Below are 72089 nucleotides of genomic sequence, written 5' to 3'. Positions count from 1 at the left end.
CACGTTGGAAAACATAGGCTGGGACATCCCTGATGCCATGGCCACTGTTGTCTGAAAAGACCCACTTGCAAGGAAATGGAGCACTGACAGCACCTGCACGCCAGGGGGGATTCCAGTCGGATGGCGGATTGGTGACATCAGGTCTGGCTCCAACTGGATACATAGTTCCTGGATTGTGGCACGGTCAAACCTGTAGGTGACAATTAAATGTCTCTCTTCCATTGTCAACAGGTCCACCAGCGTTCGGTACACCGGAGGATTCCGCCATCTTCTCATATGTCCCAGCTGACGGTGCCTAAGAAGGACAACAGCGAAGAAACAGTCACTATTCCTCCAGGTATGTACCCACAGTCACACACAAGACTACACCGGACAATAAACCTTTCTTGTATGTGTGTTGAGTGTAGGCCTCGGTATGTGTGACGCAGTTGAAAATGAATCCATGTGGGCCCCTGAAATGGCGGCTGCCTGACCTCTAAACTGGGACAATGGGATTGTGGGGTAACAGCGCTGGCGTTGCACACCGTCGCGGTAGGCGGTCGTAGACCGCGGCGCAATGCTGCATTGGTTAACATTGGACCCTATGGGTCCCAGGAGCCAATGAACAGGTGCGCCGGCGGTGATGATGCGCATCTCCGCGGACGTCACCGCCGCGGACGTCACCGCCGTTTTCTATCTGTTGAATCACTAGATACCTGACCTTCGACAGGAGAGGACCTACACTGCTAGTGCTGCTGTGACCTCGGTCTGGAAGCGACGATGGCTGCTGCGTCTGGGGAAAGGGCCCCTGCCTTCACTGTACAGGCGTTGGAGAAACTTATGGATGGGGTCCTCCCCCAGTACATGCTACTCTACGGTCCTCCAGACCAACAGGTTAGTACACAGGGAGCACGTTGTGTGGGCTAGGCCTGGGTGGACAGGGCTGGGTGGAATAGGGAAGGGGGCAGAGTTCATACTACAGTAAAGCATGGGAATAAATGGGCCACATGGTCAGGGTAGGGAGGGGGCCACTCACTTTGATGGTGCAGTTGGTAATGACTGTTCCTCTTCCCTTGTGCATGTCATGTAGGTCAGCTCCCACCAGAAGAGGGACATTTGGCGTGCCATCGCCAAGGAGGTCCGGGCCGTGGGGGCCCACCAGAGACGGGGCACACACTGCCGGAAGAGATGGGAGGACATTCGCCGCTGCAGCAAGAAGACGGCGGAGGCTCAGCTGGGGATGGCCTCCCAACGTGGGAGGGGTGCCCGTCGCACCATGACCCCCCTGATGTTCCGGATCCTGGCGGTGGCCTACCCGGAGTTGGAGGGGCGCTAAAGGACATCACAGCAGACACAAGGGGGTGAGTACAACCTCATTCTGCGGACTTTGCGTGAAGTGGAGGGGTCTGGGTGGGGGAGGTGGGCTGTGGGTGTCCCTAGGCCAGGGTGAGTTAGGTAGGCAAGGCCCCTCCGTAATGTAGGCCATGTGGCACTCTACCCCACCTCAGAAGAGTGGCAAGTTGAGGTATAGTTGCCCCTGTGGCATCCATGTGCGCAGATTTCCACCATTGCCATGTAGGCTATATCCCAGAAATTGCATGTGCAGAGGCCAGGAGCATGGCGTTATGCATGGGGCTGATGCGTCTGTCTTGTCCGCCAACTGTAGCGGTATGCCATGCACTAAAACTCTCTTTCTTCTGTCTCCCTCCCCCCCTTTTCCTGCTCTCCCTGTCCTTTTGTACATCAGCATCATCAGGCGGAGGTACAGTGGCACCGGAGCACGAGGGAGCTGCATCCCACATGGCCATGGAGGGCCACACCACAGACTCAGAATGCACCAGTGGGACGGAGGGCGAGGGGAGCTTCACGTCGGCCACCGGATCACCAACCAGCGACACGGACTCGTCCACCGATGGGAGCTCCCCTGTGGTGGCGGCACCATCTGTGCGCCCCACTTCTACAGGTACAGCCGCCACCTCCCCTACCAGCACCGCCCTCCCAGCAGCCCCTCAGCGTTCGCCCCTTGCCCGCTCACCCAGGAGGGTGGGCATCACCTTCGCCCCAGGCACCTCAGGCCCTGCCCCAGTCACCCCTGCTGCCCTCAGTGAGGAGGCCATTGACCTCAGGTCACTCACTGTTGGGCAGTCTACCATTGTGAATGCCATCCAGGGTGTAGAAAGGGAGTTGCAACACGGTAATGCATTCCTGGAGGGCATTCATTCTGGTCAGGCTGCCCTTCAGCGAACCCTGCAATCTCTGGCCTCAGCACTGATGGCAGCCATTGTCCCTGCGTCTAGCCTTTCCCCTCCAACTTCCTCCACCCAGACCCAATCCCCTGTACCCCAGCCCTTCCCAAGCACACCTACAGACCAGCATGCACACAAGTCAACACACACAAGTAGCTCAAGCAAACATAGGCACCACACACACCACAGGCACTCACACAAGCATCACACCCATACAGATACAGCAACATCCACTGTCTCCACTGTGTCCCCCTCCTCCTCTTCTCCCTCCTCCCTCCCAGTCTCGTCTACACACACACCTGCATGCACCACATCTACAGGCACTAGGACTCTCCCCAGGACACCCAGCACCACAAGCCGCTCACCTGCACTCACCACCTCCACTGCCATTTACACGTCCCCTGTGTCCTCTCCCAGTGTGTCTGTGACGCCCCCTCCCAAAGTACCCAAACGCCGGCAATCACTCACCCAACATCCACAGCCTCCAGTACCTGCACCCAAAACACCTAAAGTGACACCTCCTACAACCACCTCCTCTTCCTCCACTCCCAGACCCCCTCCAGCTACCCATCCCAGTGTCCGTCAGAAACTGTCACTATGTCAAATTGACCTTTTTGCCCCCACCTCTCCCCCTCCAATTCATCAGTCCCGTCGTAGCGCCTCAGCCAAAAAGCCTCCAGTACCAGTGGTGCGTGTTCCAGGTTTTTGGAGTGCACCGTCCACCAGGGCAGGCAGTAGGACCCGGAGCCAAGGCACTGGCAGCCCACCCCCTGTAAAGGCTCTGAAATTGGAGAGTGGACGACGGGACCGTGTCAAGACTCCTGGTGGGACAACAAGTGAAATGGGATCGAAGGCGATTGGTGAGTCAGCTGTAACTCCAAAAAAGGTGGTGAAGGTCCAGAGGAAGTCTCCCCAGCCTGTTGTGAGTGTCACGGCCGAGAAGTGTGCCATCATTTCCGACGGTCCAGACACAACCGCCAGGACCATCGTCACTGGTCCAGAGACCACCGCCGGAGTCTCAGCCCAGGAGGGCCCAAGTATCGTTACTGGTCAGGAGACCAGCGCCAGAGTCACAGCCCAGGAGGGCCCAAGTATCGTTACTGGTCCGGAGACCACCGCCGGAGTCACAGCCCAGGAGGGCCCAAGTATCGTTACTCGTCAGGAGACCACCGCCGGAGTCACAGCCCAGGAGGGCCCAAGTATCGTTACTGGTCAGGAGACCACCGCCGGAGTCACAGCCCAGGAGGGCCCAAGTATCGTTACTGGTCAGGAGACCACCGCCGGAGTCACAGCCCAGGAGGGCCCAAGTATCGTTACTGGTCAGGAGACCACCGCCGGAGTCACAGCCCAGGAGGGCCCAAGTATCGTTACTGGTCAGGAGACCACCGCCGGAGTCACAGCCCAGGAGGGCCCAAGTATCGTTACTGGTCAGGAGACCACCGCCGGAGTCACAGCCCAGGAGGGCCCAAGTATCGTTACTGGTCTGGAGACCACCGCCGGAGTCACAGCCCAGGAGGGCCCAAGTATCGTTACTGGTCAGGAGACCACCGCCGGAGTCACAGCCCAGGAGGGCCCAAGTATCGTTACTGGTCCGGAGACCACCGCCAGAGTCACAGCCCGGGAGGGCCCAAATATCGTTACTGGTCAGGAGACCACCGCCGGAGTCACAGCCCAGGAGGGGACAGGATGCCACAGCTCCGCTGGCCAATGATGGAACGTCATGCCACACAACAATGTCCAGTATGGAGATCGTCATGCCACACACCAATGTCCAGTGTGGAGATCGTCATGCCACACACCAATGTCCAGTATGGAGATCGTCATGCCACACACCAATGTCCAGTGTGAAGATCGTCATGCCACACACCGATGTCAGTATCAGAACCGCCATGTCAAAGCACCGCTGAACAGTCCTGAACCGCCATGGCAAAGCACTGCTGAACAGTCCTGAACCGCCATGGCAAAGCACCGCTGAACAGGGCAAAGACCGCCATGGCAAAGCACCGCTGAACAGGGCAAAGACCGCCATAGCAAAGCACCGCTGAACAGTCCTGAACCGCCATGGCAAAGCACCGCTGAACAGTCCTGAACCGCCATGGCAAAGCACCGCTGAACAGGGCAAAGACCGCCATGGCAAAGCACCGCTGAACAGTCCAGAACCGCCATTGCAAAACACTGCTGAACAGTCCTGAACCGCCATGGTAAAGCACCGCTGAACAGTCCTGAACCGCCATGGCAAAGCACCCCTGAACAGGGCAAAGACCGCCATGGCAAAGCACCGCTGAACAGTCCTGAACCGCCATGGCAAAGCACCGCTGAACAGGGCAAAGGCCGTGTAGGAATGAATGGCCCGCCACATCAGGCATCCTTATCCCATGTGCAGCTGGGACAGTGACAGGACAGGAACTTTCACGGGGAGACTCATCCAGTCTGGGCACCAGTCCCCCTCCAGAACCAGTGGAGACCTGCATCTACTTGAGAGACTGTGGCTTTGCACTCCCCAGGATGGCACAGTGTGCAACCCACCCACTGGAAAGACTTGAGAGACTGTGGCTTTGCACTCCCCAGGATGGCACAGTGGCCAAACCACCCACTGTAAAGACTTGAGAGACTGTGGCTTTGCACTCCCCAGGATGGTACAGTGGGCAAACCACCCACTGTAGAGACTTGAGAGACTGTGGCTTTGCACTCACCAGGATGCAGCAGTGGGCAACCCACCCACTGTAAAGACTTGAGAGACTGGCTTTGCACTGCCCAGGATGGTACAGTGGGCAATCCACCCACTTGTGAGACTTGAGAGACTGTGGCTTTGCACTCCCCAGGATACATCAATGGGCATGGAGCCCCGTCGTAGATCTGGCTTCGCATTCATCTGGCTGAGGTGCCCCCCCTTCCCTTCCCCCTGAGGTGCCTGTAGTGTTTCTATCTGATGCCCCGGCAGTGTTCTCTCCGATTTTGGTCAGGTATCTATTGTGGGCCTCGCCCATGCATTTTTGGCCTGTTGGTGCACGGACATTGTTGTGTACATATCTGCACTACTTCTTGTATTGTATATATAATTATGAGTGATTTTGAGATATATATCTGTATATTTTTGTATGACATGTATATTGGCACATTACAATGTTTGACCGAAATTCGCTTTGTCTTTGCATTCTTCCGGGGGGATTGTGAGTTGTTAATGTGATATTTTTGACTTCATTGGTGTGTATGCTGTGATATGCGAGGGTGGGGGTGTTTGGTGTGTGTCCCCCTAACTTTTGCCTCCCCCTTCCCCCGTGTAGTACTCACCGGTATCTTCTGCGCCTACGTCGCTGTTGGTCGTAAAGGAGCAGAAAGACAAGGGCAGGTAGTATTTGGAGGTCCATGGAGTCCTCGTTCCTCGTGGGATGTGTTCAGGTGAGCGTTTTCCCATAGCAAAAGCTGTTTCCGCCGTGTTTTTATCCACGGTGAATCCACCCCGGAAAAGGTGGCGGATGGGCGGGTTGTAATGGTGTGGGCGGTATATTGTCTTCCGCCTGTCTGTTGGCGGTAACCGCCGCGCTGCTTGTCTGTACCGCCGTGGCGGTCGGAGTGTTAAAGTGGCTGTCTTTGTTGGCGGTTTCCGCCAGGGTCATAATTCCCTTTTTTTGTCCGTCGGCCTGTTTGCGGTATTACCGCATCTTTTACACCGTCCGCCAGGGTTGTAATGATCTTCGCAGTGCTTATGACGCCACAGGATAAAGGGCTGTGAAATGGCAAGCTCGGAAAAATCTCAGCTGGAAGGTGCACGTGCATAAGCACATGTAAAGGTGTAGGTTTCAGTGCTGCCCTCTTCATCTGGGATGGCAATGACAAGCAACCAGGCAATCATCCCTCTGGTACTCCTGGCACCTTCCTTATTGTATTTATTATACTTATTTTACTGTTAATTAGGACAAATGCAAGCACAATGGTTAGAAATGGGGTCTCCAGTTGGGAGTCAGTTTACATCTTGTCCAAGTAGGGACCCTCACTCTAGTCAGGGTAAGGAAGTCAAACTCCGAAGATTATCCCTGCTCACCCCCTTGGTAGCTTGCCACAAGCAGTCAGGATTCTCTCAGAGGCAATACGTTAAGTATTTGTACCCACACACAGTAACACAGAGAAAACACCACAAATGGACACCACACCAGTTTAGAAAAATAGCTAATATTTATCTATGTTAAATCAGACCAATACGATAAAAAACAAACATACACAAGCAAAGATATGAATTTTAGAAGAGTAAATCCCAATAAAGCATTTAGAAACACACTATTTCCAAGTGGTGCTATCACGGCATCATGACAGAGGCGTTCCCAACAGTCTGACGCCACTCACAAGGGAGTGCAGCACGGATCACGAAGTCACATGGACCTCAGGTACAGTACCTTAAAAACGAGGCAGAGTCAAACACATAGCATGGAGTTGGGGAGGTGTGGTTTTGCTGGAGCCAGTGCAACATCGGTTCCATACTGCTATGCAGGAGGCGAGGCATCGGTTCCTTACGAAGGCAGTGGAGAAGATCCATCAACAAAGTGGTGGTTCCTTTTGATCCAGAGGGGTTGATGAGTCCAGTGGGTGAAGATGTAATGGCACAACCTCTCGGGGTCTCATTCACACCACAGGGCCACAGGTAGTGTGGAGGAGTTGGAAGCTATGAACGTCGGTGGCATGGCACTCGGGACTCACTATGTTGCGGGACTTCACAGGCATTGTGGCTGAATCAGGCTGGTGGTGTCCGTCACAGTCATTACACTTCAACGGGGTCCATGGCTTCGGTGAAGGCAGCTGCATGGAGTCTGACAGCAGCACAGATTCTGGAGTCGCCCGGAGTGGATGTGACTGTCTCTTCTTGTTTTATCTCAGATTTCACTCTCAAGGGCCTAGGAACTGGAGTGGACATCTCTTGGCAATTCAGGGTCCTGAGCAAAAGAACCCAGGGTCTGGTAGGTGAAGTATTTGATGTCCCTGAGACTTCATAACAGGAGGCAAGGTCAGTCCAAGCCCTTGGAGTAACTTCACTAGCTGGATACAGCAAAGACCCGTCTTTGTCCTCTCCAAAGCAGAAGCAGCCACTGCAGGCCAACCCAGACAAAGGGGCAATACACCTCCTCACAGCTTTTCAGCTCTTCTCCCTAGCAGAGGCTTCTCTTGATCCAGAAGTGTTCTAAAAGTCTGGAGTTTTGGGTCCAATACTTATACTCATTTCTGTTTTTGCAGCAGGCAAACTTCAAAGGAAAGTCTTTGTAGTGCCCAAGACCTTGCCTTTTCTGCCTTAGTGGTTGGTGACCACATTGTGTAAGGACAGGCACAGCCCTATTCATGTGCAAGTGTCAGCTCTTTCCACCACCTGACCCATACGTGTATTCCACAGCCAGGCAGAGGCACAGAATGATAAAGCAAGAAAAATGCCCACTTTCTAAAAGTGACATTTTCAAACACACGAGTTAAAAACAACCTTCACTAAATGATGTATTTTTAAATTATGAGGTCAGAGATCCCAAACTCCATATCTCCATCCGCTCCCAATGTGAAATTATGCTTAAGAGAAATTTCAAGGCAATCCCCATGTTAACCTATGGGAGAAATAGGCCTTGCAATAGTGAAAACTGAATTGGGCAGTATTTCACTATCAGGGCGTGTAAAACACACCAGTCCATGCCCTACCTTTTAAATACACTACACCATGCTTATGGGGCTACCTTGGGCCTACCTTAGAGTTGCCTTACATATACTAATAGGGAAGGTTTGGGTCTGGCAAGTGGGTGCCCTTGCCAGGTCGACATGGCAGTTTAAAACTGCATTCACAGACACTGCAATGGCAGCTCTGAGACATATTTACAGGGCCACTCATGAGGGTGGCATAATCAGTGCTGCAGGCATACTAGTAGCATTTGATTTACAGGCCCTGGGCGCATAGTGCACTATACTAGGGACTTACTAGTAAATCCAATATGCCAATCATGGATAACCAATCATAATCACAAATTACACAGGGAGCACTTGTACTGTAGCATTGATCAGTGGTGGTAAAGTGCCCAGAGAAGCAAAACCAGCAACAGAAATCCAGCACAAGGTCAAAAATACAGGAGACAGGCAAAAAAAAAGAGCAAATCATGCCAAGGATGCCAGGTTTAACAACAATATAAGGCAGAAAAGTTATGAGGACAGAGTTACATGCCCATATTGATGAGCCGTCTCAGCTAACAAATAGTGTAATGCCTATTCATGGAACAAAATGGGGAGTCGGTTTGGAGGTGGAGAGGACAATGAGGGTAGCCTTGTAATCTAGTTGTACCTCTACTTCAGAGTTGTTCCATGGGTGGGTAGGATAAAGGAGGTGTTTGTTGTGAGTTTTATAGCACTAACATAAAAATTACAGTCTACTGATATTTTTGTGCAAGAGATAAATTTTAGTCTTTGTCAGCTGTATTATTCCAAGCTCAAAAATAAGATTTTACAAGCTCGGCTCTAATACCAATAGAATTGGCATTGTGTTGCTAGAGCCATTGACCTATAATAGTCTGTGGCTCTTTCTCGTTGTACTCTTAGTGTTTATTAGTCTCATATTACTCCCCGTGCTTGGGCACACATAATTTCAATACAATTTTGTGGAGCACACAGCAACAGAGTGTGATGTTCCCCATCTTATCAGGGGAATAGACCAATGAACCTCCATTCAGCGAAGGCATCTGAAATGTGCCTTCAGTAGTCCACATGCACCCTCAATGGCATTACTATTCTGTGACCATGTAGTGGAGTCATGAGACACGGCCTCAGTGAACACACAGTCACCAGAGGTGGAAGAAGCAGACAGTAATGAGAGCATCAGATTTCCTTAAATAGTGTCCATTGTATATGGTATCCTACAATTTCTCAGGTTCACAGAATCATGACTTGTTCCAGGATTAGGGTGAAGCAATGGTTGAATGCAGTGTCTGGACCTTTGTGATGTGCTACATTTTGTGGTTCTTGCATATAAATCCATTAGTACTTGATGGTACAAAGGCTATGTGGTACTGTCCTTGCTTCCTAGCACTTTTATTATCAGTCCAATAGGGAACGAAATAAATGCATGAAATCACCCGGAAAGTTTACTACGTCCATCTCGTAATCGGGTGGCAACTGTTGAGTCACCAAAGAGAAAGAAAGGAAAGGTAGCACTTGCGTGAAAAATATTTTAGAGATACCAATGTGACTCAGTTTCACTTCACTAGCATGAGAAGTACACGTATGTTTCAGCATTACCCAGGGTCAGAATGGCCTAGAGGGCAATCTGGCAGTGACTGAAGGGTGGTCTGATAGGTCAGTGTGTGGGTTGTTTTTTTGGCTGTTTTTAGGCATGTTTTATGGCCAGGTGGGCCGGGTTTTACTGTTTATTTATCTGATATTAGCAGAACATTGCCTTGAAAAACACCTACATAGCTTGTCCTATAAAAGTTAAAACTGCACTGATTTGCAAATATGGGACCTTTCTTTAGCTATCTGACTCGCTAATGAGGGCCACTTTTAATTTAGTGTCAGGGTCTATTTTCTGCTCCAGTCCAACCCTGGCATTACCTGGGAGAGAAGGCTGAGTGAGGGTAGATCAGCAACTTCCACAGTATAGGAGATGGTCGCTAATCTGTAATTACACAAAACCGCGCTTGCACAAAAAAAGCTTTGCACTCTGCTCCTAATGTGGTTGTTCCAATGCATCCTAGGTGACAAATGCCCTTACAACTTGAAGGGCAGAATTTACCATGACTAGGTCGCCCCAGATGTTCACAGTGTATGCATGGCCATGGAACTTCACTGTTCAGCTTCAAATCATTCAAGTGTATTGCAATTAGATGCCCTTAGTGTGAAGCAACTGGTAATAAATTATGTCAATGGAAAGATACAAAATATTATGTAAATACATGTACAATGAAAAACTCTAACAGCACCACTTTCTATAATAAGCACGATTAAAAAATCATTTTTACCAGTACTTCTAGCTGGAGAAATTAAATATATCTAATTTAAAATGAAACCAACGTCATTTAAGTCCAAATGTTGAAATTAATTGTTCTTGTGGCGTTTCAGACTTGCTTCGATGTGTCAAATTTATCAGCTTACGTACAAATGCCCTGATTTATACTTTTTTTGTGCCTCATATGTGTCATTTTTTGACAATTGTATCTTCTAAGTTTACGCTGCTTTTGCGTCAAATAATGACGCAAATGTGGCGCAAAAAAGTATAAATCAGGGCCAAAATTTGCGATATATTTAAAACAATACAAACAAAACTAAATATGCAGTTGGCAAACAATAACTTAGAGCACATAGGGGGTCATTACAACATTGGTGGTAAAAGCCGCTTACCGCCGTGCAGAAGACCGCCAATACACCGCCGCGGCCGCGGAATTCCGCCACAGCTATTATGACCCACATCTCGGAATCCACCGAAATTCAGACACCCACACAAAGTCCGCCACACCAATGGTCAGTGATAAACTGGCGAAAACAAATCCTCCACCGTCACACCAACAGAAACACGCCCATGCTATTACGACCCACGAATCCACGCGGCGGTCTTTCAACCGCGGTATTCCATTGGCGGTACACACCGCCGCGCTCAAAATATACACACATCTTCAAAACACCGCCACATTGGACAATTCGAAATACACACACCTGTTACACATACAAACACCACTCCCACACATCCAACACAATATAAAACACACACCCACATCACCCACAAACCCCTACGACCAAACATTAGAGACGAAGGCGAGAGAGAGAGCACAGCAATAGACAACCCCACCACACAGAGGCACACAACACCATCACCCACACAACATCCACGCACAAAACACCCCATACCACTACACATCACCACACTCATCACCACATATACCACCCCACACATCACCTACACCACCCCATGGCACGCCAAAGACACCCCAGGTTTTCGGAGGAGGAGCTCAGGGTCAAGGTGGAGGAATTCGTACGGGTAGCGCCACAGCTATTTGGATCACAGGTGCAGCACACCTCTATAGCTAGAAAGATGGAGCTATGGCGAAGAATCGTGGACAGGGTCAACGCAGTGGGACAGCACCCAAGAAATCGGGAGGACATCAGGAAGAGGTGGAACGACCTACGGGGAAGGTGCGTTCCGTGGTCTCCAGGCACAACATCGCGGTTCAGTGGACTGGCGGCGGAACCCCACCTCCTCCCCCACAACTAACAACATGGGAGGAGCAGGTCTTGACCATTATGCATCCTGAGGGCCTCGGAGGAGTCGATGGAGGAATGGACACTGGTAAGTCAAATCTTAACTATCATATCCCACACCCTACCTGCATGCTATCACACACCCCCACTCTCCCCCCCTCCCCCTCCCCATCACTCCAACTCCTCACTAATGTACTAATAACACAAACCACCCATCCCAACACCAAGCCCTGCATGACACAACAAAGCATGGACACCCATCACTAAAGCATGCCCACTGCACATACCCATAACAACCCCTAACCATCATCACACAAGCCCCCACACAGGAATGCTAGCACTGGGGTACATGCTCACCCACCCATTGCACACCATGACACACACAGATGCAATAATCATGCTTTTATACCCCTGCAGGACCACTACGTAACGTCACCAGACAGGAGGGTCCAGACATCTCGACCCCACCCACAGAAGAGGCCCACAGTGATGACAGCAGCTCTGGCCAACTGGATCCAGATGACCAGCCTGGACCATCGTGGGCCTCAGGACAGTCGGTTCCCCTCGCACAGGCACAGCCCAACACTGACCTTCCACCCTCTGGAAACACCAGTACAGCACCCACCCAGCGAGCCCATACCTCCGTCCCCAGGACACGTCAATCAGCTGTGTGTCCACCACTACAGGGAACCCAGGATAACCCACCACCCCAACAACAACAGGGACCTGGGGGCAGTGGTAGTGGGCACACTGTCCAGGGGACGGAGGCCCAGGAACACAGGGGAACTGGGCGGGCTGCTGTGCGACAGGGGGCGGACAGGCCAAGGGAACCCACTCTCCATGAGGCCCTCTCCTCCATCATGGGAGCATACCACCACTCCCAGGAGACGATGGCTACGGTCCTGGCCAAGTTTCAGGAGACCCAGCACCTGCAGGAGGAACAGTATTTGGAGTTCAGGGAGGAACGCAGAACCATCAGTTCCGCCCTGGGCACCATCGTAGGGGTGCTGAAGGACATACAGAACACCATGAGGGACACCGTGGCACTCCAAGGGGTCCCTGACACTAGCCTGGACGATGAACTGCCCACCACCTCTGCCGGCGCTAGTGGACAGGACGCTCCGCCACAGGACCACCACACCAGCACCCCACACCCTGCAGACGGAGAACCACCCCAAAGCGGTCCCTGAGATCCAGGAACAGCACAGAGCACGATGGCAAGACCCCCGCCAAGAAATGAGACCACTCTGATTGTCATCCCACTGTCCCACTTTGTAACCCTGTCCATATTGGAACTGCCCCAGCTCCACTTCCTATGCCCATATGGGCAGTGCACCTGTGAGACTAATAGACTGGACTCTGCCATGGACATTCCTCCACCATCACCATTTTACCACCCCCTCCAATAATTAGCACTTCAATAAACACCCTTGAACCACAAAACAATCTGGAGTCAGTCTGTGATTTTGAAAATGTGTATTAGCTATGACAATGACAAAATCCGTTTGAAAATATAATGTCAACATACCTATATCACACATCACAAGTCCATGAAGGATTCAAGCAGATGACACATGTTTGTAACCACACCTGTGAAACCGTAATGGAAATGTACAACTCAGTTACCAAATACTGCTTGAAATTGATAGACAGGATAGAGGTAGAAGTGTGAAAGTAAATGTATTAGTAAAGAAAGTGTTCTCACCTGTGTGTCACTGGAAATATTGCAGTATGACAGAGTCCCTGTTGTCAACGTCTTCTTCCTCTGCTTCCTCCTCATCACTGTCCACAGGCTCCACAGCTGTCACAACAGCGTCATCTGGACCATCATCCTGCAGAAAAGGCACCTGGCGTCGCAAAGCAAGATTGTGAAGCATAGAGCAGGCGATGATGATCTGGCACACCTTCCTTGGTGAGTAGAATAGGGAACCACCTGTCATATGGAGGCACCTGAACCTGGCCTTCAGGAGGCCGAATGTGCGTTTGATCATCCTCCTAGTCCGCCCATGGGCCTCATTGTAGCGTTCCTCTGCCCTGGTCCTTGGATTCCTCACTATGGTCAGTATCCATGACAGGTTGGGGTAACCAGAGTCCCCTAATAGCCACACCCGGTGCCTCTGGAGTTGACCCATCACATAAGGGATGCTGCTATTCCGCAGGATGTAGGCGTCATGCACTGAGCCAGGGAACATAGCATTTACCTGCGAGATGTACTGGTCTGCCAAACATAAAATCTGTACATTCATCGAATGATAACTCTTCCGGTTCCTGTACACCTGTTCACTCCTGTCGGGGGGGACCAGAGCTACATGGGTCCCATCAATGGGACCTATGATGTTAGGGATATGTCCCAGGGCATAGAAGTCACCTTTAACTGTAGCCAAATCCTCCACCTGAGGGAAAACAATGTAGCTCCTCATGTGTTTCAGCAGGGCAGACAACACTCTGGACAACATGTTGGAAAACATAAGCTGGGACATCCCTGATGCCATGGCCACTGTTGTTTGAAATGACCCACTTGCTAGGAAATGGAGCACTGATAGCACCTGCACTTGAGGGGGGATTCCTTTGGGATGGCGGATTGGTGACATAAGGTCTGGCTCCAACTGGGTACACAGTTCCTGGATTGTGGCACGGTCAAACCTGTAGGTGATGATTAAATGTTGCTCCTCCATTGTCAACAGGTCCACCAGCGGTCGGTACACCGGAGGATTCCGCCATCTCCTCACATGTCCCAGCGGACGGTGCATAGGAAGGACAACAGCGACCACAGAGTCAAGCAACTCAGAGGTATGTACCCACAGCTACACAGAACACGAAACAAAATCCAAAAAGTTGTCTGTATGTGTGTTGAGTCCAGGCCTAAGTATGTGTGATGCAGTTGAAAATGACGCCATGTGGGCCCCTGAAATGGCGGATGCTTGACCCCTAAAGTGGGACAATGGGATGTGAGGTAACTGCGCTGGCGTTGTACACCGTCGCGGTAGGTGGTCGTAGACCGCGGCGCAATGCGTCATTGGTTAACTTTGGACCCTATGGGTCCCAGGAGCCAATGACGAAGTGCGCCGGCGGTGATGATACGCACCGCCGCGGACGTCACCGCTGCAGACGTGACCGCCATTTTCTATCTGTTCAATCACTCGATACCTGATCCTCGACAGGAGAGGACCTACACTGCAAGTGCTGCTGTAACCTCGATCTGGAAGAGACAATGGCACGTGCGTCTGGGGAAAGGGCCCCTGCCTTCACTGCACAGGAGTTGGAGAAGCTCGTGGACGGAGTCCTCCCCCAGTACACGCTACTCTACGGTCCTCCAGACCAACAGGTGAGTACATAGGGTGCAAGTTGTATGGGCTATGCCTGGGTAGAGAGGGCTGGATGTAAGAAGGAAGGGGGCAGAGTACTGCGAGCATGAAGGACTGTGAATGCATGTGCCACATGGTAAGGGCAGGGATGTGGGCCACTCACTTCGACGGTGCAGTTGGTAATGACTTCTCTTCTTCCCCTGTACATGTCATGTAGGTCAGCGCCCACCAGAAGAAGGATATTTGGCGTGCCATCGCCAAGGACGTCCGGATCCTGGAGGTCCACCAGAGACGGAGCACCCACTGCCATAAAAGATGGGAGGACACTCGCCGCTGGAGCAAGAAGACGGCGGTGGCTCAGATGGGGATGGCCTCCCAACGTGGGAGTGGTGCCCGTCGCACCATGACCCCCCTGATGTTCCGGATCCTGGCGGTGGCCTACCCTGAGTTGGATGGGCGCATCACAGCAGACACAAGGGGGTGAGTACACTCTCATTCTGCTGACTTTGCGCGCAGTGGAGGGGTCTGGGTGGGGGAGGAGGGCTGTGGGTTTCCCTAGGCCAGGGCGAGTTCCGTAGGCTAGGCCCCTCCGTAATGCAGGCCATGTGCCACTCCACCCCACCTCTGTAGAGTGCCAAGTACAGGTATACATGCCCCCGCCACCCCCCTTACCAGCACTGCCCTCCCAGCAGCCCCTCTGCCTTCTCCCCCTGCCCGCTCACCCAGGAGGGTGGGCATCACCTTCGCCCCAGGCACTTCATCCCCTGCCCCTGTCAGCCCTGCTGCCCTCAGTGAGGAGGCCATTGACCTCCTCTGGTCACTCACTGTTGGGCAGTCTACCATTGTGAATGCCATCCAGGGTGTAGAAAGGGAGTTGCAACACACTAATGCATTCCTGGAGGGCATTCATTCTGGTCAGGCTGCCCATCATCGAACCCTGCAATCTCTGGCCTCAGCACTGATGGCAGCTATTGTCCCTGTGTCTAGCCTCCCCCCTCTAACTTCCTCCACCCAGACCCAATCCCCTGTACCTCAGCCTATCCCAAGCACACCATCAGACCAGCCTGCACACACCTCAACACACAAGGGCAGCTCAGGCAAACATAGGCACTACACATCCCACAGGCACTCACACAAGCATCACCCACATACAGACACAGCAACATCCACTGCCTCCACTGTGTCCCCATCCTCGTCGTCTCCCTCCTCCCTCCCAGTGTCGTCTACACTCTCACCTGCATGCACTACCACCACAGCCACTAGGACTCGCACCAGAACACCCAGAACCACACCCGCTCACCTGCACTCACCACCCCCACTACCATTTACACGTCCCCTGTGTCCTCTCCCAGTGTGTCTGTGACGCCCCCTCCCAAAGTACACAAACGCGGGCACACACACACCCAACATCCATCCATCTCACGACAGCCTCCAGAACATGCACCTGCACCCAAATCATCTAAAGTTACACCTCCTACAACCACCTCATCTTCCTCCACTCCCAGACCCCCTCCAGCTACCCGTCCCAGTGTTCGTCAGAAACTTTTCCTGAGCAACGTTGACCTCTTTCCCACCACCCACCCTCCAATTCATAGGTCCCGTAGTAGCACCTCAGCCAAAAAATGTCCGGTACCAGTGGTGCCTGTTAGAAGTATGTGGAGTGCACCGGGCACCAGGGCAGCCAGTGTGACACGGAGCCAAATCACAGCCAGTCCCCCCCCTGTGAAGCACCAGAAGTTGGACAGTGCCCGACGGGAGAGGGTGAAGACTCCTGCCGGCGAAGCCGCTCACAAGGGTCCCGGGGGAAGTGTTGAGTCAGCTGTGACTCCTCCTGAGGTGGGGAAGGGGCAGAAGAAAGCACCAAAGTCTGGGAAGAGCAGCACGGCAGAAAAGGCCGCCATCATCCCCACTGCCCAGGATGCCACCGCCAGCCCCATCGTCACTGGTCAGGAGACCACTGCCAGAGTCAGTGCCCAGGAGGGCAGCACAATCGTCACTGGTCAGGAGACCACCGCCAGAGTCAGTGCCCAGGAGGGCAGCACAATCGTCACAGGTCAGGAGACCACCGCCAGAGTCAGTGGCCAGGAGGGCAGCACAATCGTCACAGGTCAGGAGACCACCGCCAGAGTCAGTGCCCAGGATGGCAGCACAATCGTCACTGGTCAGAAGACCACCGCCAGAGTCAGTGCCCAGGAGGGCAGCACAATCGTCACTGGTCAGGAGACCACCGCCAGATTCAGTGCCCAGGAGGGCCCCGGCAGCCACAGCCCAGTTGGACAATGAGGGACCGCCATGGCACACACTGCTGCACAGGTCAGAGAGAGTAAAGTCAAGCACCTCTGAACAGGGCAAAGACCGCCATGGCAAGCACCGCTGAACAGGGCAAGCACCGCTGACCAGGGCAAAGACCACGATGGCAAGCACCGCTGAACAGGGCAAGCACCGCTGAACAGGGCAAAGACCGCCATGGCAAGCACCGCTGAACAGGGCAAAGACCGCCATGGCAAGCACCGCTGAACAGGGCAAGCACCGCTGAACACGGCAAAGACCGCCATGGCAAGCACCGCTAAACAGGGCAAGCACCGCCAACTCAAGCATCGCTAGCCGATGTGCGGCAGGGGCAGTGACGGAACTGGGACCGTCACAGGGAGAGTGATGCACTCTGGGCACCAGTCCCCCTCCAGAACCAGTGGAGAACAGCATCCACTACCTCAGTCCTTAACAGGATGAAGCACTCTGGGCACCAGTCCCCCTCCAGAACCAGTGGAGACTGTCATCCACTTGTGAGACTGTGGCTTTGCACTCCCCAGGATGGTGCAGTGGGCAAACCACCCACTGCAAAGACTTGTGAGACTGTGGCTTTGCACTCCCCAGGATGGTACAGTGGGCAAACCACCCACTGCAAAGACTTGTGAGACTGTGGCTTTGCACTCCCCAGGATACATCAATGGGCATGGAGCCTGTCGTGGATCTGGCGTGGTGCTGTCATCTGGCTGAGGTGCCCCCCCTTCCTTTCCCCCTGAGGTGCCTGTTGTATTTCTATCTGATGCCCCAGCAGTGTTCTCTCCGTTTCTGGACAGGTATTGTGTGTGGGCCTCGCCCATGCATTTTAGGCCCAGTGGTCCACGGACATTGAATGGTGCATACCTGCACTACTAATCGTGATGTATATTTTTGGAATGTGTATATATTTCTGTATATATTAGCTTACTGTATTTTGATACATTACAATGGTTGTACTCATTTCCTTTTGTCTTTGCATTCTTCCGGGGGGGTTGTTACTGTGATGTTTGGAAATGCATTGGTGTGTGTGTTGTAGTGTGCGAGGGTCGGGGTGGGGGTGGGGGTGTTGCGTGGGGGTGTCCCTGACTTTTGCCTCCCCCCTCCCATATGTCGTAGGTGCAGTACTCACCATTATCTTCGGCGCCGGTGTTGCTGATGTTCGTAGAGGAGCAGTAACACTATCGCAGGGAGTATTTGGAGTTCCGGCTCCATGGTACCCTCCTTCCTCGTGGAGTGTGTTAAGGTGAGCGTTTTCCTATTGAATTGGCTGTTTCTGCCGTGTTTTTATCCACGGTGAATCCGCCCCGGAAAAGGTGGCGGATTGGCCTGTTGTAATACTGTGGGCGGTACTTTGTCTTCCGCCTGTGTGTTGGCGGTGACCGCCACGCTGCTTGTCTGTACCGCCGTGGCGGTCGGAGTGTTAAAGTGGCTGTCTTTGTTGGCGGTTTCCGCCACGGTCATAATTCCCTTTTTTTTGCCGCCGGCCTGTTTGCGGTATTACCGCCGCTTTAACACCGTTACACTGTAATGACCCCAATAGTACTAAATGAGATCACAAAAACAATAAGATAAAAATAAAATGCTCTCATGAAAAAACTAGTAATTCATGCCTAATTATAATGCTTGCATGTGTGTGTATTTCTGAATAGAGCAGGAAACTCCCTGTAATACCAAGCAAATAGTACAAGAGTACCCTAGGTAAGGATTCAGATGTAAATCATTGTAACCCGAATACCAACAGCCAGAAATTGATGAAGAAGAACCTAGTTGGGGGCCTAGGAAAGCAATCAGCCACATTTCATAGCAAAGCAAAACAGGCCCATCATTTTGAATCAGATATATGTTCAGTAATTTTCCACCCCCCAAAAAACGATTTTAAAGATACTCAGAAAGAATATCTACCAGTTTTCTTCTGGTTTGAGAGTCAGTAGCTGTCAGTACGGCTTGCTGTTACCAGTTCCTTAAAGTATACATAGAGTAGCCTCTGGCTATGCCCTGAGGTCAATTTCTCTCTAACCCCATGCCTTTTGACTGTTCGGCATATTATTCATTTTACTTAAGACTCAAAGTGCAAGCCAAACCTATTGACTTTACTATTTCATATTCTGGGATACTTTGGCTCTCATTTAAAAGAAGGCTGTAACGTGCATCTTCCAAAATACAGATGTTTCGCCCACCCTCCACGTTTTAGGGTTGAGCGCGCAAAGCGCTCTGTCCCCGGTGTTATCCTTCTGTGGGCTTTAAACCATACCCAAGTCACGCCCATCAGTTTGGTTGGTTTGTGGGCTTTCCTTTTAAAATTAGCTTGATTTCATTAGTGAAGGGCATGCAGAAAGCCTTTTCTGGTCTTAGTCCTCCTCCAGCGCTCCGGCCAACTCCTGAAAATATACGAGGCTCGATGTTTTCGTTTGGTTTCTGGACTACTTTATCTCTTTATTTCGTAGGCAGCGTGATCTCACTGGGCAGTAGTCAAGCGCTTTACATCAACCATGGTACGTGGATATTTGGACTTTTGCAGGTTACAGGAATAATCGCTTCCATGGATATTTGCACTTTTGCCGGTTACATGGATAATTGCACTTTTGCCTATACATTTCACTGCAAACTAACTTGTTTCCTTTTGTGTGTCTGCTTTGCGCTCATGGGCTCGCTTATGTGAAACTTTTACTTTTCATTTTTTTATAAGCTGCTTGGGGTCGGTGTCACAGGCGTGTCTGAGATGGTTACGTGACCATGGGAAAGATTGGACGTTTTTCTCTGCCAACAACTAACGGCTCACTCAGCACTGTTATGTATGTATTTATTTTCTTTGCATCCTTGCACCTGCAGTGTCGCGACTTGTAAGAAAAGCAACGTAAAAATCCACATTTCAACAAGTTTAGAATATAACGGACTGGTTTAGGTGCTCTCGGAGCACAAGTATTTGGGTCGCAATGTTCTGCAATGTAACACGAGTCGGTGGTTTAATTAAGACTTATTTATTTACTTATTTCATTTAGTGTAATGCAATACACGTAGGTTTAACTCGGTTTCGGAGTACTAAAGGGCGTGACAGGCGTGAATAAGATTGCCACACGGGAAACTATAACATATCGGGGTATCCATTCCTGTTTTTGCTTATTTTGGATACATCCTGGTTGTTACAAAATGATAAAACCAAAACTCCCAGCAACAAAATGCAAATGAGAAACCAGAACTGGATGAGCTAAACTCTCCTGACCTGGGGCAACTAAAGGGCGTCTCTGTGGGTTTGGTGTGAAGTGAGCCCACCTACGCTGTGTAAGCTAGGTCTGAACAGTGCCTTAAGCACACCTTTTTAAATTTATATAGTTATTACATTTCATTTACAACATATAATGCAAATTAATGTTTCATTTTCCAGTTTTGTGTTTATCTAATTCAATCCAGTTTTTCCTTTGCATTCTGGAACCTGTATGCCTGAATCTATAATGGGTGAAGCAGGACTACAAGTACCAGAAGGCAAAGAAAGCATAGAAATGGATACATTGAACCGTTTGAGATACCAAATCGTTCAGTTAATATTTAAGTCAATAACAAGAAACATATTTTAATCGAGCATCGACATTGAGGAACCGCTTGTACAGCAACATTCTTTGGAGGCTTTTTAAAGATATTTCATCTTGATTACATGGTAATCTCAGCCACAACAGGTACGAGTGAAAAGACCACCATTCTTAATTTATAAAACAATTTTAAATTATCCTCTTAAATTTGATTACGCAGTACAATGTAACGCACTGTCTTGGCATTGGTTGCACCTCATTATTACCAATTTAACACCCAAATATAACAATGAGGAGCGGAACCGTGACCACTTCAGTTTACAAAGGGCCTTCCACAACGTGACGTGTAGCTGCATTCTTATTAACTTTTCAACCGTTTGAGCCAGAAAAAAAATGTTTTTGTTACAATTTGCTGCTTATGCAGCAGATGATCATGGATTATGTGGCTAATGCAGCAAATCTCTAGGTATGCAAAAATCGCCACGGCTACAGAATTGTATAATTCCAGTGGCCCAGATTATTTGCCACACATTGACATGGAAGTAAGGGGTCCCTGAGTATTATACGACTATTAAATGGCCGGATTGTTTGTGATAGCGCCTCTTAGCAGCATTGCGAATTCTTGGTAGCACTGAGCATGACTATGATAGCCCGCTGTTGCCTGTGTGCCTGACCCACTATAACTGACTGAGTCACAATAAGTGTTAGGAACATGCTCAAGATTGTATAAGGTATTTGAAACGAAAAAGACTTTGGAGTGCAGCACGTGTTTAGAAGGGTAAGTTTGCGAGTTGCAAAATCTGTTCCCATTTGTCATTAGCAGTGACTCCCAAGTACTAACTAACTTGGTTGAACTTCAGTTCATTAACCAGGGCCTGCTGGCCACATGAGCAGGGCGCTTGATTTGGGAAGCTTGGTTTTCAACTTCATCTCAACTGTTTGAAACATTATTTGGACGTGGCTACATCTCAATATCTTCCTCTCCATCGTACTATATTTTACTTTAGGACGTGTAAGGTTTACTATCTCAAAGCACAATTAGTCGCCATTTACAGTGCTTTTCACATTCTGAAAGAGCAAGGGCCATTCTTAAACTTCTGACTAGCCCTTCCACGCAACTGGATTGGAGGACTGTGCACAGTACTCCTAACTTGAGCCTACCTCCCACAAAACCAGGTGGTGAAGTGCTCTGCGTGGCGCCATCTTGGTAAATGTCGTCCATAACTCACTGTATTCCTGAGGTCAATGTGTTTTGTATATCAACCCCCAGGAGGATTCATTGATGCACGTGCATGCTGACCTTGGGACATCTTTCAATTTCACACTCTTGTCTGAAATTTTCACTTAAGCAGACTACCACAGGATCAGTGTATTAGAGCCAGTCTCAGAATAGCAAAAGCGACTTAGACATTGGTTCCACAATTTCCTACATTGCATTTTTATCATCAGTTTCAACTCTTATTTTCAAACTATATTCTGAAAAATAAACTTTGGAGCATATAGTTTCAGTGGTTTAGTGTTTGTCTCTGTAATTAAAGTTTAGTATCCACCCATAACTGTGGTCATACCTCGGGGATTTCACTTTTCTGCTGAGTTCTTCAAATTACCCTCATTGCTCATTTCTAGTTATACCTCTTTAGACATATCTGGGTCTCATTTAAGGAGATGCACTTCTCTATAGGTGGAGTGACAAACAGAGTTTAGCTCGATTTTTGAACACTGTTTATGTTGTCCTATTGTATGTATGTTGTATTTCTATTGTGTGAACCTAACTAAAAGGCAGAGCAGAGATATATAGGGTCAAGGCAAGTAAAAAGTCGACAAATTATAGTGGTAGAGGAGGTGGATGACCTTTGGATTCCATAATAAGGCAGTGTTCTTTAAAGAGTTGCGTCTTCAACTGTTTCCTAAATTGGAGCAATGGGGAATAGATGACTAGGTGGCTTTTGTTCCAGATCCTGCTTGCATAGATGGAAAAGATCTGCTGCCCCTTGTTGTAATCTCTCTGTGGGCTTTTCACCACGCCAATGTCATCCCCATCAGTTTGGTTGGTTCATGCTTTGTCTTTTAAAATTCACTTGATTTAGTTAGCAAAGGCATGCATATGTCATGCCTTTTCCAGTGTTTAGCCCTCCTCGAGAGCACCGGTCAACTACTGAAAACATACAAGTCTCCGTATTTTACAAATGGCTTCTGGACTACTTTTTCTTTTAATTTCCTACATAGCGTCATCTCGCTTATGTGGAACTGTTTTACTTTTCATTTTCAGTTTATGTGACAAGAAAAGTCCCGTTAGTAGTTTACTACGCTAATGGCCCTAACAAGCAAATGCGAGACCCATTGCATTGCAAATGTTTGTTTCCCCATGTTATTTAGAGGGCTGGGGAATGTGTAGATCCAGCAGGCTGAGGTGAAAACAGTTGCATCTTCAGGAACCCCCTTTTAGTGACTCCCATGCAGTTGGTAACTATTTTGAATAAGCTACCAAATTTAGAGGTCCCTTCTTACGCCGTTTCTAATGGCATCCTTTCTGTTCCTTTTCCAACTCCTGGAAGAATTTGCTTAATGGGTTAAAACCTACATGTTATCCTTATCAAGTGGGACACTATTATAATCGAAATGTATTTTTCAGCTCAATGTGATAATTTGGTATAGAGGTTCTTATAGTCAGCCTCAGTCTCGGTTATGGCACTAATGCAAATGACTATCATCGATTCATCCAAATTCGAGTTGAAAAAGGCAAACATTGAGAATCTAGAATCACAATTTTTTCAACCCTCAGCATTTGTGTAGAGAAGCTCTGTAAATTCTTCAATTACCAGGTGTGTTTCTGCGTAATCGGAAATTGTATGCTTTCTACTCATGCAGTCAAAATCAAAAAACCTTCACACTGAAAGAAAATGTTAGTATTGGATTTATGCGGATTGGAATAAGAGGAATTCATTCCCATTGGGACCTGCTGTCTTCAAGTATTTTTCAAAGAAGGGAGTCAAATGAAAAACATATGCCCAGATGTACTAACCTATTTTGCGGTTGCAAACATTCCGAATCACAAATCAGACGATTTGCAACTGCAAAATAGATATTTCTTTTATCTGAATCCACTTCATTAGTAGGTAGACTTGCACTGTCTCCTACAATGTGAATCGGAAAAGTTGCTGATTTACAATTTGGAAGGGGCAGGTTGTGGGTGCTCCCTTAAAATTGTAACCAAGGGCCAGATGTAGCAAAGTGTTTGCGCCTCGCAAACGGCGAAAATCGCAGTTTGCGAGGCGCAAAAGCCACTTTGCTATTCAGAAATGCATTTTGCGAGTCGGCCCCGACTCGCAAAATGCATTTCCGACTCGCAAATAGGAAGGGGTGTTCCCTTCCTATTTGCGACTCGCAGTGGGATGCAATTCCATTTGCGACCGCGTACGCGTTCGCAAATGGACTCGCAGTTACCATCCACTTCAAGTGGATGGTAACCCACTCGCAAATTGGAAGGGGTCCCAAAAATATTTTTTCAGGGCAGGGAGTGGTCCAAGGGACCACTCCCTTCCCTGAAAAAATACCAAAACTAAAGGTTTCGTTTTTTTTTTTAAGTGCAGCTCGTTTTCCTTTAAGGAAAACGGGCTACACTTAAAAAAAAAAAACTGCTTTATTTAAAGCAGTCACGAACACGGAGGTCTGCTGACTACAGCAGGCCTCCATGTTTGCGAGTGCCTATACTCGCAATGGGGCCGCAATTTGCGACCCACCTCATGAATATTGATGAGGTGGGTCATTGCGACCCCATTGCGAGTCACAGTCGGTGTCTGAGACACCGTACTGCATAGCAAATTGCGACTTGCAATTTGCGAGTCGGATGGACTCGCAAATTGCAAGTCGCAATTTTGCATTTTGCTACATCTGGCCCCAAGTTCCTTACCCACAGTTAGCAACTGCAATTCCAGTTGAAAACCACCAAAAAGTTACTGACTCCTAAGGAAAGATGGTAACTATTTCACAAAAGAGAATTGGGCTCATTAGGACCCCTTCTACTTTATAAATGCTGAAAAGTTTTTTCTGGTGAGTAGGCAGTTGTCCAAGGAAGCAACTCTGGGAAACTTTCCTTTAAGGAAACTGGGTTTGCTTTAACCCCTTCGCTGCCAGGCCTTTTGTTCCCCAGGTGCCAGGCGTTTTTTGGGCTATTTGGGGCAGTTCATGCTTAGGCCATCATAACGTTTTGTCCACATAAGCTACCCATGCCAAATTTTCGTCCTTTTTTCCAACATCCTAGGGATTCTAGAGGTACCAGAGTTTGTGGGTTCCCCTGAAGAAGACCAAGAAATTAGCCAAAATACATTGACATTTTTTTTTTTTCATAACAAAGCAGAAGAAGGCTTGTGGTTTTTTCCATGAAAATGACATCAACAAAGGGTTTGCCGTGCTAAAATAACCGTCTTCCCAGCTTTTGGGAACAGGCAGATTTGAATCAGAAAACCCAATTTTTCAACACAATTTTGGCATTTTACTGGATCATACCCCATTTTTACTATTTTTTGTGCTTTCATCCTCCTTCCAGTTAGTGACAGAAATAGGTGTGAAACAAATGCTGGATCCTGGAAAGCTAAACATTTCTGATAAGTAGACAAAATTCTGAATTCAGCAAGGGGTAATTTGTGTAGAGCCTGCAGGAGTTTCCTGCAGAAAATAACAGCTGAAATGAAAAAAAATAGAAATTGAAGCGAAAAAAACCATAAATTTTTCTACACGTTTTACTCTGTAACATTTTCCTGCGATGTCAAATTTTTGAAAGCAGTATACTGTTACGTCTTCTGGACTTTTCTGGTTGCGGGGATATATAGGGCTTGTAGGTTCATCAAGAACCCTAGGTACCCAGAGCAATAAATGAGCTGCACCTTGCAATGGGTTTTCATTCTATACCGGGTATACAGTGATTCAGTGATGTAGGTATAAAGAAAACCTTTGTATTTACAAAATAGGCACCTGATAAGGTGTTGAGTTGCAGTGGTTATTTGCACATCTCTGAATTCCGGGGTACCCATACTAGCCCGTGAATTACAGGGCATTTCTCAAATTGACATCTTTTTTACACACTGTCTTACATTTGGAAGGAAAAAATGTAGAGAAAGACAAGGGGCAATAACACTTGTTTTGCTATTCTGTGTTCCCCCAAGTCTGATAAAAATGGTACCTCACTTGCGTGGGTATGCCTAATGCTTGCAACAGGAAATGCAACATGGACACATCAAATTTTTCATTAAAATCCTACGTGTTTTTTGCAAAGTACCTAGCTGCAGATTTTGGCCTCTAGCTCAGCCGGCACCTAGAGAAACCTACCAAACCTGTGCATTTTTCAAAACTAGACACCTAGGGGAATCCATAGTGACTTGTGGAGCTCTCACTGGCTTCTGTTACCCAGAATTCTTTGCAAACCTCAACATTTGGCCCAAAAAACACTTTTTTCCTCAGATTTTGGTGACAGAAAGTTCTGGAATCTGAGAGGAACCACACATTTCCTTCCACCCAGCGTTCCCCCAAGTCTCCCAATAAAAATGGTACCTCACTTGTGTGGGTAGACTTAGCGCCCACAACAGGAAATGCCCCAAAACACAATGTGGACACCACATTTTCCCAAAGAAAACAGACCTGTTTTTTGCAAAGTGCCTAGCTGTGGATTTTGGCCTCTAGCTCTGTCGGCACCTAGGGAAACCTAGCAAACCTGCACATTTTTTAAAACTAGACAACTATGGGGACCCAAGATGGGGTGACTTGTGGAGCTCTCAGCAGTTCTGTTACCCAGAATCCTCTGCAAACCTCAAAATGTGGCCAAAAAAACACCTTTTCCTCACGTTTTGGTGACAGAAGGTTCTAGAATCTGAGAGGAGCCACAAATTTCCTTCTACCCAGCATTTCCCCAAGTCTCCTGATAAAAATGGTACCTCACTTGTGTGGGTGGGCCTGGTGCTCGTGACAGGAAATGCCCCAAAACACTATCTGGACATATAAAAATCATCAAATACAAAACTACCTGTTTTTGCGTTGGTGGGCACCTGCGTTTTTGGCCCTGGGCTCAGGAGCCATCTAGGGAAACCTACCAAACCCAGACATTTCTGAAAACTAGACACCGAGGGAGTCCGGGGAGGTGTGACTTGCGTGGATCCCCCAATGTTTTCTTACCCCGAATCCTCAGCCAACCTCAAATTTAGCTTAAAAATCACATTTTTCCCATATTTCTGTGTGGGATCACCGCACCGGGACACATTTACTACCACCCAATGTTCCCCTCAGTCTCCTGGTAAAAATAATACCTCACTTGTGTAGGAGGGCCGTTACAGAGAAGAGCCAAAAACATGTTGAAATTGAGGGGGTCCAAACGGGCAGTTTGAAAAAAAAAAAATTTAGGCTGACAAGTGAATTTTTATCGGTATAGATGAGACAATGCTGGGTGGTAAGAATTTTGTGTATTCTTGCAAATTCCGGAAGGTTCTACCACAAAAATGTGGGAAAAATGTGTGATTTCCAGCAACGTTGGAGGTTTGCATGGCATTGTGGTGCGGGGTGCATGTGAAGAACACCACCCTTGAATCAACCAGATTTTTTGTATTCAGCTGTGTCTAGGTATTTTGGATTTTTCTACATGCAGTGTCCCAAAGTCAAAAAAGTGCAGCCCTCACCATTTCAAGTTGGAAGATTTTGAGCGTTACCAAGCTCTCATGGCCCAAATGTAAAATCAAAACCCAGAAAAATCAAATGTCCTCTTGCTTGCCGTGGGATAAGATGTTTTAGTGTGCGGGGGAGAACTCAAAGTATTTTACCCCCCGGGGAGCAGCTCTTGCACAAGGGGCCACTCCCCAAATGCGTAAGTATTATAAAAAAAAAATCCCTGGAGTCTAGTGGTTTCTGCCCCCCCCCCTGGGGGGGCAGAAATGGCCTAAAATTAATTTGGCCCCACGGGGAGCGACCCTTGCCTAAGGGGTCGCTCCCCACATATAAAAAATAAATAAAATAAAAAATAGCCCTGGTGTCTAGGGGTTTTCTACCCCCGGGGGGGCAGAAATGTCCTAAAAATAATTTGGCCCTCTGGAGAGCGGCCCTTTATGCGTACGTGTAATAATATTCTGGTGTTTATCCCTGGTGTCTAGGGATTTTCAGCCTAATTATATTAAGCTGATCTGCCCCGGGGGGGGGCAGAAATGGCCTAAAAATGATTTGGCTCCCTGGGGAGCAGCCCTTGCCCAAGGGGCCGCTCCCCACTGAAATATATATAAAAACAAAAATCCCTGGTGTATAGTGGGCATTCGGGCACAGAAATGCTTCGAGAGGCATGAAGGGAAAGGAAAGGTCTTTCCTTTCCTTTCATGTCTCTCCCGCCCCACTTCCCTGTCAAAAGAGAAATGCTTCTGGGATTGCGCTGGAAGCATGCTTCCAGCCTAATACTAGGTGGCCTCAGATGAGGTCAGCGCACTAATGCAGGTTTGCGTCAAAATGTATAAATCAGGGTCTAGGTGTCTACATTTTAGAGCAATATTTGTGTGGTGTGCTTCTCAGAGTGAAGACAGAGGTACATATTTTACCACACAATTCAGGTTTGGATATGCCTAGTATTGTAAAGTGATCACAGATCAGTACGTCTGCAGGACTACAACTTTATGGTAGGGTATGTGGAGGAGAAGGGCAATTGTTTAGCAAATAGGGTACTGTAGCTGTATGTGCTGAAGCTAGTTGGTAAAAGGAGCATTCAAAGATGGTTAAGAGGAGAAATGGGGAGGAGATGGGTATGCAGGTAAACATGCAACCATCACCAAGGAGGAATAGAAGTAAGAAGTTGAAAGGGATGAGGAGCTGAATGTGGTCCAGGCATGTCTGATCAATGGGAGTTAGTGCGTGGGAAGAATATCCGGATATTAGGTGAACAACAATTTTGGGAAAGGGGGATTTCCTTACGTTTTGTGATGAAGGTTGATCTATTTATCCCATGAATGACACCTGGATAATAATGTAACTGTTAGACCTGGCACCTTGGCATGGTCTCCCCTGTCTTTTTTTGCCTCTGCTTCCTATGTTGTGACTGTGTGCTGGACTCTATTTTTGCTGTTTTTGGTATTCTGGGCACTTTACCACTGCTGACCAGTGCTAAAGTGCAAATGCTCATGTGTACATTATATGTGTAATTGGCTTTTCCATGATTGCCATATTTGATTTACTAGTAAGCCCCTAGTAAAGTGCACTAGAGGTGCCCAGAGCCTGTAAATCAAATGCTAGTAGTGGGCCTGCAGCACTGGTTGTGCCACCCACTTCAGTAGCCCTGTAAACATGGCTCAGACCTGCCACTGCAGTGTCTATTCGTGCAGTTTTAAACTGCCAATTCGACCTGGCAAGTGTACCCACTTGCCAGGCCCAAACCTTACCTTTTTATACCTGTAAGACACCCCTGAGGTAAGCTCATGCGGAGAGTGCAGTATATGTTAAAGGTGGGATATGTGCTGGTGTGTTTTACATGTCCTAACAGAAATAATGCCAACTTCGGGTTTCACTGTTGCCAGGCCTATCTCTGTCATAGGTTAACATTGGGGCTGCCTTCAAATAACTTTTAAGTGCAGTTACCCTTTAGGAGCAGAGAGAAATGTGGAGTTTGACGTCTCTGAACTCACAATTTAAAAATACATCTTTTGGTAAAGTTGTTTTTTAAATTGTCAGTTTGAAATGCCACTTTTAGAAAGGAGGCATTTCTTGCTTAAACCCTTCTGTCTGTTTGTGGATTCCATGTCTGGGTCAGACTGACAGTTGGGCTGTTTGTGAATCCCCTCTAGACAGTGAGACAAAGGGAGCTAGGGTGTAGCCTGCATACCCTGATGGGCAGTCTGAGCTAGAGTGGAGGGAGGAGTGGCCACTCACACCTGAATGGACTGTGCCTGCCCTCACACAATGCAGTCTCCAAACCCCTAGTGTGTGTCTAGGCCAGGCCTGTGTAAAGCAGGATCCTGTGAACAACAGAGACTTTCCTTGGAAGTGTGGCAGAAAGGGGTATAAGTAGTGGGCCCAAAACCCCAGACTTTTAGATTACTTCTGGAATCAAGAAGAACCTCTGCCAAGGAAAAGAGTTGAATAGCTGGAGGAGGAGTACTGCCCCTTTGCTTGTGACTGTGCTTTGCTGGGTTGGCCTGCAGTTGCTGCTTCTGCCTGAGAGAGGACAAAGACTGGACTTTGTTGTGCATTCCTGCTTAAGAAGAATCTCCAAGGGCTTGAATTGAGCTTGCCTCCTGTTTTGATGTCTCAGGGCCATAAAAAGCTTCCCCTGCCAGCACCTGGAGTCTCTGCTGAGACTCCTGCCCTTCCAAGTGGTGCCCCATCCAGTCTCTAGGCCCTTGAGAGGTGACATTGTCAGAACAAGGACTGAAATCCACGCACAGAACACTGAGCGGGGACATTTTTGAGGCACCACCTGCAATGCGGCTGATAAACGATGCGCCACCCACTTCGTGGCTAAAATCGACATTCCGCATGCATCGCGGCTGGGAGATTGATGCATCGTGGCTGGAGAAACGATGTGACATCCGCTTGCAGCTGCTGATAATGACGCAAGCCCCACACAGCGCAGTTTTCCCAAACCATGTGACTGGATTTCATACGCATCGTCGCTGGCCGTCAAAGTCATTGTGAACCTGTGCGGATCTGAGGTGCCCCTTCTGGTAATCGATGCATTGCTCTCTTGCAAGGGAGGAAAACGACTCATCGCCAACCCAACTGGAGAAGAAAACAACGCACAGCCTCATTTGCGATTCAGGACTCGACACATCGCTGACTTTTCCGACGCATGCTCTCCCTTGCGGCTTTATTTCTTTAAACAAATCAGGTACTTTGTGTAAAATCAATATTTCCATCGTTTTCTATGAAGTAAGACTCTTAGGTGGTCATTACGACCCTGGCGGATTACTTCCGCCAGGGCCGCGGGACGCGGTGGCACCGCCGACAGGCCGGCGGTGCCCCGCGGGGCATTCTGACCGCGGCGGCTTAGCCGCGGTCAGAGAAGGGAAACCGGCGGTCTCCCGCCGGTTTCCCGCTGCCCCCAAGGAATCCTCCAAGCCGGCGCAGCTTGCTGCGCCGGCTTGGGGATTCCGACTCCCCCTCCCGCCATCCAGCTCCTGGCGGTTCTCCTGCCGGGAACCGGATGGCGGGAGGGGGAGTCGCGGGGCCCCCGTAAGAGGGCCCCAAAATGTATTTCACTGTCTGCATAGCAGACAGTGAAATACGCGACGGGTGCAGTAGCACCCGTCGCACCTTCCCACTCCGCCGGCTCGATTACGAGCCGGCTTCATGGTGGGAAGGTCGTTTTCCCCTGGGCTGGCGGGCGGCCTTTCGGCAGCCGCCCGCCAGCCCAGGGGAAAACTTGGAATACCCTCCGCGGTCTCTGGACCGCGGAGCGGTATTCCTGACGCGCAACATTGACGGGTGGCCTCCGCCGCCCGTCAATGTTGAAATGAGGGCCTTATTCTTTTGGAAATTCATATTTTTACTTGTGTCATTTTAGTCTTGTTTGATTAAGATAAATATTACCTATTTGGTGCTGTGTCCATCTTGTAGTGTTTTCACTGTATTACTTTGTGTGTTGGTACAAATACTTTACACATTGCCTTTGAGATAAGCCTGACTGCTTGTGCCAAGCTACCAAGGGGGTGAGCAGGGGTTATCCAAGTGTGTATCCCCATTGCCCTGACTAGAGTGAGGGTCCCTGCTTGGACAGAGTGCAAACTAACTGCCACCCAGAGACCCCATTTCTAACAATAACAAAAAAAGGATTCATGTTTTTTTGTAATGTTGTGGGGTATGCTTTGTTAATCACAGTGCCCACTGAATGATTTGGTCAATCTTGTTTGACACAGACTTCTCAAGTATTACCCAAACTTCCTTAATAATGCCAGATAGAAGCTATGGGATTATGAATATATATAAATATCTATGCTTCCTGCCTTTCTGGTTCACACCCTTTTAACCCTCTGCATAGGATTCTACAGGTTTCAAGTTTTCCTATTCCTGCTAAAAGCCCTAGTTGCCCTGCCATGTATGCTTACCAAGTTCTCCAAAAGTACTCTCACAATGTTATACTGATCACAGCACTACAACAACTGCTACTTCTACTATAGCTGCTACTACTAATACTGCTAATAATAATCATTATCCTCATCATCATAACCAACACCATTATTATTATTATTATTATTAGTAGTAGTAGTATCATCATTATTTTATTAATATTACTATCAGCATCACCATTGTTAATAATAGGAATAATAAGAATAAGAATAATTTTAAATAATATTTACAACAATACTAATAACATTCATAATAATAATATGCTCTAATATATAGCTCTTCATGCATCATTTATGCTGTTTCTAAGTGCTATAAAATAACTGGTGCTACTGTTATCCAATTGAATAGTGTAGTATTACTGTTGTTATTGTGGTTAATATGAATGTCAATATTATTATTATTATTACCGAACTTCAGAACACAACTGGAGAAAATATTTGCATCCACGAGGATAAAGTCGGGGCTGCACCAGATTGAATGTAAGCATAGGTGGACATTCTCAGATAAGACAGGTGTAAACTAAGCAAACTTCAGAGAATGCAGTTTACTTTTGTGAACCCAACAACAGTTATTTCGGGTATGGCTTGAAAACTTGCATCATGTTCTGCAGCACCATAAAATCTATTCAACATTCCCGACCCCACCCCCTGCTTCCCCCGAAATTGGGCTTTTCCTGAACGCTTCCATCAAGCTTTGCCTCTGCAGTTCTTCATGCAAGCTTTTCAGTACCTTAGCCAAGGCGCTGTCCTTGACCATATATACCCTTTCTACCCTTGTGGGAAAGGGTGTTAAGGCACATGGACTGGCTTTGATTTGAGATATTTTGGAAGTTTTCAAAAACAACAAACTGTGCTGTAGTGCTGTAGGTTAGAAATAATTGATTGTTCTTACTTGCACAGTAGAATGTTATCCTAACCGACCTCAGAAAAGTCACCAAATGCAACACATTAATTTGTCAAACCAAGCAAATAATGAAAAAAGACCTAAGTAGTGGCATCCAAATAATTTCTTAGGAGCCTGTTGCCAGCTCTGCTGAATGCCAGGTTTGCAAAATACTGAGGATACCTTGAACTGATTCCACCTTATGTCCCTTTCTTCCAACCGCTTCTGCTTACTCCTACTTTACTTCATTCCTGAGGGTTCTTTTTTTATCAGTCCTTTCTCCTTTTGCTACTCTTTCCCTAACATTTTCTTCCTCCTTTCGATCTTTTCCGCCTCCCTTCTGTCTCTTGATCTTTGTCAAAGTTCGATGATGAAAAATAAATCATCGTTCCCAAAAAGGAGAGCTGATGCCCACCAACTGAGTTCACTAGCACAGATTTATCACTGACCACATGAATACAACAAGCACCGGCAATGCCAATAGGACTGTCAAGGGCTACCAACTGTCTATCTCTGCCAAAGTGAGCTTTGTTTTGTTGTGCCAGGCCCTCACCAATACTACAAAACTTTCTCTAAAAGCAAACATCTTGTTTTGTTCTCAAAAAAGCATACATTGCCATAGTAACCCCAGTCACTCTGTGCAGATGTGCTCATTGCGGAAAAGCAGAATACCTTCACTCACAGTGAAATTAGTCACTGGCTGAATTAGGAGGACCAATTGCTCGATGCTTTATGCTGTAGTGGGCGGAAGAAAAATGTGAATGACACAACAGCAGGCCATAGTATGAAGAGTGTTGGCTAAAAGCCCATCTGTGTAAGTATGCATACATATAATTTTAGTAAAAGCAAAAGGTTTTGGCTAAAAGCAGACCTAAAAAATCTCAACGTGAAGACACAATTCCGAAAGTTTTTGCATGTTCAAAAACGCCAAAATATCTTGCAGAGTAGGTAGGCATTGGTTGGCTGTGACACAACCTATCATTCAAACTAAGGATGTCTTCCTAGTAACCATTCATCAATCATGGCTCACAAATATTCTACAGTTCCTTAATGGAGATAATGTTCAACCTGGAAGGCCATCTCTACCAAGATCAAATGAAGACTTTTCAGTAGAGAAGTGTGTCCTTTGATATTTTAATAAGAAAACGTTAAAGAAATCATAGTCTTTCCCAATAAGATTCATGACACTAAGACAAGGCAGCATGGTGCAACCAGCAAGGTCGCATGAAGTGTCAATCCCAACTCGGGCACCGCAGACATTTTCTCGCATGGCTGATATTGATTGTGTTTTGCTCCTTGTTGCTAGATGGTTTATCTCCTTTTTCTGAATTGTTCAGTATTTCTTTACTCGCCACTATATTTAGTGCCACAGTACCAAGATGGCCTGTATAAAGATTCAATTGCAATTCCCATCCGATGTCCCTTCCCTCTCCTTTTTACCCCCTTTTTTATGTAGACATTCTGAATTCACCACCAAGTTGGTGTGTTTAATTTAAAAAGAAGTAAAACACTCCCCGAGATGCTCCGAACGACCGCAAATCACCCGCTTTATAGAGGCAGTAAAATTGTGTATCGGATTAGAAGAGATCCTGATCCGAAATTTATGAGAACTTTTAATGGCATTATAATTTTTTTTTCTCCCCTGCGTGCATCGTTTGCTGTACGGTGTCGAGAGATGAGTTTTTTCGCACAGGGAGGATATTACCAGGCAGGCGGCGAAGGCGTCTGGAATAATGCAACAGCCTTTTGGCTTCGGAAAAGCTGCTCTGTGCCCCGCGGCAGGGGCATCCTCCACACCGACAATATCAATCAATCTGGGCAGGCTGTGTGTGCTTGTGGTTTTATCTATAGGAGAAAGACATAAAAGTGATGAGATGGCGAGAGGGCCGGGAATCAATCCAGGAGACAGTGAGAGATGGGGAGGTTGAGTATCCGGCTCGAAGCGCTGAACGGACAGACGGGATGTAGGGGTGCTGAGGCCCAACATGAAGTCTGAGGATGAGAGCCCAGGGAAGCAGTGCTTATTTTGAGTCAGTGAATGCAGGTGATTGAGAACCACAGGCACTCAGTTTTGAGGCAGGTACTTATTTTCCCTCAACAGACTTAGATCCTGACGACAAAGTAAACACAAAAGGGGCAAAAGGGATGAAGCAGAAGATGGCAGAGGGAGACAGCATGGATGAAAAAGAACCTGCAAGAGTGGGATTGAGACAGGGAGTGTCTGGTGGTGGATACAAAAAGCATGCAGTGGATTCATGGCTATGCAGTCTTGTCATTCAGCACCCCAACTGTTGATTGCACCATTTGAAGGCTTCTATGCAAAACTTTAAGCTGCAGCACTTGCTCTAATACAAATCTGGGGGCAGATTCATAAGAGGCTTGCGCTACCAGATACGCACTTTTTTTGATGCTCCAGTGGCGCAAGCCACTCAACTATATCTATGAGGTCACACAAAGCCACTTTGCATGGTTTTGGATGGCCTTATAGATGTGGAGTAAGACAAAACAGTATAAGCCACTACGTTGCCTTGCTCTGCGCCAGGGAGGCATTCCATGGGAGTCGCAGTGGGTTTTCATACCCAACACACATGGATTGTGACGCTGCCCCAGATTTACTTAATCACGTAACATAGGGCAGCTTCAAAACCCCATGCCTCCCCAGAGCAGACGTAATGAAGAGAAATATTTTCATTTCTCTTCATTTTTCCTCTTTCCATAAGTGCTGCAAATGCCTCTCGGGATTGTTTTTGTTCAGGAAGGTGCCCCTTCCTGCACAAAAACAATCCTGCATGCAATGCAGATACCCTTGGTGCAAGGGTGCCTGCATTGACGCTAGGCAGCCAATTGTGCGCCAGTGCAGGCGGGAAGAGATAGAAATGCACCATTTTGCATAAACACATTGCATTCCCTCCCTTTCACATTGGTGTAGGGCAGCACAGCAAGAAGACTTGAGGCGCTGCCCTACACAAATTCCCCATAAATAAACTCCTAAATACTAAAGAGAAGAGTAGTAATATGTTCTACAAAAGCCAATACTCCTACAATGTAACACTGTAAAACAGATAAGGAAGAGCTAATCAGGAGAGGAAATTTAGGGCCAGATTTACAAGGCCCTAGCGCCTGCTTGCGCCTCATTAACGTATTTTTTTAATGCTAATTTGGCTCAACGAGGCAAAAATCACAGAACCATATCTACAAAGTTGCGCCACTTTGCGACCCTTTCCGCCACATTATGCCTGCGCCAAGAGGTCCGCAGAAATGGCACAATGAAATCGACAAGATTTTATTGTGCATTTTTTGCATCCTTTTTAACACCTGCTGAAAGCATTCATTAAAAAGATGCACACATTCAATCAATCAATCAATCAATCAAGGATTTATAGAGCGCACTAATCACCCGTTAGGGTCTCAAGGCGCTGGGGGGAGCTACTGGTCGTAGAGCCATGTCTTGAGGCGTTTCCTGAATGTCAAGAGGTCTTGGGTCTGGCGAAGGTGGAGCAGTAGTGAGTTCCAGGTCTTGGCGGCTAGGTGAGAGAAGGATCTTCCTCCGTCGGTGGTGCGGCGGATGTGGGGGATGGAGGCGAGGGCGAGGCTGGCAGAGCGAATATTGCGGGTGGGGGTGTGAAGGTGAGTCTGTCGTTGAGGTAGGCTAGGCCTGTTTTGTGGAGGGCCTTGTGTGCGTGGATGAGGAGTTTGAAGGTGATCCTCTTTGATACTGGTAGCCAGTGAAGGTCTCTGAGGTGGGGGGAAATGTGGTCACGGCGTGGGATGTCCAGAATGAGGCGGGCGGATTCGTTCTGGATTCTTTGCAGTTTTGTTAGGAGTTTGGTTGTTATTCCTGCATATAGGGCGTTTCCGTAGTCCAATCTGCTGCTGACCAGGGCGTGGGTGACAGTTTTCCTGGTTTTGACGGGAATCCACTTGAAGATTTTGCAGAACATTCGGAGAGTGTTGTAGCAGGAAGAGGAGATGGCATTGACCTGCTGAGTCATGCTGAGTGTAGAGTCCAAGATGAAGCCTAGGTTGCGTGCGAGGGTGGTGGGTGAGGGCGCAGTTCCTAGGGAGGTGGGCCACCAGGAGTCATTCCAAGTTGAGGGGTTGGTGCCAAAGATGAGGATTTCTGTCTTGTCTGTGTTTAACTTGAGGTGGCTTGATTCCATCCAGCTGGCGATGGCGTGAAGTCCGTTGTGGAGGTTGTTCTTTGCAGTTGTAGGGTCTTTCATGAGGGAGAGGATGAGCTGAGTGTCATCTGCGTAGGAAACTATGTTGATGTGGGGGGTTCTTGCGATGTTGGCGAGGGGGGCCATGTAAACGTTGAAGAGTGTGGGGCTGAGCGAAGATCCTTGGGGAACGCCACAGATGATTATGGAGGCTTCTGACAGAAATGGTGGGAGGCGGACTCTCTGGGTTCTGCCTGAGAGAAATGACGAGATCCAGTTGAGTGCCTTGTTGCGGATTCCAGCGTTGTGGAGGCGTGTGCGGAGAGTGTGATGACTTACCGTGTCGAAAGCTGCGGAGAGGTCCAGGAGGATGAGTGCTGCTGTTTCTCCGTCATCGAGCATGGTCCTAATGTCGTCTGTGGCAGCAATGAGTGCAGTCTCAGTGCTGGTGTTTCGGCGGAATCCGGATTGGGAGGTTTCGAGTACCTTACTGTCTTCCAGGAACCTGGACAGTTGGCTGTTTACAATTTTTTCGATGACCTTGGCTGGGAAGGGGAGGAGGGAGATCAGCCGGTAGTTCTTGGGGTCGTCTGGGTCTGCCTTTGGTTTCTTTAGCAGGGCCTTGATTTCTGCATGCTTCCATCTTTCTGGGAAGGTGGCTGACTCGAAGAAGCTGTTGATGGTTTTGCAGAGGTGGGGGGCGATGATGATGTTTGCCTTATTGAAGATATGGTATGGGCAGGGGTTTGATGGTGATCCGGAGTGGATGGAGGCCATGGTGGTGGCGGTGTCCTCTATGTTGACGGGGGTCCAGGTGTTGAGGAGGTGGGTGTTGCTTGGAGCGTTGGGTTCTTGGGTGTTTGTAGTCAGCTGGTGGGTCTGGGGTTTGAAGCTATTATGGATTTCTTCTATCTTTCAACGGAAGTGGGTTGCCAGTGAGTTGCAGAACTCCTGTGATGGCGGGGATTCGTTGGAGCAGGTCCTGGGGGTGGAGAGCTCATTGATGATGCCGAAGAGCTCTTTACTGTTGTGACCGTTGGCGTTGATGCGGTTTTTGAAGTAGGTCCTTTTGGTGGTGCGGATCAGTTGGTGATGTTTGGGTGGGGCATCCTTGAAAGCGATGTGGTTAGAGTTGGTAGGGTCAAGGTGCCAGGTTTTTTCCATTCTGCGACAAAGCCATTTGGATTCCTGTAGTTCTGGGGTGAACCAGCTGGCTTTGATTCTGTGGGAGGTGTTTGATGGTTTTTTGAGCGGTGCAAGCATGTTGGCGCAATCTTCTATCCAGCGATGCAGGTTGGTGGTGGCTATGTTGGGGTCCGGGACCCCAGGGGGTGTGGCCCGGGCGAGAGTGGAGATCAGTTGATCCGTTGATATTTTGCTCCAGTTGCGTTGGGGGGGTTGTGTGCGGTGGTGTTGAGTGACTGGTTTTTGGTAGGAGAAGTGGATGCAGCGGTGGTCTGTCCAACTGAGTTCGGTGGTGTGGCTGAAAGAGACGTGGTTGCTGGCTGAGAAGATGGGGTCGAGTGTGTGGCCTGCGGAGTGGGTGGGTGCAGTGACGAGTTGCTTGAGGCCGAAGTTGTTGAGGTTGTCGATTAGGTTGGTGGTGTTGATATCGTTGTTATTTTCTAGGTGGAAGTTTAGGTCACCAAGGAGGATGTTGTCTGTTGAGGCGAGGGCTTGGGAGCTGATGTCGTCGGCGATGTCGTCACAGAACTGCGGTCTGGGTCCAGGGGGTCTGTAGACCAGTGTTCCTCTGAGTGTGTTGTTGGCGTTGATGTGGATTTTGAAGTGGAGGTGCTCAGCGGAGTTGATGGTGTTGTGGGAGTTGGTGGAGACTCTTATGGTGTTTTTGTGGACTATGGCGATTCCTCCTCCTGGTCTGTTGATTCGGTCTCTTCTGGTGATCTTGTAGTTTTCTGGTATGGCTATGGCTACGTCTGGTTCTGAGGCCGAATTCATCCAGGTTTGGATGAGGAATGCGACGTCGGGCGAGTATGTGGTCAGGAGGTCCCAGAGTTCAATTGCATATGTGTGGACGGAGCGGGTGTTAAGTAGGATGCATCTTAGGCGGTTGTCTGTTTTGATTTGGAGTTTGGAGGTTAGGTTGCAGGTGAAATTGCAGGTTTTGCAGGAGAAGGGTCCTTTGGTGCGTGTCGGTGTGGACTGGAAGCAGATGGAGGAGCGTCCTGGATTAAGGGCGTGGAGTTCTTTGGCAGTGGAAAGGTGTTTGGTGGCGCGGGAGGTGTGTTGGCCAGTGGGTCTGGCGCTGGGCGTGGTCTTGGTGCGGACGGGCGCAGACAGGCTTGCCTTTGGCGAGCCTTCGGTGCACCAGCGGCACGTCCGCGCTGCGGCCGGCATAAGAGGGGAGGTGGGAGGGAGTGGCAGCTGGGAGGAGGGAGGAAAACCTCCAATGGGAATGCGAGGGGTGGGGGCAGCAGGAGTCAGGAGCAGGAAGAGCTAAGAGGTGGAGGGAGGGGGGGGCCTTCCGGGTGATAAGAAGCCAAGAAGCCCAAACAAGCCCAAACAAGCCCAAACAAGCCCAAACAAGCCCAGACAAGCCCAGACAAGCCCAAACAAGCCCAAAACAATGGCAGCACTTACCAGAGCAGTGGTGAGGAGGAAGCGACCTGCCTGCAAGGATGCAGGGTCAGAGGTTGTTGAAATCAATGGGCCTCCTTGCATTTTGCTCCACTAGTGTCAAAATTTTTGATGCTAGTGGTGAAACGCTTCACAATAGAGTCAAAAATGTTGATGCTATTGGCCTAAAGTGCTCCATGGTGCGCCACATTGTAAATACGGCACGCGGATGGTGTCGTTAGATGGCAGTAGGGGTGAGCAAGAAATCTGGTGCATCAGTACTGATCGCCAGATTCTGGCAAATCTGGGCCTCAATTTTGGGGGCTTTTCAGAGACCACACATTCAGAAGAAAGTGTGATACACTGATAATTGAGCTATAATCAAACGAGGTGTAGTGTGTGATTTGTAACCCTGATATATAGAATGCGCATGCTCTAACAGAACAAGATATTGCATATGAGATAGCTCCCATTAAGGGAGAATGTGTGCATGATTGGACAGGTAATTTTGGCATTTTCCAGTGCAGTGCAAGCTAGGGATCTGCTGTTAGGGTATAATGGCCTGCGATGACCAGTCCTGAAAGCTCTTAAACAGTGTATTTCAACATTTCTACTGTAAAACACATCATTTCGACCCAGTTATCCTATTATTGTGTAACCTCCACTCAAACCCACAGGACATGGCCATTATTTGTACGGTTCACATGCTCCTATGGTCCAGTGTAGGGAATATTATAACATTTTTCACAAGGTTTGGTTATAGTTCCCTGTCTGGCCCTGGTGAACTGGTTGCATCCTGTAAGATGTTGTGCGTCTGCAAACCCCAAGAAACACTGTGTGAAATATAACAGAAAAAGATGAGGTATACCACAGTGAAACAAAGGGGCATACTTACAAGAAGGTGGCGCATCAGCATTTATGGAGCTAATGGCACCATGAGTGCACCATATTTACAATACGCCACACCATGGCGTACAAAACTATGATAGCGCCAAACCTGTGGGTGCTATTGTGGTGCTTTGCTGCACTAGCTCCAAAAAGTTTGACTCTTTTAACACTCACCCAGCAAAGCACACAGAGGCCCATAGGAGATTTTGAGTGCGTCATTTTAATGCCTGGCCTCAGCAGGTGTTACAAATGATGCAAAAACTGGAGCAGTGAAAACTAGTAAATTTCATTTCACAGGATGTGTGCCCGCTAAAACTTCTTTCCCAGCTTCTGGCACCTCACCTACCAACATGTCTACCAACGAGAACTCCAGCGCTGTGCACCTGAACCACTTTAAGAACAAGGGCAAGGACTCTTCAGAAATAAGGTAGAGGAGGATTGAAATGAACGTGGAGATCAGGAAGGCCAAAAAGATGATCAGATGCTGAAGAGGAGAAATGTAAGCAGCTTCCCTGATGAGTCACTCTCGCCCCTGCAGGAGAAGAACCAGAACGGACAGGTGGCAGTTCTTTGGTAGCTTGATGAAATCGTAAAAGGAACAAATAGTGCAAACTTGGAAATCCAACTTCAAGCTACTCAAGCTTCAGGGGTACTCCTTTCCAGAGAGAAACAGCCTTCTATTGACAGCATTATCCCCGCTGGTTTGATTCCAAAGTTTGTGGCATTTTTGGGCCGTACAGACTATAGCCCTATTCAGTTTGAGGCATTCTGGGCCCTAACCAACATTGCCTCTGGCACATCGGACCAGACCAGGGCTGTAGTGGAGGGTGGCGCAATCCCTGCATTTATTGCCCTCTTGCATCTCCACATCCTCACATCAGTGAGCAAGCAGTGTGGGCTTTGGGAAATGTTGCAGGTGATGGCTCCTCCTACAGGGACTTGGTTATTAAGTATGGTACAATTGATCCCCTGCCTGCTGTGCCTGACCTGTAAACGCTTGTGTCTGGATATTTACAAAATCTCACCTGGACTCTGTCAAACCTGTGTCCAATAAGAACCCAGCACTGCCGCTGGAGGCTGTCCAGCAGATATTACCTACTCTTGTTCAGCTGCTACATCATGAAGGCAAGGAGGTCCTGGCAGACACATACTGGGCCATCTCCTACCTTACGGGTGGGCTCAACGACTGAATTGAAGTAGTTGTTGCAACTGGACTTGTGCTTCTGCTGGTCAAGCTCCTGGGATGTGGATAACTTGCCATTCTGACTCCTTCCTTAAGAGCCATTGGAAATATAGTCACCAGTGCAGATGAACAGAAACAAGTAGTGCTTGAAGCTGGAGCCCTGGCAGTATTCCCAAGTCAGCTCACACATCACAAAAGTAAAATTAAAAAAGAGGCTGTCTGGACTCTATCCAACATCACCGCTGGCTGCCAGGACCAGATACAAGTTGTGGATATTAGGATTATTACATATCTTGTGGGAATCTCAATGAAGGGTGACTTCAAAACTCAAAAAGAAGCTTTGTGGGCTGTAACTAACTACACAAGTGGTGGAAGCATCAATCAGGTGGTGTACCTTGTTCAGGCTTAGGTTCTGGAACCCTTGATCAATCTCCTGTCTGTCAAGGACAGCAACATTGTCCAAGTTATCCTGGACACCATCACAAACATCTACTTGGCTGAGAAACTTGATGAGACTGAGAAACTGTGCCTCTTGATTGAGGAGTGTGGTGGACTAGACAAAATTGAGGCATTTCAGGCTCATGAGAATGAGACGGTGTACAGAGCATCCTCAAACTTGATAGAAAAATATTTCTCTTCCGAGGTGAAGAAGACACAAGTGTTGCACTAGAAGCTACCACTGATGACTATGCTTTCCAGATAGAAGAAAGTAATACTGGGACTTTCAACTTCTAGCTATTGTTTGGTCGTTCTGTTTCTTTGTACGTCCTCTGGTTTGTCATTTTCAACGTGAACGTCTACCACTTTCTTCAGCTCAAACATACTTGAACAGTTATGAAAACTACATGCACAATGTGAAATTTGTAAATCTCTACTGTCTACAACTTTGTACTGTAAATAAAGTTTATTTTTAAGTTTGAAGTTTAGTAAATTTCATTGTGCCATTTTTTTGGGCCTCCCTGTGTGGGAATGTCCCTTTGCACACATTGTGCATGGCGCAGACATAATGTGGTGAAAAGGTTTACAAAGTGGCACAATGCATGTGCTAACTCGTCCCTTTATGATTAATTATTAAACATTGGGACTCGTTTTAGGCCAATGAATCTTTTGACCCTGTTGAAAGACACCTTAAGACGAGATAGCTAATCAACATGTCAATCAATACGTCAATAATATCAGCAATATTTATTACCACAATGCATTTCACCTTAGTTAATGACATTTAGTTAAACTCAAGACACCACCATGAACTTTCAGTCATGAATAACCACAGCAATTTAGTATGAATTTTATGATATTTATTCCCTATTGGTTACAATACTACTAGCAAGTTTATTAATCTCAAAACCAAGAAGCACAATAGCATAGTCACATTCACAATATGGTAACTCTGATAAGATTTCATCAAAGTAAGAATCACAAACATTAGAATATAACACAACGTCAGCATAGATTATTCTAAGCAGAGTATATTAGCTCATTGTTCAACAAAACATAGATTCGGTCATTTGTCAGTTCGGTGAACCCCTCACCTAACCTCGAATTAGCATTGGCATGGTGGGCTTCATGCAAAACAATTTAACAACATCAATTTGGAAAACATCTAGCTATGGTCTCTGTCAAAAGAAAGCAGTTGGAACCTAAAAAGGAAAAGCAAACAGACAATCATAATTTCATTGTCATAAAGTTACCCTCCAAGTTTGGGTCAGCCCTCAGGTTCGGTCTTCGTCTTCAGGACATCAGTTGATTCGCCATCTGCCAGGAACTCAGCTCAGGTAAAAGGGCACTTCCCTCATAAGGAAGTAAAGTGTAAATGGGTAGTCTAAGGACAAGGATGGTTCTAATCTAAAATTTATCAAGTCACTAAGCAAAGTGACAAAGTCCTGGATCATTATAAATCGCATCAGCATTTCCCTTCTCACAGTCTCCTACTCCCTAATTCTCCCTCTGTTCTCCTCTACTTCCTGGTGTCAAGGGTTTTTATCCCCTTTTCGTGGTACATTCCCCTAAAATCTAATTGGACAAGGGGTTGCACCCCACTATCTTTAACCAATTCAAATAAAATTATCTCATCGAATTTGTTACCCCACAACAGTTTACACGTATTTTTTTGGTGCTTATGATTGACGTCTTTAGCGGGTGGAATGTCCGGTATGATTTCATTGTCTTGTGGTCCTTTGCACATCTTCGGTCAGTGGCCCCATTGTCCGTACCTGTTTAAGCGACCTTGTACATAATGTTAATCTACACTGTTGCATTCAACTAAAAATGTTACTACAGGCAGGATGAATTTCATGAGAACGGATCTACTACAGTTACATTCAGCTACTAACTTTTGGAAAAACAAGAGTTCATGTCCTTTAGCAAGTCAGCACACTGCATGTTAGGAAAATACATTCAATATGAGAGTCAGGCAGCTAGGCCTCGACTCATTCTAACTAAGGCCTAAAAGACTTATTAGCAAAACTTTAATAACATAAGCATTAATAATTAGTATAAAACCCTAATAATTCATCAACATTAATCAATTTTTATTAGTCCCCGTATACATTGACGGCCACTCCCTGTGGGCACATTTCAAGTGCACGTTTTAGCAAAACACGTTAATACAGTTTCTATGCAGCATTATTATACATTAGTTCATAAACATTTCATGTTAATATAGATTATATAAGCTACACTCTCTCAGTCCCTCCTCTGATGACCTTTGTCATCACACAAAACATTCCCTTGCAACCTTTCACCTTGCGCATAATGCGCATTTCAACCTCTTGCCCTTTGTATGAGGTTTCCCAAATTTCCTAAAACATTTTCTCCCTTTCGTTTTCTTCATTTCTTTTACTTCGTTTTGTCAAATTTCTTTTAATTCTTTCATTAATTTTGCATGCTTCCCATAAACCCAAAAAACAAATCAGGACAATTAATAGACCTCCTAATATTTTTGCAAGTTCCAAATATTACTAAACCAACTCCCTACTCTAGTAATTCCTTTCCAGACTTTCTCCCAAACTCCAGGTTCCTTCAGCTCCTTCAAATCTGCACTATCTGCACTATCTCTTGTTAGGTTAGGAAGCATACTTCTAATCTTTTTGCTATTGTCAGGTATGAACGCACAGCAATGGCGCTCGTTAAGCATCTTACAGACTCCTCCGCTCTTCGCTAAAAGAATGTCTAAAGCAAGCCGGTTTTGTAGAATCATAGCTCTTTCCGCAGCAAGTTCAGTATCCATCAGAAGTATAGCCCCTGTGAAATTTGTCAGCATGTTGTCCACAATAGTAGACAACTTTCGAATCTTTATGGAGTTTAAGATAACCCATACTGAAGGACGTATGGATCCAAATATGTCATCAACGACTGCAGCCGCTGACTTCTCTTTTGTCTAGCATGTTGTAATTCAGACATTTTAGGAATTTGCTTTAAGTCATCAATATGGTAGATCCTTGGGAAAACTATCCCTAAATAACATGTCCCATACCATCCCTTAGGGAGACGGTAATAAGCATTTATTCCACATATGTAATAGATCCCAGGGATCACTGGATCCTGTCCATTTAACATGAATGTCCATTCACTCTGAAACAAAAACACATGCCTGCATTCACTCGTTCCCACAAATAAAGTGTCATGCTCAGATTTTGGCCTATATATACAAAGCCTACCTACATGCAATGCATCTATAGCTAATTTGCTTTGTGTCTTTATTGCGCTGTAAGCATAATCATTTGCATATGTGCGTTTTTCTAGTCCTTTCTCTAGCCTTTCTTTCAGTGCTTTGCGTCTATCATCAGTGTGATCTAAAAAACTCTTCTTTACAGGTGTTAGTAAACAGGTTAAATTATTGTGGTGCGCATAAGCTGTCTCAAAGGTTAGTGTCGGCTCAAAGAAACCCCTAACTAATTTTATGCTGTTTTTTTTAGCTAACTTGTTTAGAAACTCAATCACAGGCACAAAAGAAAACACTACATCTAAATTAGAGTAAAAATACTGCACATGTTCCTGGTCATAGAATCTTGTTAGCAGCAAACTACAGCTTATCCCATATGTTAGAGGCAGATTATGAAAGGTGACACCTTCTTCTACTGATGAAGGAATCTTTGTGCACACATAACAGTTTCTCGCATCCAAAGTATCAACATACTCATTCAGCAAGCGATAGAAGACCTTAGAAGAAAGTTCCCCTTTTGAATAAGTTCCCTCATGCAAATATTTTGTATCTTGCTCAAACTTTTCCCACGGTGTTAGTGTAGCAGTCTCAGATTTTGAAGCATTGTTAGTCACCTTCTTATCCAACCATGGCATTCCAACAATCACACCTATAATTATTATTGCACACACAATACCTTAGATGGCACTTAACCAACCACACAACCTACCCTTTTTGCTACTACCTCTAGTGTAAGCCATGATCTGTAAAGAATCAGAAAGCAAAGTAATTTAAAACAAACAATCAACTTGAGGATGATTTAAAAGCTCTTTTTTTTTTCTTAATGCAAAGTCTCTCTTTCTTTCTGCGAGTATTTACAGTGTTTCACTCACCCCAGGACCCTATTGTCAAATCAGGTTAACAGCTTGTCATAATCGTTTTTTTTTCAAAGTCAATTTAGGTTTTCAGTGTCACATCCGGTAATTTTTCAGTCTCTTTTCTCAGCTTTTAATTTCCATTTCACTATTTTAACACAGTCTCTTTCTGAAGTTGAATTCAAGTGCCGTAGTATTGACCTAGTAACCTAGTACCTCTCGATCAAAACAGAACGCCAAGAATTCCTGTTGCCATTCAGCTGATGTTGCGTACGCCCATTCAGGACCTGCGTACCTTTTATTTGCAACTCTTTTTCTTTTCAATCTGCGTTCACTCTGCAACTCTCCTTCACTAGGATCCTCCCTTCTGGTTGTATCAACTTCTTCCTCTATTGTGTCACAAGGGACGACTTTTTGTCCCTTGCAGCTTGTTTCTTTGGCCAGTTATCACCTTTCTGCGTTTTCTTTCTGCTTGACCTTTCAGGACGTTGAACAGCACCCTCCTCTTGTGCTATGGTGTTTTTCTCTTGACGGACCTGCAAGTGGCTCAGGAGGAGTCGGTGTACTTTGACCTCCTTCTGTTCCTTCCCCCTCGTCTTCAAGGTCTGTAACGGGCTCAAGTTCAAACCCGTATCCGTCTACTTCTGGGAGAACCTCCCCTTGTCTCGGTTCTCCTGCTGCCTCTGCTGAGATAGGCTCACTGTCACCTCTTTTGAACTCATTTACTGTTTGAGGGACTAAGCCATCCTTAGTGGGCTCTACTTCAGTCTCAGTTCCCCTTAGAATACTCTCAGGCCCTGAGACTTCCTTCTCTGCAGTAGTTGGTTTGGACACTTCAAGTTCCTCATCAGTTGGACACATCACCTTCTTTGTGTGACTGGCATGTATCCAGTTTGGAACACCTGCACATTTCACAGCAGTGGTTGTGGTCAGTATTACTTGGTATGGCCCCTTCCAACGCAGCTCCAAACACGACTTCCTCACGTGTTTCTTGACAACCACCCAGTCTCCGGCTTTCAGGGTGTGACCTGGATCTCTGATCGGTGGCAATGTGTTAGCCTCCACCTGGTGAGAAAAAGAGCGGACCACATCAGCCAGACCCTTGCAGTAGTCCAACACCATATCATCTGTGATATTCACAAGAGCATTTGCAGGTACTGCGGGCAACCTCATAGCTCTGCCCATCAGAATTTCATGGGGGGATAGTCCTGTCTTCTTATCAGGTGTGTTTCTCATTGACATCATCACTAAGGGCAATGCGTCCGGCCATTTAATATTGGTAGCTGCGCACATCTTTGCCATTCTCGACTTCAAGGTACCATTCATCTGTTCCACTAGTCCTGATGCTTCAGGGCGGTAGCTACAATGCAGCTTCTGTTCAATGTCTAATGCAGCACACAAGAGCTTTATCACCTCATTGTCGAAGTGTCTGCCCCTATCTGATTCTAAAGAGACCGGAAATCCGAACCGTGGTATTAACTCTCTAAGCAACAGCTTTGCTACTGTAAGACTGTCATTCCTTCGTGTAGGGTATGCTTCAATCCAATGACTGAAAACGCACACAATCACCAACACGTACCTCAAGCCTCCACACACAGACATCTCAATGAAATCCATCTGCATCTTGCTAAATGGATCTCCAGCTCTCCCTATGTGGCCCAAAGTCACCACAGTCCCTTTTCCTGCATTCATCTGTTGACAGATGATGCACCTGTGACAGGTAACCTCTGCGGCTTGTCTGAATTTTGGATTAAACCAATCAATTTTGAATAATCTGATCATTGCGTCTCTCCCAAGATGTGCCTGACCATGGTAAAATCTTGCAAACTGTGACAAAAGACTGTTTGGCAAAACCAATTTCCCCTCCTCTGAGACCCACAAGTCGTCAGACCTTTGTACACATTTAATTCTCTGCCAAGAGCATTTTTCCTCTCTGCTAGCACGGCCCTGCAGTGATTTTAGCTCATCTAATGTATCAACCACTCTTAATGCAAAGTTCAAGCATGTTTAATTTTCAGTTCCAGGTAATAGTCCCCACTGTTCCTTGAACGATATACAGTTCAATGCGCAAAACCTTACGACTTGATCTGCATAGCCGTTTCTTATTGACGCAAAGTCTTGTGATTTAACATGAGCATTGCATTTCACCACAGCAATTTCAAGAGGTAACTGAATCGCATGCAACAAATCCTTAATCTTATCGCCATTTTTCACTGGTGAGCCAGAAGAGGTCATGAAACCCTTCTGTGACCACAATTGGCCAAAATCTTGCACAATTCCGAATCCGTATCTGCTGTCAGTATAAATAGTGACTTTCAGATTTTCAGTTGAGTGGCATGCCTTTGTAAGGGCAATTAATTCAGCCACTTGTGCGGAGTACACTCTTTCGAGCCAGGAAGCTTCTAGGATACCGGTGATTGTGCACACGCCATAACCAGCTCTCAGTATTCCGACTGAGTCTCTCAAGCAAGAACCTTCAACAACTGTAATGTCATTATTTTCTTCTAACTGTGTATCCTTAATGTCAGGTCTGGGTTTGGTGCAAAGTTCTGTTACCTCAAGACAGTCATGTTCTACTTCTTCAGTATTATTAATCTCAGCATTTTCAGCAGGAAGTAAATTTGCCGGGTTCAATACAGTACACCTCTTGAGAGAAACATTCTGAGACCCCAGTATAATGGTCTCATATCTCGTCAGCCTAGCATTTGTCATGTGCTGAGTCTAAGTTCGGGTTAACAGAATTTCAACTGAATGTGGAACCATTAATGTTAAGGGATGTCCCATCACTATGCCTTCACACTGTGTGAGGCTCTGACCAACTGCTGCAACTGCGCGCAAACAACACGGTAAGGCTGCTGCGACTGGGTCCAAAGTAGCTGAAAAATATGCTACTGGGCGGTTTGCACCTCCATGGACCTGTGTTAAGACAGACAAAGAACAGGCATCACGTTCATGACAAAACAGTAGAAAAGGCTTTGTGTAGTCATGCATACCTAAAGCTGGCGCCCTACACATGCACTCTCTCAATTCCATGAATGCCTCCATCTCTTCCTCTGACATGATTATAGTACCTGGATCATCCTTAACTTCTTTACCTGTCAATTTCACTAAAGGTTTGGAGATAATTGAGAAGTTGGGAATCCACTGACGACAGTAGCCCACCATTCCCAAAAACATCCTGACATCTCAATGTACTGTACCAGAGTCAAACTGAAAGGCAGTTCCAACAACTCCAAATCCTTCTTCAATATTTGATTGAAGGTGGACAGTGACTCAGATAACCCTTGAGGAATTCTGCACCAACTGTACACCTTATCCAGGAATTTGAAACTGAAGAGAAATTGGCTGTCCTTGAAGAGGCACCGAAAAGAATGCTTGCAACAGGTTCACAACTGTGAACCACTCTGCATCACACAGAACCTGAAACATGATCACTGCTGGGTTTGGCACTATAGGGCAGCACTTTACCACAATCTCGTTTATTTTTCTCAGATCTTGTACAATTCAAACCTTCCCACAAGGCTTTTTCAGACCCATTATTGGTGAATACATGGGCTGCTCAATACCTCTTTCAGAACTCCTTGCTTTACAAAGTCTGCAATTATCTGTGATACCTGAATGAGGACATCTTGTGCCATGTGGTACTGCGGCACCTGAGGAAACACTGCGTTCGGCTTAACCTGTACCTTAACCGCTTCTACTCTCTTTATCAGTCCTACTTCTTTTCCTTTCAGGTCCCACACCTTCTCTGTCACTGTTCCCTGCAACTCAGGTGGCAAGTCAGTCACTGTAAGCATTGGGAATAAGGTTATCAGAGGGTATTCCTCATTTGTACTTTCCGTCTCTAGCTCTGTAAATTGTCCATCATCACTGTTTGTCTGCACTTCAATCCCTTCATTACAACAGGTAATCGAGCATTTCGTTTTGCACAGTAAGTCTCTTCCCAGTAGGGACACTGGACTAGAATCACAGACTACAAATTTATGTAACCCCTGAAAATTTCCAATCCCAACTTGAACTGGGTCTGTAATTTGCCACTCCTACCACCCTTATGGTACGCCCTGAAAGTGTCAATTTCGGAACATCTGCACTTCTGACTGTAGAGCGTGTATCTCCTGTATCAACCAGGAATGAAACCTTGTGACCCATCACCTTTCCTTCTACATAGGGTCCCATCTGATCTACTTCTAGGGACGCAGCAAGTCTGCACTCCTCACTATCTGAACGATCATCCGACCATTTATCATTCATTCCATCCTCACCACTCAATGGGAACTGTTGCACTGTGTTATTTTGACTCATCATTTGGCCTGTGACCTGCTGAGGAAGCATCCCCTGTTGCTGTCCCATCGGAGCCAATGTTAATTGCATTTGCTGTCTAGGTACCATGGGAACCTGCTGTTGTACCTGCTGCATTTGTGCTGGTTGAACACGCGCCATTTGTATTTGCTGCATGGGCTGTAACCCCTGCATCTGAACCATATTATTCTGGAAATTCTGATTTTGGCCCCTCATCTTTGGACCCCGTACATTTTGAAATGTACTGACATCACTGCTTTGTTGAACAACACCATCCTGCACCACAATTGGGCATTCCCGCTGACAATGCACCACGCCCCCGCACGGGTGACATGGTGACATCTTTTTCATCCCCTGTACATCATTTTGAACCACAACAGTATTTAAGTCTGGATTCACAAAACCCCGACCTCTGCCTCTCGGCTGTGTCTGAAACATGCCATTCCCTTGCGGTTGCTGCTGAACCATTTGCTGGATTCCATTTCCCTGCATTCCTGCCTGCGCTGCCTTAATCTGCATCACCATCACTTTCTCCTTCAACTTTCTCTGCTTCAACTCAATCTCGTCACTACAGTATTTTGCATACTGCAACACCTCATCAATCGCCTTTGCCTGCCAACAGATCAAATGATTCTTAATCATCTGACTAATCTCTGGTCTCAGCCCTTCAACAAATCTGAACACAAGATGATTCATGTCTTTCGGTTCAATAGTCTCATTGCCAGTGTAATGCTTGAACGCTTTCAACAATCTCTCACAGTAAGCATGAATCAACTATTTAGCCTCCTGTGAGGTTCGATCGATTTTCTGCCAGTCAGTCACTTTCGGCGACAGTTTCTGCTTCAAAAACTCAATCACTTTATGATAGTACTTCATCACTTCCTCAGATGGGGCTCCAGTCACCTTATCCCTTGCCGGTTCCTGTGTCGGCCAATCCACACCTCTCTTGCACTCGAGCCTTAAGTCAGGTGGAACTATAATCTCAAACAGGGTATTCAAGTCCTCCCAGAGACATTTCGCAAGTTTCACAAACCTATCTGTCTGCTGGTACCATTCTATCGGCTTCTCCCTCAACCTGGAATAATCATTCGTAAATTACAGAATATCTCCCCTAGACCATGGTACCTGGACTAGAACCCCTTCAGCTGTTTCTCTCATTGGTAACATCTTTACTGTACCTGTGTCCGGTGCGGCTTTCGCCTGATTTGGTTCCGGACCTTCACCTTTCTCTTTATCTCTTTTCTTTGCCCATCTGCCTTCCCACTTCTCTAAACTCCCCAGATTTGCGCACTTTGCAGTATCTCTTTAAGATGCGCTTTCATTCCGGTGGATCTCATGTGCTCAAAATCTTTAGAATTAAAGTCTAATCTGTAGCTTCTCTTCAAATGTTTATTATTCCCAATGTCTATGTTGTACTTGTCTGGTAGGTTTGCCAACCTCTGATGCACCTTACCCACTTCTTTAGTGATCTTGGGGCACAGATACCTCAATTCTGCTTCTGTGTCTGACTCTAATCTGTTTACTCCCATTGTCCCTTCCACTAGTTCCGCAGCTTCTACACCCTGTCTCACAAAATTCAGATATTCTTCCTTTTCTGGCTTATCTGCGGTTACTGCAATATTTTGTGAAGCATAGGTCCTTTCTAACCACTCATTCAATTGTTGCACAGAAAAACCTTGCAACGAAATGTTCCCTGAATGCATCATTGGTGACTGTGATGTATTTGTACTCATTGTTTGTGGGGTTAACACACTTAACCCTGCTTGTCTCATTGCCTCCAAAGGAGCCCCAATCGGACAGAAGTCTAACAAGCACCGGAGTCCTTCTGCTGATTGTTCTCTTGATGTTATTGGCTGAGGAGTTCCTGTGAACTCTCCTCTTACTACCTCTAGGGTTCTCACCCCCTGATCACATACATCAGGCTTACCCTGCGCATACAATGGTACTGGGGGACCAACAGTAATTGGTAATGATATAGCAGCTGGTGTCTGACCAGGTCCCAAACCCCGTGGAGCAGTAACTCCCAAAGCTTGACTCACTGTAGCTAGTGCAGGTACTAACGGAGGCCCTGCCACTGGATTGTAACCCGGAATCAGTTGTTGCTGCAGCTGGGGCAGCAATTGCGGAGTTGGCTCAATCTGCACTAGCTTTGATCTGGTGTATATCCGATCAGGCGGCACCATCAGACTCGTACTTGTCTCTAGTACTGGGACGTCTGGATAAATCCTCTGTATCTGTGGCAGAAGTTGCAACTGTATCTGTGCGTCTGGTGCAGTGGGTACACTGACACCATTCTATATCAAAACCGTATCACTTGTCTGTATTGCATTTGTAACTTCCTTACTCTGTGTCAGATTCCCAGGACCCTCACTAGTGCTTAGAGCAGTGTCATTTATGGCATATGGTGGTGGGCGATCATGTAAGAACTGATTAAGAAACTCTTAATCGTCTGAATCATCTTCGTCTACCCAAGACCTCTGAGTCTCCTTAGACTTATTAGAGCCCTTGTCTGTCTTACAAGTGGCTTTCTTTCCCTGTGTCTCATATTCTTGTGTAATTGCCGGAAACAATTTAAGTCCATCAACTATTCCCCTTCTCCACATTTTTCTCTCATAGTCCCATCTAGCCTCGGCTAAAGTGTTTTCTGCCCTTTTTATTCTCCTTTCAAGTCTTTGCTGTCTTTGTCGTATGGCCATTAAATCCCAGACTGCTAACGCCTCATACCGGGCTGGTCTTGGAGGTGGCTTTTGCACACTTAACATCCACCTCAAGTTCTCTAAAATTCTTGTATTGAACGTTCCATGCTCCGTAAACGCTAAACATCCCTCCTTCTCTGTTAATTTGCGCCACTGCTTCATCCACAAGCAAGGTGCAACTCCCTTTTCCTCCATTACTATATAAGCTGGAGTACCCTCAGGCAGCGTAAGCTCCCCCTCACTTGCCATAATGTATGCGTCTCCTTTCAGAGCGCTCTTTAAAGCCTTTTAAAAAATTCATTTTTACGCCCTTTATTTTTGCTTTGAATCTAATCAGGAAGTGACTTTAATTCCCAGGACACTCTTCACCCACCTTTCTCAACCTATTGCCTCTCACGGACGGCTGCCAATCCGTGTGCGACCCCTCTCGGCAACTGACCTATCCCAGCGCGGCACCACTGACATCACACTCACACACTGCAGCTGACAAAGTCTTGTGGCTTGTCCTCCTTAGACTGGATTCACACCAAACTAATGCAATATACTGCAAGCACCTTTGACAACAAAAACCCAAATTTGCCGGTTTACTACAGGAAGGGTAACACATTCGCTTCAGAACTTTACAGAGATTTCACTTGAAGCCGCTACTCTCTCCTTCTCAGCTCCCGCACCCGCAAGCAGAATTCCACCCGCAAATCCTACTCTCGACTTGTCAATGGTTTGTTCTAGTGCACTTTAGAACTTGCCAAATCTCCATCAAAGGTTTCACTCATACACAACTTGACTCAAACTCGACTTGTCAACCACGCCCGATTGACCTTTTAAACAGCACAAATTACAACATAAACCCAAGTGTCTCCTACACTTATCAATATACTCCGGAGTCTTAGACCACGACGGGTCCGTACATCACCAACCAACCACGTGGATAATTTTTTAGCACAAAGCGCCACACTCACATGAAGTACGCTGACTTCCCTACTCTCATACTGCGGATTACGCCCACTCTTACTAAAACAACGTTACCTGGCCTAAACATACAAACTTTACAAATCACCTGCAATATGCATAAGCTAAGCAAGCGCAAATTCTACACCATACATGCTAAAATGCCGAGAACATTCCCAACTCACTTAGGCAGGCTCCGAGAACCCGGGAAAGTCATGGAGAATTTAGAAACACATCATACCTCCAATTTGCATGATCTGGAAAAACAAGTCTAAACAATCATTCTCGGTCCTAGGGCCCCAAAGAGTCTAAACCGTCGCTCTGCTACCAGAACTGCTAACGCGTCCCTTTATGATGAATAATTACACATTGGGACTCGTTTTAGGCCAATGATTCTTTTGACCCTGTTGAAAGACACCTTAGGACGAGATAGCTAATCAACATGTCAATCAATAAATCAATAATATCATCAATATTTATTACCACAATGCATTTCACCTTAGTTAATGACATTTAGTTAAACTCAAGACACCACCATGACCTTTCAGTCATGAATAACCACACCAATTTAGTATGAATTTTATGATATTTATTCCCTATTGGTTACAATACTACTAGCAAGTTTATTAATCTCAAAACCAAGAAGCACAATAGCATAGTCACAATATGGTAACTCTGATAAGATTTCATCAAAGTAAGAATCACAAACATTAGAATATAACACAACGTCAGCATAGATTATTCTAAGCAGAGTATATTAGCGCACTGTTCAACAAAACATAGATTTGATCATTTGTCTATTTGCGTCAGTTCGGTGAACCCCTCACCTAACCTCGAATTAGCATTGGCATGTTGGGCTTCATGCAAAACAATGTAATAACATCAATTTGGAAAACATATAGCTATGGTCTCTGTCAAAAGAAAACAGTTGGTACCTAGAAAGGAAAAGCAAACAGACAATCACCATTTCATTGTCATATAGTTACCCTCCAAGTTTGGGTCATCACTCAGGTTTGGTCTTCGTCTTCAGGACATTAGTTGATTCGCCATCTGCCAGGAACTCAGCTCAGGTAAAAGGGCACTTCCCTCATAAGGAGGTAAAGTGTAAATGGGTAGTCTAAGGACAAGGATGGTTCTAATCTAAAATTTATCAAGTCACTAAGCAAAGTGACAAAGGGCCAGATGTAGGAAACTAGCAAATTGCGACTTGCGAGTCCGTGCGACTCGCAAATTGCAAGTCGCCATTTGCTATGCAGAAAGGTGTCTCAGACACCTTCTGCAAGTCGCTATGGGGTTGCAAAGACCCACCTCATTAATATTAATGAGGTGGGTCGCAATTTGCGCCCCCATAGCGACTCTGGGCACTCACGGGGATGGAGGCCTGCTGGGAACAGCAGACCTCCATGTCCGTGACTGCTTTTAAATAGAGCAGTTTTTTTTCTCCAAGTGTAGCCCGTTTTCCTTAAAGGAAAACGAGCTGCACTTAGAAAAAAAAAAACGAAACCTTTAGTTTCGGATTTTTTCAGGGCAGGTAGTGGTCCCTTGGACTACTGCCTGCCCTGAAAAAATAATTTTGGGTCCAGTCACAAAGGGGAGGGGTCCCATCGGGACCCCTTCCCGTTTGCGAGTGGGTTACCATCCACTCCAAGTGGATGGTAACTGCGACTCCATTTGCAACTGCATACGCGGTCGCAAATGGAATTGCATACCACTGCGACTCGCAAATAGGAAGGGAACACCCCTTCCTATTTGCGACTCGGAAATGCATTTTGCGAGTCGGTTCCGACTCGCAAAATGCATTTCTGCACAGCAAACACGCATCGCAAACGGCGATTTTCGCCGTTTGCGAGTCACAAACACTTTGCTACATCTGGCCCTAGGTCTCTGGATCATTATAAATCGCATCAGCATCTCCCCTCTCACAGTCTCCTACTCCCTAATTCTCCCTCTGTTCTCCTCTACTTCCTGGTGTCAAGGGTTTTTATCCCGTTTTTGTGGTACATTCCCTAAAATCTAATTGGACAAGGGGTTGCACCCCACTATCTTTAACCAATTAAAATTAAATTATCTCATCGAATTTGTTACCCCACAACAGTTCACACCTATTTTATTGGTGCTTATGATTGACGTCTTTAGCGGATGGAATGTCCGGTATGATTTCATCGTCTTGTGGTCCTTTGCACATCTTTGGTCAGTGGCTCCATTGTCCGTACCGGTTTAAGCGAAATTGTACATAATGTTAATCTACACTGTTGCATTCAACTAAAACTGTTACTACAGGCAGGATGATTTTCATGAGAACGGATCTACTACAGTTACATTCAGCTTCTAACTTTTGGAAAAACAAGAGTTCATGTCCTTTAGCAAGTCAGCACACTGCACGTTAGGAAAATACATTTAATATGAGAGTCAGGCAGCTAGGCCTCGACTCATGCTAACTAAGGCCTAAAAGACTTATTAGCAAAACTTTAATAACATAATCATTAATAATTAGTATAAAACCCTAATAATTCATCAACGTTAATCAATTTTTATTAGTCCCCGTATACATTGACGGCCACTCCCCGTGGGCACATTTCAAGTGCACGCTTTAGCAAAACACGTTAATACAGTTTCTATGCAGCATTATTATACATTAGTTCATAAACATTTCATGTTAATATAGATTATATAAGCTACGCTCTCTCACATGCATTACGCCACTTTGTAAATATGGCATGGGGAAATTGCCTCCTTGATGCCACATTAGCATGAACAAATACGCAAGTGTGGTGCAAAGATGTGCAAAGGGCTTATAAATATGCCCCAAAATATTTGGAAAATGACGCTGGAAATATGGAATGTGTGGCAAGTACTCAAGCGATATTGTATTTATCAGATATAACCAAGGAAAGGGTATTAGATATTAGCGAACAAGCTCAAAAGTATGATATATACTCCTTTGAAAGGAGGCGTTTGATTTTTTCCCCAGAGAGATACATTGACTAATTATTGAAAAAATGAGTAAATCTGAACGGAGAAGTTTACTACCAGTCGCAGTTTTTCAGGTCTAATCCTGGAAAAAAGTTGTGAATTCCGTTTTGGCATGCAAAAATATATTTTCACTGAGAAATCCACCCATCCAAATACATTTCCTAATTTGTTTCTCCATTTGGAAAGCATTTTTCTTAATTTTTCCTAAATTCCCCCTAATGCAATTTCTTTAGGGGTGGGTGTTCCATCCTGGCAGCGGATTTACTCCCGCCTTTGACAGGAGTTAACCTCCGAGCATATTCATCAATTGAAAAGGTCCACATGATACGTGAAAACCCACCAACATATCACTTGTGGGTATGCCCATACCAAGAGAGCATTCTCCCACTTTAAAATCCAGTCTACTCGCACAGGTGTCGGAGTACGAACGTAGAAAAATCAGTGAGTGCAAATCAATTTAGGGGCGTGAAGCAATTGCAGAGAGACAGAATATGAGGGTTATATCCCAGAGTGATGTTTTTTTTTAGATTATCTTTTTTGAGATAGAATATATAGGATATTACCACATGAAATGTAATCTGTAGTTTACCACAGGGAAATGCATCTTGTAAGATGAAAGAATGAATCGAGTTATACACATTCCCGTGAGATGGAATACTCCATAAATGCAGTACAGCCATCGCTTGAGTGATGTTGTTTTTCTAGTTATTTATAGTGAAATGGACATCTTACAGAGATGTTTTGTAAAAGACAAAGCATGAGAAATACCGAGGTGAGACAAAGGCCTGATCCCCAAAGATTTTGCTAAAAGTAGGTGGTCTGTAAAAGTAAGTCATCGTAAGATCTCTGTGAATACAGATTAAAATATTTTAGATATGCCTTAGAGAACTAAGGCCCGTATTTATACTTTTTGACGCTAAACTGCGCTAACGCAGTTTAGCGTCAAAAATTTTTGCACCGGCTAACGCCATTCTGAAGCGCCATGAGGGCGCCGTATTTATTGAATGGCGTTAGCCGGCGCAAGCAGACCGGCGCTGCCTGGTGTGCGTGGAAAAAAACCACGTACACCAGGCAGCGCCGGCGTAGGGAAAAATGGCGTTAGGGCGTCTTAAAAATGGTGCAAGTCAGGTTGACGCAAAAAAATCGCCTCCACCCGATTTGCGCCATTTTTAACGACGCCCAGACGCCATTTACATGACTCCTGTCTTAGTAAAGACAGGAGTCATGCCCCCTTGCCCAATGGCCATGCCCAGGGGACTTCTGTCCCCTGGGCATGGTCATTGGGCATTGTGGCATGTAGGGGGGCACAAATCAGGCCCCCCTATGCCACAAAAAAAATATAAAAATAAAAATATTTATACTTACCTGAATGTCCCTGGGGTGGGTCCCTCCATCCTTGGGTGTCCTCCTGGGGTGGTCAAGGGTGGCAGGGGGGGTCCCTGGGGGCATGGGAGGGCAGCTGTGGGCTCATTTTGAGCCCACAGGTCCCTTAACGCCTGCCCTGACCCAGGCGTTAAAAAGCGGCGCAAATGCAGGTTTTTTTCACCCGCCCACTCCCGGGCGTAATTTTTGCCCGGGAGTATAAATACGACGCATTTGCGTTGCAGTCATTTTTTTGGACTGGAACGCCTACCTTGCATCTCATTAACGCAAGGAAGGCGTTCACGCAAAAAAATGACTCTCTTTACTCCTACTTTGGCGCTAGACGCGTCTAACGCCAAAGTATAAATATGGCGTTAATTTTGCGCCGAATTTGCGTCTAAAAAAACGACGCAAATTTGGCGCAAATGGAGTATAAATATGCCCCTAAGACTCAATTTTGACCAGGGTTGTGGCACTGACTTTACCCAGACCACATCCTCAATACCACTCAAAGAAAAAAAGGCAAATCAGAGTTTCGCACCAGTATAGTAATCTAAGCATTGTAATGCTAGGTTTATGTTTTGCCAGGCAGTCAGTCATGGCCTCCTGGTGGCATCCATAGCTGCAAACACACTAGGGCCACGGTAAATATCCGTGCCTCATCTGCAACTACTGGGAATGCATGTCATTGCAAGCTACTCACTGGGATTTCTAGGCATACAACACCACAACAGTTCTTAGGATTAGCTCCCTTGGGATTTGAAAACACCACTCTGTAAAAGAAGATGTCGTGTCTGTAATTACAGTTAATGTAGTGTAGTTTAGTTGGGGTGGTGCTTGTTATGGGCTTCAATGAATTTTGATGTATGATAGGGTTACTGCTGTGAAACTGGAAATTTGGTGGTGCATTACTATGGATACCAAATGAATGAATGCTCAGGGAATGGAACTTTGCTGGGATGGGGATGTGGTTATAAGTTTACACAGAGGAGTATGTATTTGAAATGGCTGATGGTCCTACCCTTGATCTTTAATGAAGTGCATGTTTAGGTGAGTGAGTCTCCAGTATTTTCTTTTTTCCAAAGTGCCTTTTCACACCCAAAGGATAATACTTCTCATGTAACCTTTGCCACCCTCACTAATGCTGTGGGGTGATAGGAGTCATCTGCCCCTCCCCGAGGCTCAGGCCCCTGTCACAAATAGCTAATGAAAAACCGTTACCAAAACAAAACAAACTAACAAAAGGGAAATCCACACAAACCTTCAGAGCCCCTGAAAGGAGACTAAAGGGCGTCTGCTAGCTCACAGCTGCGTATATGTCTGAATATGGAGTGCAAAAATATTGTGTGACCAAAATATAATATGCTAAAGGTAACTATACATGTATAAGTATAGAGTTACTATTCTTCACTCCACATCTAGGCACCTTGAAGATAGATATGTCATCTATATATAAAGACATTTGGAGTTAAGTATAGAAAACCTATACTTACCAACATATATATATGTATCCTAACAATATTTTTGCAATGATATTTAGATAGTACAATATTTAAAACTCAATATTCAGATGGTAAACCCCTATCTGGCAGGCTCCATTGCCACCCCCCCACATCCTTCCTTCCCATCATGCCATTCTAATAGGGTTGATTGGAATCCATTCTCCTGCCACTGATTTCTATCAAATGGCCTAGAAGTAAGTGAACGAACCTTAGCTGAGGACCTGTAAGTGGAAGTGGAAAAAGAGAAGATAATGGAAGGAATGATTAACAGTGTCAAACATTCACCCCCAGTCATTGATCTGAGCTGGAATCCATAATTTTTGTGTTCGACAGACCCATCCAGTTTGGACCTGACCATATGCAGATCTGTCTTTACTCCGCTCCTCATTGGACCAGTCCAGGCTGAATGGATTTAGGCCTAGGTCTCTGACTGGGGTGAATGTTTGCCATTGTGCAGCCTTCCATCAATCACCTGTTCTTTTTGCATTTGTCACCCTAAGTGTGCCGGGTATGCCTAGACGTGGGTCCCGGGCTCATTGTACCACTGGATTCAAGTTAGCTTGGCTGATGAGGGGTGATACCCTGAAACCAGTCCCTCTTTGCTTGTTTGAGGTCCAGAGGAGACCTGGCCGGGCAGTTTGGGCTGGACTGTTTCCATGGGGAGCCGTGTCAAGAATGAGTTGTATAGGGATGGGGTGGCATGGTTGGCCAAACAACAATAAATTTAGGCCTAGATCTCTGACCAGAGTGAATGTTTTATATTGTTCAGCATTCCGTCAAAGATCTGTTCTTTTTGTATTTGTCACCCTAAGTGTGCAGGGTATGCCCAGATCTAGTCCCGGGGTCACTGTGCCACAGGATTCAAGCTAGCCTGGGTGATTAGGGGTGATACCCTGAAACCAGTCAGTGAATGCTTGTTTCCGGTCCAGAGAGGACTTGGCCAGGGAGTCCAGCTGAACTGTTCCCATAGGGAGCAGGGTCAAGACTGATTTGCATATGGCTGGGTCCAAACTGGGGTGGCATGGTGGGAAAAAAAGCAATGGATATAGGCCCAGATCACATACTGGGAGTGAATGTTTGACATTGTTAAGCATTCCATCCATCAGCTGTACTTTCTGCCAGTGGAAGTGTGTCACAACCTTGCCACTAGTACTTCCCAAACCTTTTTTGGTTTTGACAAGGTGGGCTGCATCACCATTGCTCCTGCCGTGAACAATTCCAACCATATGGCCCTGGCTCCTTGTAATGTGGTTTTCTGGTTAGGGCATTCGCATTTATAAATGTGGAAATAACAGGCAGTCATAGGGATTGTTATCAAATCTGGCAGGAGACTTCATATTATTGAGGGGGCTTCAGTCACTCCTCACTGTGAAGTTGGCATAATACAGGGACTCATGCAGTTTGTTAAAATTTACCTACTTTGTAGCATAATATCAGACCTGCCATTGCAGCACATGACTGGTGTGAGCAAATGTAGGAAGCTGTCCTGGTGTGTGGTGGGTACCAAAGGTACTTACACCTTATACCAGGTCCAGGTATTCACTCATAGTGAAGTGTAGGGAGTGTCTAGAAGCTAGGCTCTCTAGAAGTAGCTGTGGATGAGCAACCAAGGCTTATCTAGGAGACATGCAAAGCTCATGCAATACCACTGTAGTTACACAGCACTTACACACATGAAAGAAAACAGTCAGTTGTAAACATAAAGGTACTTTATTATTGGAACACAATGCCATAAAACACTAGAAGGGCGACGCGCCAATAACAGGTATGTAATACACTAAATATATACACTAATAATCAGAAATAGGCATAGAAAAGGTTAGAAAATAGCACAAATAGCAATAACCAATAGTGACCCTAAGGGGATCACAAACCATATACTAAAAAGTGGAATGCGAACACTGGACCCCCCACTTAGGTAAGTGGAATGTGTAGAGGGGAGCTGGGAGTACTAGAAAACCACATAGGTAAGTAACACAGTACCCTCCAGTGACCAGGAAAGCAGGAGTAAATCAATGGAATTTCCCCAAACCACCCAAAAGGAGGAAAAGAAGAAAAAGAAGACACCCAGACAAGACTGCAAGAAACCTGTGGTGGATTCCTGGAGAAAAGACCCGTGGAGAGAGGGGACCAAGTCCAAAAGTCACAGTGGAGTCCAGGAGGAGAAGGAGCTACTACCCACCCAGCTGTACTTGCAGGAGTTGGTCGACTGTGATGAAGAACAGGTCAGCACTGCAGCCCTGGAGCCGAAGAAGAGTTCCTAATGGATGCAGAAGATGTCCCATGCTGGAGTGAAGATTGTAAATGGGTGTCAGTGCAGTAATTCCAGCAACAAGCCTTGGCAAAGGCAAACTTGCGGTTAGTGGAAAAGCCCAGGAGGACTCAAACCAGGAGTGGTAATCACAGGGGAACCTCAGTATCACAGAGAGTCCACAGGAGCAGAGGCAGCACCCACAGCAGTCCCACAAGACGGGGACACAGAAGTTGTAGAAGGAGCCCAGGCATCACTGCAGGAAGGGATCCCATGCCGCAGGAGAACCACGCAGAGGGCTGTGCGTCACAGGATGGAGTGCTGGGGACTGGAGCTACATGTCATCTGAAGATCCCTTGGAGAAGATGCAAACAAGCCTTGGCATCTGCAAGAGACTCAATGCACTGGGGTGCTGTCCTGCGCTGGAACGCAAGGGCTTACCTTCACCAAAGTTGGACAGCTGGCAGAGAGGACCAAGAGGACCACTCCAGACTACCACCCATGATACAGGATCCATGCAACTCAAGATGAGGGGAGATCCACGCAGCCTATCGTCGTTGCAGCAGGTGCCTGCAGATGCCGGGGAGTGACTCCTTCACTCCACAGGAGATTTCTTCTTCTTCTTGTGCAGGCTGAAGAGCTGCCAACTTCTGAGGATGCATGGTTGGAGCATGATTGGTCGGTTCCTGAAGGGTCCAGTCTCAGTTCCAGTGGCCAAAAGTGAAGAGAGAGAGAGACTCTAAATACCCCAGAAAGGGGGATTGGTCACCTAACCAGGCAAGAACCTATCAGGAGGGGGCTCTGACGTCACCTGCCTAGCCTGGCCATTCAGATGCTCCCAGAATTCCCTTCCAACCTTGGAAAGAAGATGGCAGAACCCAGGGATCCCCTGGAGGAGCTCTGAGCACAACTCCTGGGGTGGTGATGGACAGAGGAGTGCTCACTCCCCTTTCCACTGTCCAGTTTCGCACCAGAGCAGGGATTGGGGGTCCCTGAACTGGTGTGGACCGGTTTATGCACGGAGGGCACCAAATGTGCCCTTCAAAGGATACCAATGGCTTACGGAAGCTACACCTCCCAAGCCTGTCACACCTATTTCCAAAGGGAGAGGGTGTTACCTCCTTTTTCCTAAGGAAATCCTTTGTTCTGCCTTCCTGGGCTTAATTATATCAAGCAGCAGGAGGGCAGAAACCTGTCTGATGGGTGGCAGTATCTTGGGCTGCCTTCAAAACCCGGCAAGACTAGTGGCAGCAATGCTGGGAGTCCTCTAAGGAGCCCCAGAGTGCATGGGATCATACTTCCAATACTTTCAACAGTATTGGGGTATGATTCCGACACGTTTGATCCCAAATCATGTTTGATACTTAGGTTTGGAGTTACCATTATGAAGTTGGACCTAGGTAGTGACCTATGTCCAGTACACGCACAAAATAGTGTCCCTGCACTCACGAAGTCCAGGAGAATGGAACTGGAGTTCATGGCAGCACCTCTGCCAGTGCAGGGTTGCCCTCACACACAGGTACTTGCACAATGACTTCTGGGCTAGGAGGGCCTGCCACAGGGGTGACTTATAGTGACCTGGTGCAGTGACCTGGTGGTGAAAGGGTGCATGCACCCTTTCATGCAGGCTGCAATGGCAGGCCTGCAGAACACTCCTTATGGGTGGCATAATACATGCTCCATAGGGATCCCCTGGTACCCCAATACCCTGGGTACCTAGGTACCATATACAAGGGACTTATATGGCGGCGCCAGTATGCCAAATGTGGGATGAAAAAGGTTCCAGTAAATATGTTTAGAAGGAGAGAGCATAATCACTGGGGTCCTGGTTAGCAGGATCCCAGTGAACATAGTCAAACACACTTACAGGCTAAAAGTGGGGGTAACCATGCTAGAAAGAGGCCACTTTCCTACAGCAAAGCATCAGCAGATACATGTCAAAAGAACATTTTTTTTGCATGCATACAATTTAATATTACCTAAGTCACCTACTGGTAATGCCTTGAAACCCCCAAAATGTAGGCGCATAATGTCAAAAGTAGAGCATACTTTATAGGTACATTGGTATGTCCTTACAGTGAATAGGCAGTTTAAGGCTATTCCTATGACAAAAGCTTACTTGTAAATGAAAATACATTTTTTAACACATCAGGTTAGGGAAATGTCCCCAGAGATCGTCAGTACACTATTGTAATATTCATAAAAATTCAAGTCAGTGGTAGCTACTTCTCTTTGGATTTGAAGGAGGGAAGTGGACAGGAATAACAGGTGGCACATACACAGAATTAGAAGAAACGTGACAGATTAGCATATTATAGTAAACAGTGTTATACTATGATGAGTGCCTTTAACATATCCTTTTCCCCAGTCAGAATTTACTTGCTCATCACAGGACTGGAACCAATTTCAGAACCATCTAGGACTGGTTTCACAGGGAAGTTTTCTGGGATTGTTTGCAGTAAAGCCAATAGGAAATACTACAAAAAAGACTGAATGGACTATGAATTTTTACAGGGGATTGGGTTAACGTAGATGGTTAGAGACTAATATAACAAAAGTGTTCCACCACTAGCTTCCCAGAACGCAACTGGGGATAATGTAAATCAGAACAAGATGTTCCTGTTGACTATCTGACTTGTGGAAGGACCGAAATTTTAGTGTACTAACTACCTGCACATGTACTTAAGAACTGGATGAGCTACTCAAGGGTCAGACAAGCAAGTATCCTGTAATTCCATGAACATAAATGACAACAGAATGCCCCCTCTGCAAAAAAAAAGTTTACCAGTTGTGACTGGACTAGAATGGGCTTTGCTAGAGCCCTGGCTGCAATGAGTAGTTGAGTATGCCTCCCACTGTCACTAGTAACCTGCACTTGTGGCTTGCAGGGCACGGAAGGGGCGGGGAGGCGTGTGGACAGGGAAGAGGGGAATAAACATTTAATTCATTTTTTTTAAAACACTTACCTGCACGCCGTCGCGCCACTTCTCTGCTGTAGGCTGCAAGCACATGCTCCCAGCCTGCCCTGTGGCCAATCCTGACCCTGCTAAGAGCAGCACCAGGATTGGCAGAGGACCACCGTCACCGCCAGGAACAAGGTTCCTGACGGGCTAACTGTGGGCAAACTCATAGTCAGCCACAGCAGTGCTGAACTCAGCACCGCCGTGCTGATCACGAATCCTGTATCCACCAGCCTTTCCATGGTGGAGACCCGCCATAGAAAGACTGGCAGAAACATAGTGCAAGGGACCACAGGGGGGCCCCTGCACTGCCCATGGCATGGGCAGTGCAGGGGTTCTCCTGCCCAGCACCCTCTGAATTTGCCCTGCTGGAGGAATTAAACTTCCATACAAATTTCTAATTCCGAAGATAAACTCTTGACTAGTGCAAACTCTTACCTGTAGTTAGCTCCATCCCAGTAGAACAACAACTTTAGGTATAGACTTTATGCCGTTTTTTGGCACTTTTATAACTTAAAGATTTCACAAATGTATATATTCCATCACCTTCCTGACCATTTTTAAGTCATTTTTCTTATTAAAATCTTCAATTTTATACTAAATTATTTTTGGAATTATATTGGTTTGTCTCTAGACCTTAATATTGTTTGGTGCTGCTAAATACTTTACATACTTTATTTTCTCTGTGGAAACTTCGTCAATTGAGTACTATTGCTACCAGAATTGAGGCACACATTCCCCCATTAAAATTGTGTTTTGGCATAGAAAGATACCAGATTACTATTTTGATGGGACCACTGCCCAAAATAATAACCCATAGTCTCACATCTACTCTAGACACCATGTGTGCTTTCTCTGTGATAACTTCGGTGCTGTTCCCTTGAATTGAAACTACCCCCAAGAATTGGGTTGCCAGGACGAAGCTATAGAGAAGAGAGAGGCTGTCCACCTCTGAGAGGATGTGTATCAGTTTATTTTTCAGGTCCATCGTGCACTCTGCCTCAGTCTTAGCTGCAATTTACCAAGTCATTGCAGTGGGATCCCTTCTCCATCATCTGTGCCACATATGCAGCCCTCGAGGGTAAACCAGCTGAGTGCCAAAAAATGCGAAAGCACCTGAGGTTTGAAGGAGCCACAACGTTGTGATGGTGGCGAGTACAGACAACCAGTTCTGAATGCCTAATGTACACTCTACCACAGTCCCCTTGGTAACTTGCCCATTTACTGAGGTGCAGCTGTGGGTATAATACAATCAAAAGTGAAAACACTTTCGGGTGGAATGGGAAGTAAAGAGGGATCTAGTATCAGAGGTCCAGATGCCACACCGCAGTACTACGCAAACTATAAAAACAGCATTACAACACAAATAGTGTTTTTTTTAGAGCCAGGGTGCACGGGTTATAATCCTTGGCTCTCAATTTAACAAGAAAGCAAATTATCCTGTGCAAGTTGCTTTATGTGCATCAATCTATTTGCTTAGCTTTTAATACAGAGATATATTTACATGCTCAAGCAATAAAAAGGGACAATGGACAGATGGGACCAGCAGTGCACATGCCTTTGCAAAAAAACGGTGATGTGTCTCTCTATTGTGCAGCCATGTCACCTGAAAGTGACCTGTGGCTCTATGCGATACTGTGCCTCTCTTCACACGTGCACCACATCAGACACGATGCTCCAAAATTTGGTCTTTAGTGTCACAACTAAAAGCACATGTAAAGTGTTACTTTATCAGAGGACATCATTTCAGGTAACTTTATGCCTACCTGGCGATGTGCTAGTGCAGCATTTCCTCTCAGATGGTCGTGATACATTGCAAAATGTTGGTCTTTTGTATCTGGAGCACCTGGCTGACAGCTGTTTTCTCTCTCCTAAACATGGCAGCGAAGTACAGTAGACGTGCGCAGCTGGGTGGACTTTCATTCTTATTAGGTTACCCAAGTGCAGAATTTTAATTCAGATGTAGATTTTCTGCCCTTAGGTTACTTATTATGAGTGACCTGCGGAGGCTAGAATGTGCTAGTGCAGGTATATTAATAAAAACTATTAATGAGTGTTCATGTATTCTGAATAATGGATTTGTGTAGAAAATATAATAACGTAGAAATGCACACATTTGAAAATGTGATTGCGAAGAGTGTCCGCCAATGTCCACAAAATGTACTTACTAGAGAATTAATATTGTGAAATGTTGAGTATGCTTGTTGTAGTAATATGTCACATTAAGAGTTATGCATTATGCTCTAGTTTATTAATTTTAGGCCTCAACTTAGCAAATGTCTTGGCCTAGTTGCCAGGTCTCATGTCAAAGATGTATTTCTTAACATTTAAAAAATGGCTGTCCTAGAGAGTTAAACTGTGATTTCCATTTTGCATTGTTTAAATGTGCTCATAGCTGAAGTCTCTTCTCATGAGAACCAACTGCTAGAAGATGCTGTTCTTGCTAATGTAACAATTTGTGTGTAATGTGTGTGAGACTGACTTTCTCAGGAGGAGAACAATGGAGATTCTGACTGGAGTGGAAGTAGCAACAATATTGTCACCTGACAAGCCGGATGATGAGGACATTACAGGACAACCAATCAACGACATGTGAACGGAGTAATAGTATAATTAATAGATTTGAAGTTTTTGTTTTATTGGACAAAGTGTGAACATGCGATTAACTCAATAGGGATTTGGGAAGTAAGTTTAGTAGTTTTGATTTAACGACACTTCCGCAGAGAGAAGACAAGCTCATTCTTGCCCATTGTGCATCTTAACAAGAGACGTGCTTAACTTTACTGCTTAAAGACTTTGCATTTTCTGAACTTTGATGCTGAATCCTGATGCCTTGCTGATCGACTGATGTCCTGACAATGAAGACTGACTCTGCTTGCTGATCCACACCAAGGATAGGTATTATGAATTAGACTGTTGGTTATTATGCATAATTGCTTTTCCTTTCTAGGTACCAACATCACTGTTTTGATAGAGCCATAGTTAGATGTTTTTCCAACTTCATATTATTAAATTGTTTTGCATGAAGCCCAAGATGCTGATGCTAATCTGATCTTAGTCAAGGATCCTCACTAATGAAATGATGCTAATAGGGAAATAATGCTTGATGAATTTCTCCGTTGAACTTTGACGCAGTTTACTTTGTTGCTGTTTTACAATGTAACTTTAGAATGTGTTAAAGTTCAAGCTTTGATAAGATTACTTTTCTTCTGCCATTTTGGACAGACAGTATTTTTCTCTATGTGTTTCTTTTGAATTTTGAGATTAATATACATGACCATAGCATTGTTAATATAGGGAAATAAATAGTCTAACTTTTACTAAATGGTGTGGTTATTCATGACTGAAAGGTCAATGGTGTGTGACAATTACTGACTCCATTGATTATTGATATTATTGATTGTTGGGGATTATTGATATTGTGTATTTGTTAGAAATGGGGTCTTTGGTTGGCAGCCAGGTTAGCCCCTGTCCAAGTAATGACCCTCACTCTTGTCAATGTAAAAGAGAATCACCCTCAGCTAACCCCTGCTTATCCCCTTGGTAGCTTGGCACGAGCAGGTAAGCTTAACTTCAGAGAGCTAGGTGTAAAGTATTTGTACCAACACGCAAAGTAACTTAATGAAAAATGACACAACACAGGTTTAGAAAAATAGAACATATTTATCTAAACAAAACAAGACCAAAATGACAAAAATACACAAGTCATCAATTAAAAACCAAAAAGAGTCTTCATGTAATTTTAAACACAACGCTAACGCTGTTAGCGTGGAAATGTACCTGGGTGCGTCAAAAATAACCCCACACGGGTGAGTGTGCATCAAAAAAGGCTTGCGATGCATCGATTTCACTCATGAGCAGGACCTTGCATCGTTTCTCCTTCATTCAAGTTGGCGTGCGTCATTTCTTCTCGCCGCAGGAGAGTTATGTGTTGATTCGAACCGCACTATCAGGTCCGGTCAGGCCTTGCGTTATTTTTTCACACTCAGCAATGTTCGTGTCAGAAATCCTGACGCACGATAATCCGAAAACCACGCATGGCAGGTTGCGATCTCACCAGCCTCTGTCAGCGATGCTGTGCGTCGTTTCACCAGCCACGGGTGTCAATCTTCGAGTCGCATTGCAGGTGAGCATCGATTTTCAGCCGCGAAGCTGGCGGAGCGTCGATTTTTCTGTCGCAGATCGGAGTAACGTCGATCTTTCCCCGCTCGGCGGTCGGTGAGTGGATTTCTCACTCTTGGCCTGCCAGCTTCTCCTTTCAGGGTCCCAGGAACTGGATGGGCACCACTTGGCAGAGTAGGAGTTTCAGCAGAGGCTCCAGGTGCTGGCAGAGAGAAGTCTTTGCTGTCCCTGAGAATTCAAACAACAGGAGGCAAGCTCTAAATCAAGCCCTTGGAGAGTTCTTTACAAGAAGGAAGGCAACGCAAAGTCCAGTCTTTGTCCGCTAGCACAGGCAGAAGCAGCAACTGGGCTCCACAAAGCACGGTCACAGGCAGTGCAGCTCTTCTTCCTCAGCTTTTCAGCACTTCTCCAGGCTGAGGTTCCTCTTGGTTTCCTGAAGTGTTCTAAAGTCTGTGGTTTTGGGTGCCCTTCTTATACCGATTTTGCCCTTTGAAGTAGGCTTACTTCAAAGAAAAGTCTCCCTTGTTTGTGAAATCCTGCCTTGCCCAGGCCAGGTCCAAGACACACCAGGGATTTGTAGACTGCATTGTGTGAGGGCAGGCACAGCCCTTGCAGGTGTGAGTGACCACTCCTCCCCTCCCTCCTAGCACAGATGGCTCATCTGGAAATGCAGACTACACCCCAGCTACATTTGTGTCACAGTCTAGTGAGATGTGCAACCAGCTCAACTGTCAAACTGACCCAGAGAGGGAATCCACAAACAGGCAGAGTCACAGAAATGGTTTAAGCAAGAAAATACTCACTTTCTATAAGTGGCATTTTCAAACATACAATCTTAAAATCAACTTTTCTAAAGATATTTTTTTTAAATTGTGAGCTCAGAGACCCCAAACTCCAAGTGTCTATCTGCTCCCAAAGGGAATATATACCTTAATCATATTTAGAGGTAGCCCCCATGTTAACCTATGAGAGGGAAAGGCCCTGCAACAGTGAAAAACTAATTTAGCAGCATTTCACTGTCAGGACATATAAAACACATTACTATATGTCCCACCTTAACCATACATTGGACCCTGCCCTTGGGGCTACTTAGGGCCTACCTTAGGGGTGCCTTTCATGTAAGAAAAGGGAAGGTTTAGGCCTGGCAGGTGGGTACACTTGCCTAGTCGAGTTTACAGTTTAAAACTGCACACACAGACACTGCAGTGGCAGGTCTGAGCCATGTTTACAGAGCTACTATTGTGGGTGGCACAACCAGTGCTGCAGGCCCACTAGTAGCATTTGATTCACAGGCCCTGGGCACCTCTAGTGCACTGTACTAGGGAATCAAATATGCAATCATGGATGAACCAAATACATACACATGTTGTGTAGGAGTACTTGCACTTTAGCACTGGTTAGCAGTGGTAAAGTTCCCAGAGTAACAAAAACAGCAAAAACAGAGTCCAGCACACACCAACAACCTGGGAAACAGAGGCAGAAAGTTAAGGGAGACCACACCAAGGATTACAGTCTAACAGTATTGGTTATTGATTATGTACTGGCACTATGGTATGAACATCTTAATTGTGAGTCAAAAGGTTAATCAACCTATTTGCGTCCCATTGTAAATTTACTTATTCAGGTCAGACGCGCTAACAGAGATGGTAGCAGAGGTAATGGTTAGTCTCCTTAAGAGCTTCTCATAGACGTCCGGTACAGAGTAGCAGGTGTTAACCGTGTTAGTAGAGAGAGGTGAAAGTTTGACTCCCTAAAAGCCTGTGATAGATGTCCAGAGATAGTAACAAAGGTGAAGATACATTATTATCTAGATTTGGATTTTGTTTTTCAATGATGCTAATTGGAGAGAAAATGATGTTCCCTTAAGTCCAGAAACGACTCTGCCAGAATCCTGGATCCTGTAAATGGTTGTTTGGGGATGTTCTTAGCGTTCTAGTGACAGTGTGAATTAAGTAGGTTGCTCTTGCACAGCTTATGCAAATTGCAGGTGAATTGTGAAGTTTGTGAGGGTTTAGGGAGTTTGCGTACTCCAAATGAAGTTGCAGAAGAATTGTGCGTACTTTGAAGTGTGAGAGTAGGGAAGTTATCGAACTTCATATGTATGAGGTGCTTTGTGCTCAAAAAGTGTCCAGTGGTTGTTGATGTACGGACCCTGCGAGGTCTAAGACTCCAGAGTATGTTGAAAAGTGTATGAGACACTTGGTTTTATGTTGTAATCTGTTTGCTTTAGTGGGTAGATCAGGTGTGGTCAATGAGTCAGTGTGTGAGTAAAGTGAGTGAAAGAAAATTTAGACTGAGATTTGGTGAGTCCAGTGTACACCAGGACAGACCCATTGATCAGTTGAGAGTAAAATTTTCAGGTCGAATTTTGCTTCTGAATCTGGGAGACCGAGAAAGAAAGAGTAGCTGTAAGTGCGGGAAGAACTGTCAGTGAAAAATCCGTAAGGTTTCTGAAGCGATTGTGTTGCCTTTCCTGTAGTAAACAACCAGATATGTTTTTTTTAGTTATTGATTAGTGCTCGCAATCTTTGCATTAGTTTGTGTGAATCAGAGTTTGGGAGGACGAGCTGCAAGACTTTGTCAGCTACAGTACGTGTGAGTGTGACGTCGTTGGAGCCACGCTGGGAGAGGTCGGTCAGTGAGAAGGGTCGTTCACGGATTGGCAGCTGTCGGTGAGAGGCTATTGGTTGAGAAAGTAGGTGAAAGGAATCTTGGGATTGAATAGCATAAGGTTGAAAATATGAAATTATTAAAAGCGTTAAAGAGTGCCTTAATTGGAGATATGTATATTACGAGTGTAGGCGAGGCTACACCGCTAGAATGTACATCAGCTTATATTGTAATGGAAGAGAAGGGTGTCATGCCATGTCTTTGGTTAAAGCAATGGTGCAAATTGACAGAGAAGGATGGGAACTAAGGGCCAGATGTAGGAAGGTCCGGTTTTGCGATCCGGAAATTGCGAGTCGGTGCAACTCGCAATTTCCGAATCGCAAATCTGGATGCAGTACGGTGTCTCAGACACCGAATGCGACTCGCTATGGGGTCGCAAAGACCCACCTCATTAATATTAATGAGGTGGATCACATTTTGCGACCCCATAGCGAGTCTCTGCACTCACAGGGATGGTGGCCTGCTGAAGTCAGCAGAC

General features: G+C 46.3%; 1 pseudogene; it reads left to right on the top strand.

Moving 5' to 3' along the window:
- The first annotated feature begins 40477 nt into the window (after nt 1–40477).
- On the top strand, nt 40478–42045 carry LOC138266606 (importin subunit alpha-1 pseudogene; annotated as a pseudogene).
- The last annotated feature ends 30044 nt before the right edge of the window (nt 42046–72089 follow it).

Source organism: Pleurodeles waltl, chromosome 11, assembly GCF_031143425.1.
Source record: "Pleurodeles waltl isolate 20211129_DDA chromosome 11, aPleWal1.hap1.20221129, whole genome shotgun sequence".
Taxonomy (NCBI): Eukaryota; Metazoa; Chordata; class Amphibia; order Caudata; family Salamandridae; genus Pleurodeles; species Pleurodeles waltl.
Note: the sequence above shows the minus strand (reverse complement) of the source record. Positions and strands in the feature narration are given on the sequence as shown.